This window comes from Musca vetustissima, unplaced genomic scaffold (genome assembly GCF_032173495.1).
Source record: "Musca vetustissima isolate MV318-11 ecotype Yass unplaced genomic scaffold, APGP_CSIRO_Mvet_v1 utg5044, whole genome shotgun sequence".
NCBI lineage: Eukaryota > Metazoa > Arthropoda > Insecta > Diptera > Muscidae > Musca > Musca vetustissima.
In genome coordinates, this window is record NW_026886435.1 from 1 (window position 1) to 72,089 (window position 72,089).

At 36.9% G+C, this 72,089-nt stretch overlaps 1 long non-coding RNA gene across 1 annotated transcript; it reads right to left on the minus strand.

Annotated features, from left to right (window-relative positions):
• Positions 1-1,973: 1,973 nt before the first annotated feature.
• Positions 1,974-28,207, minus strand: LOC133333944 (uncharacterized). Its single transcript, XR_009754471.1, has 2 exons — positions 28,051-28,207; positions 1,974-2,046 (listed from the first exon to the last, which is right to left on the minus strand). It is a non-coding gene; the product is annotated as an uncharacterized LOC133333944 (long non-coding RNA).
• Between the last annotated feature and the right edge of the window lie 43,882 nt (positions 28,208-72,089).

A 72,089-nucleotide genomic window follows, 5' to 3' on the forward strand; every position in this document is an offset into this window, starting at 1 on the left:
TTACAAAACCGAAAATGGTGCGGGACCCGTATGTAGGAGCTATACAAAACTTGGTCCTGAATAGAAATGTTTCCGCAAATGTGTTTTACCCTTTCAATATCACGGAATTATATATGATATGAATGATATACGATACTACAATGGGTATGGATATATACTAATACCACATGAGAAAATACCGAACAATAAGAGTATATCATTATATGGGGCTACCCGGACCAATTTGCACCAATATTGATAATTTTTTGTAAACAGGTTTTCTTCATCCAAAATAAAACATTACAGCACTTCGGCTGAAGCACTCCCTAAAATACCGAACTCCTCAAAGTACCGAATATTGTGGGTACCTCAAAGATTTAACCAATATTGACAATTTCAGTACGATTCATTCTACCAAATATACAACCAAACGTGCCCAAATCCCCCACAGTATCGAAAAAGGTGGATTACTATTACATGGGGGATATTTGAAAGCTTGGGCGAACATAACATTGCAGCCAAATACCGAATATTAAGGGATGCCGTTAGATGGGGATATCCGAATACTTGAGTCAATATGGAAAATTCTAATTAGGGAGAATTTCTTCCCAATAAGTATCCCTAATATTAGGTTTGGGAAAAAGAAATCCATTAGACCGGTGGAACGATCGAATTTTACAGGCATGTCGTAACATCGTCCAGGAGCTAAAAATTAAACCATTCACACAAAGCTGGATTCAAAAATAAGCTCAATGGTTGGATGCCTCACCAATTAACAGAAAACAAGAGAATGAAATTGTGATTAAGTGTTGAACATGCGAGAGAGAGATTTTGAGCTGAATAATAAAACAAGTAAAAAAGCGTTAAGTTCGGCCGGGCCGAACTTTGGATACCCTCCACCATAAAAATACTGACCATTTTTTGAAATGAAAACATAGGGAAAATACATATAACGATAATTCTTCCAATCGATTGCTGTAAACCAAATAGAAAATTCAGCAATTTCAATGAGGGTTTTCCTAAAATCTCAAAACCCTAAAATTTTGACATATATTATTAACGCATGGTATGGTGAAACATGTGTATAAAATCCTGAAAATATTCCAATTTCGAGGGCAATATTATATATGAGGCATACTTAAGCGGGACCAATATTGACAACATTGTGTAGGAATTAGCAACTACTTGGTGTTTTCATTATATAAGGGGTTAGGCCTAATTAAGGCCGATGCAGCTCAAGTTCCGAGCAAATATTTTAGTTTTGAATTCCAATACCGTCCATCACGCTAAATATTAAATAGGTAGGATGTTTTATATAGGACCTGGTCCTAAATGCGGGTCAATATAGTTAATTCTCAAACCTCACGTTTTAGTTTTTAGGTCAAGATAAAAATGATTACAACATATGGCTAAATCGACTAAATCGTTTTAGAATTCCATACTATGTGAACTGAAAATTTCGTCTGCCGAATAACCCCCCTACTATGGTGGAATACAGCTACATGGGATAACCCCAACACCCGCAAAACATCAGCTAACTATTTTAAAATAAAAAAAGGGGGTTATAAGGGGACTACCCCTAAAAGGGGGTGAATATTAATAATTTTTGGTAGGGAGATTTGTTACCATATACGACTACAAAATACCAAATTTCAGCGAAATCGGTTGAAAAACGCGCTCAAGAACCCCAAAATACCGCAAAATTGGGGGTACCCTTATATGGGGGCTACCAGAAAAAGTGGACCTATATTTATAATTTTTTGTGGAGATATTAAGTACCCAATAAGAACCCTATGTAGCAAATTTCAGCGAATTCGGTTGAAAACCGCGCTCAAGAACCCCAAAATACCGAAAATTTGGGGGTACCCTTATATGGGAGCTATGCCTAAACGTGGACCGATAAAGCCCATCTTCGAACTTGACCTGCCTGCAGACAAAAGACGACTCTATGCAAAATTTTGGCGATCTATCTCCATTCGTTTAGACGCTAGAGTGATTACAACAGACAGACGGACAGACAGACAGACAGACAGACGGACAGACGGACAGACGGACAGACGGACATGGCTATATCGTCATAGAATTTTACGCTGATCAAGAATATATATACTTTATAGGGTCGGAAATGATTATTTCGATGCGTTACAAACGGAAAAACAAAACTAATATACCCTCCATACTATGGTGGAGGGTATAAAAATGGAATGGATCGAATTTCCATCTGCGAAGCCTTGACCAAACGGAATGAGATACTCTTATTTTTATAAACGGATGGTGACTGGAAATGAGAAATGGATCACATACGATAACCCTATGCAAAAACGATCGTGGTCAAAGAGCGGTAAAGCACCTCAAACGGTGACCAAACCAGGCCTAACGACCAGGAAGGTTCTGCTATGCATTTGGTGGGACTGGAATGGGATTATTTATTATGAGTTGCTTTCATATGGCCAAACTCTAAATTCTGATCTCTACTGCCAACAACTGTACCGTTTAAAGATAGCAATTGGCCAGAATTGGCCAACAGGGGAGGTGTCGTGTTTCACCAGTAGGCCTATTCTGTAAATTTTAACAACATTCGATATTTTTTAAATTTCTTTTGTTATTGTAAAAACAATAAACCAAACAAATGAAATTGTTGTAAAATAGACAATATCGAATGTTGTTAAAAAGTTACAGAATACAGTGGCAGGACAACGCTAGGCCATCTTATGAGTAGTACAAATGTATGTGCAAATATAAAATGTATATCTTAAATCGTGGAGGGAGCAACAAAACTCACTCATAAACATCAAATTCAGTTTTGTAATGTTACCCTATGTGTGCTCTGATAAATACCAAGATGTTACAAAAATATATACAATTCACCTTATGATGGTGGGTATAAAAACAACCTAAAATGCCGAAAATTATACATCAAAAATATTGTTAGGCAAGACAACGTTTGCCGGGCCCGCTAGTAAGGGATAAAAATATTCTCCATCAATTTTTAGCATAAGTCACTGAACAAGAGAAATGTGTATATATAATGCATATACCGAATATATAATCATACAATGTGTCAATGTTCCCTCGAACGAACATACTCATGTCTTTCTGCAACCTATGATAAATGTAATTTCATTCGGGCAGATTTAGTGTCGACTACGTACCATGGGACAAATTTATTTAAAACGATTTATAGCAAAATTGATACACGATATTCCTTACGCCGCACTGTTAAAAAAATAATTTCAATCAGCCACCTCTTCGAAATCCATATGAAAGCTATGGCTGCATCTGCACCAATTTTAACAAAACCCAGTAACGTCATTCAAGTCTCAATTTGATACGTTGTGCAAAATTTCGTGTTAATCGGACAAACATTAGGAATTTGGTGCACCATTTATGTAAAATTGGACAAAAATATATATGGGAGCTATATCTAAATCTGAACCGATTTTCACGAAACTCAGCACACATCATTTTAGGCTTAATTCAGTATGCTGTGCCAAATTTCGTGCAAATCGAAATATATTTAGGGACTTTGGCGCACCATTTACCTTAAATCGGAAGAAAATATATATGGGAGCTATATCTAAATCTCGGCCGATTTTCACGATACTTGGCAGACATCATGCTAGACTTTATTCCGTACGCTATACACCATTTACTTTAAATCGGACGAAAATATATATGGAAACTATATCTAAATCTGAACCGATTTTTGGAAACTTAACACACATCATTCTAGACCTAATTTAATACGCTATGCCAAATTTCGTGCAAATCGAAAGATATATAGGTTCTTTGGTGGCCCATTTACATTAAATCGGACGAAAATATATATGGGAGCTATATCTAAATCTGAACCCATTTTCAGGAAACTTAACACACATCATTCTAGACCTAATTCATTACGCTGTGTCAAATTTCGTGCAAATCAAAAGATAAATAGGGACTTTGGTTCACCATTTGCCTTAAATCGGACGAAAATACATGTGGGAGCTATATCTAAATCTGAACCGATTTTCATGAAACTTAGCACACATCATTCTAGGCTCAATTCAGTACGCTGTGCCAAATTTCTTGCAAATCGAAATATATTTAGGGACTTTGGTGCACCATTTACCTTAAAACGGACGAAAATTTATATGGGAGCCATATCTAATCTCGACCGATTTTCACGAAACTTGGCAGACATCATTCTAGACTTTATTCCGTATGCTATACACCATTTAACTTAAATCAGCCGAAAATATAAGAGCTATATCTAAATCTGAACCGATTTCCTCGAAACTCAGCACACATCATTCTAGGCTTAAGTCAGTTCACTGTGTTAAATTTCGTGCAAATCGAAAGATATATAGGGACTTCCGTGAACCATTTACATTAAATCGGACGAAAATATATATGGGAGCTATATCTAAATCTGAACCAATTTCAATAGGGTTTGTCCTTGGGCCGAATAAAGGAGCTGTGCCACGTTTCATTTAATTCGAATGAAAAATGCGACCTGTACTTTGTTTACAATTTAACATGGATAGACGAACGGACATGCAATAATCGACTCAAAAAGTGATTCTATGCATATTCTCAAAAGGAACCATGTGTCTATCTCGTTTCCTTTTGCCTGTTACAAACATATGCACAAAGTGCGGTGAAGTGTATAATGACTTTCAGAACCAGTCTCAGGCAGTGCCAGAGGATATTTTGATGGTTATAGCACCAATGAAAGCCTTGATATGTTCTCTGTATAGCTTCACCGAAACCCCTATATGTGATATTTATTTTTGTTTTATAAACCTACAGCTCTTAATATGGCAAAAGAATGGGATCTCTTACCCATAGTAAGGTGGGGGCATCCTCATTTACATTTACCCCTAGAGTTTATTAGTTAAGTGTTGGAAAAGTTTAGATTTTTGACATATAGTATATCTTATCTTGTGACTGTCGCGTTGTTAAGAAATTGAACCCAAACATACATAAACCGCCATACAATTCTAATTACAAATGTCTGAGTATATAAAATGTGCCCTTGGAATTACTAAAACAATTGTCTTGATGTTAATGGGGTGTTACATTAACATCCAGAACCGCAACGAAAAAAATACTTAAACACATATCCAATTTTAATTTCATAAAAAAAAACGGAAATATGGTCTACCACGGTTTGAGTTCTGAAAATAAAAAAGTATGGCAAAGTAAATACCCATGTCTTGTATTGTTATTTAATGTTGACAGCTTCTTTCGAAAGAAAAACAGAAAAAAACAATCATCCACCCTTTGCTTTCATTGTTATTGTAGTTGTTTTTGTTTTTAACAATATAAAATAAATTAATTTTTAATTAACCTTTGCTAATTTGAAATTAATGAACAAAGAAAAGGTCAACCAACGGTGCGAAGCTACAATACAATTATGTAATTGCGTTGAGAGAGGGAGGAATGAAAAAAGTGAGAGGTTTAAGTGAACCTTAAATAAATTTTATTAGGCCTAATTATAAAACCATACTTTGCTTTATATCGGTGTGTCTGGCCGACCGACCACCCAAATCAAAATACAATTTGTTTCCCCAAACCAACAACCACCAGCTCTTTCGTCGAGGCAACAGCAGTTCATTAAAGCAAGCATGTGGTCAACCAGTCAGTCAGTCAGTCAGTCAGTGAAATTAAAGTTACTTTGGCCGGAGAACTTTGTTTTTCTCCAATAAGCTTGTCACTCTGTGCTCTGTTGGGTTGTTGTCCTTGTTATTTTTTGTTGTACTGTAAGTGTGTAACAAATGTGCAAACTACATTAAACACCTCGTCGCAGCCACACACACTCATACATACATACAACAACATATCGTAACTGAAAGGCATCCCATGTGGATACAAATAATCCTTCCCTTGTCATATCCCTATGGTCAACTAAAATAAATACAAGTCAGTAAAATTCACGATAAAGTCGATTAAGCCGACTCATATGTTACCTATAACAATAATCGGTTATTTTTGTCTGTTGAATTAAGTCATTCTTAGACCATTTACAGTTCAATTAACCTTATACCTATTTCGCCATACCTATCATCAAAACATAACCTCACCTAACCTATAAAATCGGAAAATGGTTACTCCAAAGAGTTACAAAGCGAACGTAGTATTTATCACATCACATTTTGTATCATGCTGGAAAATATATTGACTTTTTCCCAACAATAATAACAACAACAGCACACACAAAAAACATAATGTATATGTGTGACTTTGTTATACATGATTAACTGGGAGGCATAAAACTCGTGCCTTAACCAAAATCTACGTCTACGGGAATAAAACCAAACGGTCTCCAACAGAAATAAAAACAACAACAACAAAAACGAAACAACCAAACAAACAACAACAAAAATACATCAAAATAAATGCTATAAACTTTGCATGCCGCCATATAATTAATAACGGTAATATATTTTGCATATGCCAGGGCACGGTGTGTGGTTGGCTCCCTTACCATTATGGGCTGCCACTATTCTCCGAAAGAAACGGGTGAAAAAAAAACTAAACGAAAATACTCTCCACGTTATGCCAAACCAGCAGTTTGCTCACACACCATAGTAAAGTAGTGACTTTGGCCCCCATTGCCAGTCGTCGTGCTGTCCTTTGTCCCATTCAAAAAGCGGATTGAAGTTGCATGAGCTTAAAGCATTGCCAAAAACTGTTGAGCCCCCCTCACACGACCAGAGCATAACTCTTTTATCGTATTTTGTGCATCGTGCCGCTGATTTTTTGATGCATTCTACATTATTTGTGCACAGTGGTTGGGAAGGAAAAATGTGTTTATACATAACGATAACATATTAAAGGAATATATTTTTACTATATTTTTATCGAGAGAAAAGAAAAAAACATACTTTCAGAAAAAATAGAAAGAACAAAAAAAGTGAGCGTGAGCATATCGAGATGTACATGAGTCAGAATGAAGTCCGGAAATTTTACCAATGAGTAAAACATCAAACCGAAGGCTTTGGTGCAGGCACATCCTCCTGTAGAGATGAAGAAGGAAACCTGGTGACAGATACAGACAGCGTGTTGAGGATCTGAAAGGAGCATTTTGAAGAGCTTCAGGTATCAAATAGTAGCGGTGAAGAAGATACCTCAGAAGCAATAAGATATGACGGTATAGAGTGGCTAGATGGTAGCCAAGATGAGGTCGGAATAGCAATCAATCGGTTTGAAGAATAATAAAGCAACAGGTGCCAATGATTACCAGCCGAACTATTTAAGACTGGTGGTCAGATGCTGGCCAGGAGCATACACCAGCTGATTAGTACAATTTGGCTAGAGGAATGCATGTCCAATGATTGGAACATCAGCATCCTGTGTCCCGTGCACACAAAAAGGAGACAAGACGATATGTGCCAACTATAGAGGAATAAGTCTCCTTCCCATCGCATATAAAGTGCTATCCAGTGCGCTGTATGAACAATTGGACTATACCAAAGCAGGCCCATACCAATGCGGCTTCAGGCCTGGCAAATCCGCCATTGACCAGATATTCACTCTGCGCCAGATGCTGGAAACCCCCACGAAAACACATCGACACATTCCATCTATTCGTCGATTATAAAGCCGCATTCAACAGTCCTATCCGTTCAGAGGTGTTTAAAGCCATGTCTGCGTTTGGGATTCCTGCAAAATTAATACGGCTATACAGGATAACTTTAACTGGTACAATGTCTGTAGATAAAGTAGGAAAGGATCTCTCGGAGCCTTTCAATACCGAACGAGGATTCAGACAAGGTGACAGTTTGTCGTGTGACCTGTTCAACATCCTGCTTAAAAAGGTCATACGAGATGCAAATGTGAACAGAAATGGCACTCTGTACACCAAACAGCATATGTTACTCGCCTACGCCGACGACATCGGCATAATGGGTTGAACATTGCGAGCGGTAACAACCACCTTTGAACGAATTGAAAATGAGTCTGCCAAAGTGGGACTGGCAGTAAATGGCGAAAAGATCAAGCTGATGGTATCAACGCGCACAACGTCCAATAGACTCGGTCCAACTGTGGAACTACAGCTTCGAGGTACTGAACGATTGCATATACCTCGGTAAAGCCATAAACAAAACTAATAACATCAGCTTTGAAATCCGGAGGAGAATAGTGTTGGCCAATAGATGCTACTATGGTCTGAATAAGCAACTCAAAAGCAAGGCCACCTCTCGCCAGAGCAAACTCACACTCTACAAGACGCTGATATTACCCGTGCTGTTGTATGGATCTGAAGCATGGGTACTTGTGCAAGCAGATGAGGCAGCTCTTGGAGTGTTTGAGAGAATAATTCTCCGGAAGATCTCTGGGCCGATCTGGGTTGATGGTTAATATCACCGTCGAATGAATAATGAGCTATACCATCTATTCTCAGACACCGACATAGTCAGACGGATCGAGCTGCTGCGACTACGTTGGCTAGGCCATCTTGTGAGAATGGATGAAGATGCCCAAGCTCAAAAGGCATATAAAAGCGAGCCAAGTGATGGTTCATGTAGAAGGGGAAGGCCACGAATCCAATTGAAAGATCTAGTGGAAGACAACATATCGGAAAATGGTCTTTCAACTTGAATGAGATGCGCACAAGACCGACGCGCCTGGAAATCTTTTTATACCCTCCACCATAGTATGGAGGGTATATTAATTTCGTTTTTCCGTTTGTAACTCATCGAAATAATAATTTCCGACTTTATAAAGTATATATATTCTTGACCAGCGTAAAATTCTATGACGATATAGCCATGTCCGTCTGTCTGTCCGTCTGTCTGTTGTAATCACTCTGCCGTCTAAACGAATTGAGATAGATCGCCAAAATTTAGCATAGAGTAGTCTTTTGTATGCAGGCACGTCAAGTTCGAAGATGGGCTTTATCGATCCACGTTTAGGCATAGCTCCCATATAAGGGTACCCCAAAATTTTCGGTATTTTGGGTTTCTTGAGCGCGTTTTTCAACCGAATTCGCTGAAATTTGCTACATTAAGTTCTTATTGGGTACTAAATGTCTCCACATAAAACTATAAATGTAGGTCCACTTCTTCTGGTAGGCCCCATATAACGGTACCTCCTAATTTTCAGTATTTTGGGGGTATTGATCGTATTTTTCCGCCGATTTAGCTGTAATTTAGTATTTTGAGTTCTTAATAGGCACCAAATCTCTCCACAAAAAATTATGAATATTGGTCCATTTTTTCGGATAGCCTCCATATAAGGGTACCCCCATTTTTCGGTATTTTGGGGTTCTTGAGCTCATTTTTCAACCGAATTTGCTGCAATTTGGTATTATGTAGTTGTATAGGGTAACAAATCTCCCTACCAAAAATTATTAATATTCGCCCCCTTTGTGGAGTAGTCCACATATAACCCCCTTTTTACACCCTCCACCATAGTATGGAGGGTATATTAATTTTGTTTTTCCGTTTGTAACGCATCGAAATATTCATTTCCGACCCTATAAAGTATAAATATTCTTGATCAGCGTAAAATTCTATGACGATTTATGCATGTCCGTCTGTCCGTCTGTTTTAATCACTCTAGCGTCTAAACGAATTGATATAGATCGCCGAAATTTTGCATAGAGTCGTCTTTTGTCTGCAGGCAGGTATATATCGGTCCACGTTTCGACATAGCTCCCATACAAGGGTACCCCCCAATTTTCGGTATTTTGAGGTTATTGATCTCGTTTTTCAACCGAATTCGCTGAAATTTGGTACTTTGAGTTCTTATTGGGTAGCAAATGTCCCCACCAAAACTTACAAATATAGTTTAATTTTTTCGGATAGCCCCCATATAAGGGTACCACCAATATTCGGTATTTTTGGGGATCTTGAGCGCGTTTTTCAACCGAATTTGGTACATTGGGTTCTTATTTGGTGTCAAATATCTAAACTAAAAAATATAAACATCGGTCCACTTTTTCTGATAGCCCCCATATAAGGGTACCCCCCAATTTTCGGTATTTTGCGGCTTTGGAGCGCGTTTTTCAACCGAATTTGCTGTAATTTGGTATTTTGTTGTGGTATATGGTAACAAATCTCCCTACCAAAAATTATTAATATTCACCCAATTTGAGGGGTAGTCCCCATATAACCCCCTTTTTTATATTAAAATAGTTAGATAATTTGTTCCGTTTGTTGGTGTTATCCCCATATAGCTGTATTCCACCATAGACTGGGGAATAATCTGTAGACGAAATTTTCAGTTCATACCCTGCAGTATGGAATTCTAAAACGCTATAGTAGATTTAGCCATATGTTTTAATCACTTTTCTATTGTATGTTATCGACATAAAATCTAGAACGTGAGGTTTGAGAATGAACTATAACGACCCGTATGTAGGCCTAGGTCCTATGTAAAACATCCTACATATTTAATATTTAGCGTGATGCACGGTATTGGGATTCGAAACTATATTATTAGCTTGGAACTTGAGCTATATCGGCCCTTAATTAGGCATAGCCGAACTTAACGCTTTTTCACTTTTTTATATTAAAATAGTTATCTGATTTGTTACGTGTTTTGAGTTTTGTTCTAAGATTCTGTTGTAATCATTTCACCTGCGGAGGATAGCGAATTAAAAAATTAGAACGTAAGGTTCGATAATGAACTATAGCTGCATTTAGACCTAGCCCCTGTGTGGAGGTTCCGGAACTAAGCTTGAAAGAAATAATAAGATGGGCAAAGTTTCGGTGAAATTTTAATTTTCTGAAACGGATTTGGTCCAAAGAAACATGGGTCTAGAACCAATATTTCGATGAGGCACATTTTCACCGTGTTAAAGTGTATACACCCTCATTAGCCATAAGGCTGAAGGTGCAATAAGCCATTAAAAATTTCTGAAATTTGTATTATAGTTTACATAATCAGCTTTTAGAATTGTCGGTATAGGCCTACTTTTTGGTATGTTCCCTATATTTTCATTTCTAGTGCCAGTCAGTATCTATGGTGGAGGGTATCTAAAGTTCGGCCCGGCCGAACTTAACGCTTTTTCACTTGTTTAAGTTCGACTTATGGAACAACCGTTCTGTCATAAGCCAGCTAAGTAAGTAAGTAGGATGCACGGTAGGTACAAAATCTCTCGATCAAATAATGGTCGAGGTAGACCCATACATTACGGCCATTGGTATTTTTCTTACTGTTTAACGAAAAATTTAAACATTTATTATTATATTCACTGTGCATCTTGCTTTTATCCATAGCAAATATTCCGGAGTGCAATATCGGTATGCGTGAGTTTGTGTATATCGCATCAGTATGAGGCTTACAGAGTAAAGCAAAAAAAGGTTGCAAATGCAAAAAAGAAATAAAAAACTAACCAGAAATCCGGTTAAAAAATTTGTGGCAATAACATTTAATGGCAACGAACAAAAAACACATACACACTGACACAAAAACCAACTTGTGGCATATTTTTTACTCTGCTCTGTTGTCGTCGTCATCATATCGCTTACATGCGGTCAAGAGACAGAACCTATATAAGAAAATGAACCAAGAATGGTGTGGTGCATTTTTGGGAGGAGGAAGGTTTCAGATTTTTGTACATTCTTACATAAACCACAAATTAATGATAGAGTTACGCTTTTAAGCGTTTGTTTAGTGGACACATTTAAAAGGGGTTTCCCTAAGAAAATAATTGCAATTGAAATCGTTTAGAAGGAATTCTGTGGTTATAAAAAAGGGATTTTGGAAATGAAAATGAGAATTGAAATGATATTTCGTTTTTATACGAATTTAGACAATTTTTTTCGGTTTTAAAGATAACCGAAAAGAGAGAGAGGGAGAGAGAGGGAAAGAATTGGGATCTAGTGGTTTGGTTGAAAGAGGAAAAGGGAGCCCTCTGTAATTTAATTAACAATTTGTTGCAAAGTGCGTCATTAAAATACTCCTTTTCCAGACGTAATAAAGAAAATATGGCTCAATATCTTACCTTCTAACGACGGAAAAATTATATAGCAGATATGGATTTTTATAACAAATCTCAAACGGCTTGTAGGTTTATAATTGTGAACTAAGTGAAAAGGGGTCATCTGTTTCATTAATTGAAATCGGTAGTAATTTATAATCAGTTGGTAATTATAAACCCCAGTCGGACCTTTTGTGTACTATTAAATCTGCAATTACAAACATGTATGCGTGTACCGGTAATGAGGGGACATATTAAGAATACATGCAACTGTCGTTATGTGACCGCCCACACCCACATATTAGTTTTAAGTGGTTCTTCTTGTTTGTTTCTTTTATCCTATATTTTTTTAGATTTGGATTCTTGTACTTTGTTGCATACATGCATTGTGTTTTGTGGCAAAGATGTTGCTGTTACTGTTTGTAGGTGGGTATGGTGCTCATTTTTAAATCCTCTACAATCGGAGGGAATGCATGTTACATAGAACTTTTCATTTGCAACACCCCATGATAATAGCTGTGGTTGTCTTTTTATTTTCAGGTTTTTTTCTGGGGGATGAGAGCTCGCGTTGAGTATAAAATACCTTATTGAAAGAGTGTTTAATTGTTGATTTCGTAGTTTTATTAGGTTGTTAATTTGTTCGGGACGCACAAGTTTTAACGGGTGAATTACTTTCAATTACAGATTTGGCTGATATGAAAAATATGAACCTATTTTGGAAAATTTCTGAGAAGACGATTTGGTGGAAAAAGAGCCGAAAATGGCGCTGATTTATATGGAGGCTATGAAGGCAAATCATGAATATGTATCGATTATTTTCTAAAAAAAATCAACATACTGAAATTTTACCAAGTGTCTTTGAACGAGAATCGACATGAAATCGGAAAAAGTTAAATATGTCATCTATATAGGTATATGAACCTATTTTAATCAATACACACTCATCTCATCCCAAAAACTTTTTTTGTCAAATGAACAAACTTAGGGTCATTGGTGTACCATTTATATAAAATCGAACAAAAGTATATATGAGATCTGTAGGAAAATCTGGATCGATTTAAAGTACACTGCAGCACAGCGCCCTTTCCAAAGATCGAAAAAAATATTCATTGAACGCTGTCCAAATTTTCAACTCAATCGTTGGGTATTAGATGCATAATTTCATGAAATCGGATTAAAATTAATATAGTAGCTATATCTATATATGAACCAATATAGACCTAGTTTAATACCCTGCACTGTAGCCTCACAAAACCACCCTGTACAAACTTTCGTTGCTATCGGATAATTTTTGGTTATATGATGCACCATTTAGATGAAATTGGACGAAATATATATGTGCTCTATATCTAAACCTGAGCCGATTTCAAAAAAAAAAAACTTGACATTCGTCATTATAGACTTTATTCGATATGCTATGCAAAATTTCTTATATATGTAACAAACATTGGTGCACAATATATACATAAGCGGACGAAGCTATATATCCAAGCTATATATAAGTCGGAACTGATTTCAACAAAACTTAACACACCTCATTTTAGACTCAATTAAATACGCTATGCACAATTTCAGACACATCGGGCAAACAATGTTACTGTGGTGTAATATTGTAAAATTTGACGAAACTGTATATGGGAGATATATCTAGATCTGAATCGGTCTCACCAAATTATAAGGGCGACCTGTTTTACAATTCTATATCAACAGACGGACGGACATGCATAATAATAGGTCTATACCGTTTCATCAAGTATGGTGCAAACATATGCACATAATACATAATGTTGAAAGATATAAACATGAACCTATAAGGACAATTTTCTCGGAAGATGTTTTGTATTCGCCAGGAACCAGGAATTCCAAATTTCAAATACTTCGGATGGAAGAGGATGCTAAAGTCTTTAAAATGTCAAAAATGAAGCTAAACAAAGATTTCTTTCGCCATCTGAGAAACACGCAATGTCGAAATGACAAATTTTGTTAGGAAAGTCGGAAGAAATTGTTAACGTATTAAAAAAGAAGCTACTGACCTTACAAATCCAGAGAACATGTAGGGACTTTTGTAATCATATTTCTGAAGAATGGTATATTCCAGGGTATGAATAGATCACCCTATAAAGTATACTTTCTTGACGATGGGAAAATTTACTGACCATTTACCGAAATCCTTCTGATGCAATCACGATAAGTTCAAAATAAATTGAAACATTTTGCACGTATGACAAGTTTGAAAATAAGCTTTATCGGAGCAGTTATCTATAATACATGTTATTGCCAACATTGCGGGAATAGATCACTGTTAGTTACAGTCCATATATAACATAACATAATTTCTCAATTTGGGTATCTTTATACCCTTCACCACACTGTGGTACAGGGTTTTATGTCTTTGTGCATATGTTTGTAACTGACAAAAGGAATCGAGATAGATCCATAGTTCCTTTTGAGAATATGCATATAATCACTTTCAGAGTCGATTAATGCATGTCCGTCGGTCCGCCCTTCCACGTATTTTTGTGAACAAAGTACAAATCGTATTTTTGATCCGATTAGGATGAAATTTGGCACATGTCACATATTTGGCCTAAGGACGAACCCTGTTAAAATTGGAGAACATCCGATTTAATGTAAATAGTGCACCAAACTCTAATATTTGTCCAATTGAGACAAAATTTTACACAACATACTGAATTAGTTTCTGAATTAGTTTCGGTTCAGATTAATAGCTCCCATATATACGATTATATGTAAATGGTGCACCAAACTACCAAGGTTTGTCCAATTGGGACAACATTTTGCACAGCATTTGGAAACTGGGGGAAACTGGGGTCGGTTCAGATTTAGTTATAGCTCCCATATATAGTTTGGTTCGATTATATGTAAATGGTGCACCAAACTACCAAGGTTTGTCCAATTGGGACAACATTTTGCACAGCATTTGGAAACTGGGGCAGGTAGACACACGTGAAGTTTTGTTGAAATGTGTTCAGATTTTGATATAGTTTCCATATATATTTTCGTACTATTTAATGTAAATTATGCACCAAAATCCTAATATTTGGCCGATCCAGACAAAATTTTGCGCCTTGTAAAGAATTAGTCCCAAATTGATTTATGGAAAATTTTGTTGAAATCTGTTCAGATTTAGATATAGGTCCCATATATAGTTTAGTCCGATTTCACCAAACTGCCAATGGAATTACAGCAGATTGAAACACATTAAGTTTTGTTGAAATCAATTCGGATTTAGATGTAACTCTCATAGAAATCGGTTCAGGTCCAGTCATAGCTTCCATATATATTTTTATCCGATTTCATCTAAATGGTGTACAAAATTTGGTTTTTGGGATTGGGACGAATTTTAGCACAACGTACCAAATTAAACCTAGAATAACTTGGTTCATAACCGATAATATCTTCATATGAGTTTATGCAAATTGTGCACCAAATATTAAACATTTCTCCCGTCAAGATAACATTTTGGACAGCGCACTGTGCTGCAACATACCAAATGATGGATGCCTCGGTTGCTCAAATATGTCTAGATGCAAGACACACTTTCCAAGCAGAGTTGGTTCATAAGTATTTCATTTATTAGCAAAAGTCATCGCAGAGTGAGGTGCCACACACCCAATATTCTCTTTTATTGGTCCTGATTATAGAAATTTTGTACTTGAAGGAAAATATGCCACATTCAACCAAATTTGGTAGACTTTCGATGTAGCAAATTTCACTGTAATTGTTGAACTTTATTTTCACACCAATTCTGGCAGATTGGTAGTCTAAGATACCCCGATAAATGTATACGCAACACTATTTTGTGGTGGAATATGTAAGTTATTTTAAAGAGACTTGCTTTATAGTATATCAAAGTCGACTTCAACTGGTCTTAAAAAATATCTTCACTTCTTCCACCAAAAGAACATAACATATTGTACACATTTTTCCTTGGCCATTGAGTGCAGCATAACGAACAGCAAAGAAAGTATCAAACCACAAATATGAGGTTTTGCTTCTTGGTCAACTGAAGAAGTGCCACTTATTGTTTCACATTTAATTTAGTTTCCTACTGTCGTAGTTTCTATGATCGTGTTTGTGGGTGTGTGTGCGTAGTATAGTTTTCTCAAATGGAATTTATGTTAGCACTACCATTATGATTTTGAAATCCCCCTTCGGTTCCATGTGTTCATTTTTTCTCCCATTATTTTTATTATATTTTGCAGAGAGTGCTGTGTTACAAATGGAAATATTGTATAAACACGAAAAAGCAATTGTTTTCAGCTAGAATGCATTCTCAGCTACAAAACTCCGAGTATTGATACATATGATGATGTGTAATAGCTAGCCATTCATTGCATTCTTTTGGTCATTGGACCCACTTGACATTTTTGTATCTGCTTGAGTCGAGGGTGATTGACCGATCACAGATGCACTCTTGAGGTTATGATGTGAGATGAACACATTGGTAGGGTTTTTTTTTCAAGAAAAGAAAGTTATATTCATTACAATTACTGACGGAATTTATATTAATAAAATAGATGATTTTATATATTTTAGATAATTTTTAGGGGCACAATTAAGGAAACTTTTACCAGAATAAATTAAGCATATTTAAATATATATTTATATTAAAAAAAGCGGGACCCGTGGCGCTTCGCTGCCCCTGTTGAAGTTATCAAATTAAAATTTAGATATGATCAATTAGTTAGCATCCTATAAACGACTGCAATATTTACTAAACTTAATTTTAAAACCGGTACGGAAAGTAGTAAAGTCGGACTGGGCCGACTATATGATACCCTTCACCATTTTGGGTATATTATAAATAAGTATCCTAACAGACGTCGCCATTTCGAAGGAGCATTGTCATGAAATTGAACGATGATAAATATGCGATATTTATCTATAATTAAACCGACTAACATCAATCCCAACACATGTCATTATGCAACTTATTCTAAATATTGTAAATAGATTTAAAAGAAACTTACACACGCTATTTGATATGTTTAACTATTTAAAATGTAATATCAATCAGGCACCTATTGATTATTTGGTTATAATCAACATGAATAGGTCGAAATTATATATGTAAGCTAAGTTATATCTAAATCTGAACAGATTTCAAGGGAAATTGCAGAGATTTATTTATATTACATTCAGTACGTTGTGTCAATCGGCCTAGCTATGGGTATTTAGTGCACAATTTTCGAAACGTAGAACACGTCATTCTAGACGCAATTCAGTATCCTATGCCAAATTTTGTACAAATCGAAATATATATTAGGACTTTGGTGCCCCATTTACCTTAAATCGGACGAAACTATATATGGGAGCTATATCTAAATCTGAACGTATCGAAAATTGGCACACATCATTCTGGAGCTAATTCAGTACTCTGTGCCAAATTTCATGCAAATCGAAAGATATAGAGGGACTTTGGTGCCCCATTTACCTTAAATCGTACGAAAATATATATATGGGTGCTATATCTAAATCTGAACCGATTTTCTCGAAACTTGGCACACATCATTCTGGACCAATTCAGTACTCTGTGCCAAATTTCATGCAAATCGAAAGATATAGATGGACTTTGGTGCCCCATTTACCTTATATGGGAGCTATATCTAAATCGGAACCGATTTTCTCGAAACTTGGCACACATCATTCTGGACATAATTCAGTACGCTATGCCAAAATTCGTGCAAATCGAAAGATTTTCAGGGACATTGGTGCACCATTGACCAAAAATCGGACAAAAATATATATGGGAGATATATCTTAATCTGAACCGATTTTTCCCAATTTCAATAGGGTTCGTCCTTGGGCGAAATAAATGAGCTGTACCAGCCAAATCGGATTACAAATACGAACTGTACTTTGTTTACAATTTAACATCAACAGACAGACGGACGGACATGCATAAATCGACTTAGAAAGTGGTTCTATGCATATTCTCTCGTTTATTTTTGCCTGTTACAAACATATGCACAAAGACATAATACCCTGTACCACAGTATGGTGAAGGGTATAAAAATCGAAAATTCAAAAACATTTCGATTTAATTAAAATATTAATTTATTTTATTTTCAGATATTTTAAAGCTTTTATTTGTTTTTTCGCGGCTATTAAACCGTATTTCAATGTGATTTGACTAGTACTGCAATGAAAACAAATGTGTAAAAAATTCGCGAATTACAACAAAACAAATTTAAATTTTTTTATGGAATTTTAAAAGAATTTTGTAATTTCTCATATATATTAAAATTTAGTAGTGTTCTAAAATAAGGTAGAACTCTAAAATTTGGACTAAGGGCATCGGCAAATGCTTCAAATTTTTAGTACACTCTTGGAGTTTATTCTATCAGTTAGAGTTTCAAAATGTATACATCCATATTGATGGAAACAATTTCCTTGTAAAGTTGTTTGGATTTCCCTTATTATGGTAAACAATTTTCAGTCCCTTTGTCAATGTATGTAACTTTTTCGACCACACTCCATGCCAATTAATGACTCAAGAATAAATAATCCCCTGTTGTAGACCAACCCAAACCATTTTCAAGATTGCTCTCATTTTCGTTGTCGTCACGAAAAATCTTCTTTGCAAACAAAAAAGTAAAACTCGCCACAAAAGCTGAAGAATTAAACAAATGTTCACAAAGAATATGATTAAAGACTTGTACTTCGTTGACGTTGACAAGTACTGAACATGAAAGAATTGTACGCATTTTGTCGAGTGAAATACAAGAATCGCACGGCGAATCAGCCAATACATGGGGAGGCCTATTGCTCAATGGTCGCATGGCTGGTTGGGCGACTTGTGCTGTTTTTATGAATAAAGAAAATGACAAATTATTTTTGACATTTGTATTTGTCAAGTCCACAAATACAACACTGTTCCCGGCAAGTACATCTATTCCAAGATTATCCACAAAATGAGTTCATGTCGTTTCGGTTGGAACACGAACGAACAATATTACATTTTGAAAACAGCACAACATTTTGTCAATTGCAGCACTGAGAGAACACACAAAGTTAGCTGCTTAATTTTGTTGTTGTTGGCGTTTTTGTGAAAAGTCTCAATATTTGACTTTTTCGTTTCGTATTTGCTTTGCAGTTTGTCTGAACACTACTTTTAATGAGCAAAGAAATTAAGAAAATATTTTTACGCTCAAATGTGTGATTTTTATCATGAAATGTTTTAAAAAGAAGAAGAGGAAGAAATACTTCCTTCAAATTGTGGTTGGATGGCTGGCTGGCTGCCTGACTAGTTGTTTGGTTGCTGACGTTAAAGTTTTGGTCTTTGTGACAAATTTCTGTTGACATCTGATGTGAACATGTGCGTGTGCGGTGTCTAACATAAAAAGATGTGATGAGAGAAAAAGTTGTGATTTAGTGTTTGCTACAGATGGGCCTCATAGAATGGAAAGTGGGGAGGAACCGAAACAAGGAACTAGGGACGAGCTGAATGTAATATGTCTAGACGACCTAAAGGCGGTCTTTATAGATGTGCTGAAAGGAGTCTTCATAGATGAGCTGAAGGGAGTCTCTACTATAGACGAGCTGAAGGGAGTCTCTACGATAGACGAGATGAAGGGAGTCTCTACTATAGACGAGCTGAAGGGAATCGCTACAATAGACGAGCTGAAGGGAGTCTCTACTATAGACGAGCTGAAGAGAGTCTCTACTATAGACGAGCTGAAGGGAGTCTTTACTATAGACGAACTGAAGGGAGTCTCTACTATAGACGAGCTGAAGGGAATCGCTACAATAAACGAGCTGAAGGGGGTCTCTACTAAAGACGAGCTGAAGGGAGTCTCTACTAAAGACGAGCTGAAGGGAATCGCTACAATAGACGAGCTGAAGGGGGTCTCTATTATAGACGAGTTGAAGGGACGAGCTGAATAGAGTCTCTATTATAGACCAGCTGAAGGGAGTCTCTGCTATAGACGAGCTGAAGGGAGTCTCTACTATAGATGAGCTGAAGGGAGTCTCTATTATAGACGAGCTGAAGGGAGTCTCTATTATAGACGAACTGAAGGGAGTCTCTATTATAGACGAGCTGAAGGGAGTCTCTATTATAGACGAGCTGAAGGGAGTCTCTATTATCTACTACTATTATCTACTCTCTACTATAGATGAGCTGAAAGGAGTCTCTACTCTAGATGAGCTGAAGGGAGTCTCTATTATAGATGAGCTGAAGGGAGTCTCTATATAGACGAGCTGAAGGGAGTCTCTACTATAGACGAGCTGAAGGGAGTCTCTACTATAGACGAGCTGAAAGGAGTCTCTACTATAGATGAGCTGAAGGGAGTCTCTATTATAGACGAGCTGAAGGGAGTCCCTATTATAGATGAGCTGAAGGGAGTCTCTATTATAGACGAGCTGAAGGGAGTCTCTGGGTGGCGTAGGGGATGATGATACCAAGCAACGGCTCTGACTGGCTTTAACATGGCGAAGCCCAGGCTTATCTTGGTCCCTCTTTCATCTCAATTGTGGACACTGACCTCCCCGCGGTGCCACCTGGGGAGCTATTATCATCACCCGATGAAATAGTGAGCTAACATGTGCCGCGAGTTCACCCATAAGAACTATAAAAAATGGGTTGAGGCGTCGGGTTAGTTGCCCACCCTCGGAAAACCCAACCTACTATGAAAAAGCAAAGAAAAAGAAAACCAAACCCTAATGTTGACGACCCCCGCAAACGTATAAAGGACCACGATCTGCGAATCTGCACTTGGAATGTGCGCACGTTGTACAGAACAGGGGCAGTGTTCGCTTTGGCGGATATACTCAAGAAGTACAAAGCCGATATTATTGCCTTACAGGGAATGCGATGGAAAGGGACAGGCGTAAGTAAATCAGACGATTACGCCCTGTATTATAGCTGCCATGAAACGAGACATGAATTTGGCTGCGGATTTATGGTTAACAGGAGAATAAAAGACCTTGTCTCCAGATTCACTCCAGTAGATGAGCGAATTGCTATAATCCGTATAAAAGCGAAGTTCTTTTACATCAGTCTAATTTGCGCCCATGCTCCGACCGAAGAAAAAGATGAACAGACCAAAGACATATTTTACGAGCGCCTAGAAGCAGCCTATTACCGTTGCCCTGGCCATGACATTAAAATTCTGCTAGGAGATTTTAATGCAAAAATCGGAAGGGAAAATATCTTTGGCCCCACCGTCGGAAAATTCAGCCTTCATGAAGAAACATCCGACAACGGCATGAGGTTGATTGACTTCGCGGCAGCTAAAAACATGGTAGTTAGCAGCACCAGATTCAAGCATCTCGATATACACAAGGCCACCTGGATTTCTCCTGATCAAGTAACGAGAAATCAAATTGATCATGTTGTGATAGACGGAAGGCATTCATCCAGTGTTTTAGACGTCCGATCGATCCGAGGAGCGAATATCGATTCGGACCATTATCTTGTGGCAGCCAAGGTACGCACCCGTCTTAATGTTGCAGCAAAGGTGCGATCTAATATAACACGGAAACTCGACGTCGAAAAGCTGCAAACACAACAGGTAGCCGAGGCCTACTCCGCTCATCTTACCCATCTGCTTGAAGAAAGCACTTCTTGTCCCGATAATAGTATAGAAGCACAATGGCAAAGAATTGCCCACTCCCTACAAACTGCAGCAAAAAGAACAATTGGGTACCAAAAACCACCACCAAGAAACCCATGGTACGATCAGGAGTGTCGTAATGCTACTGATGTGAAAAACGCAGCGTATAGGGCAACCCTGCAGACAGTAGCAACACGTAACGTGATGGAGAATTATCGGGAGAAAAGGAGAGAGGAGAAACGTGTTTTCAGAAAAAAAAGAAAGAACAAGAAAAACGTGAGCGTGAGCAAATCGAGATGTACTGGAGTCAGAATGAAGTCCGGAAATTTTACCAACGAGTAAAACACCAAACCGAAGGCTTTGGTGCAGGCACATCCTCCTGTAGAGATGAAGAAGGAAACCTGGTGACAGATACAGACAGCGTGTTGAGGATCTGGAAGGAGCACTTCGAAAAGCTACTAGTATCAAATAGTGGCGATGAAGATGATACCCCAGAACCAATAAGAGATGATGGTATAGAGTGTATACCACCTAGCCAAGATGAGGTCATAAAAGCAATTAATCGGCTCAAGAACAACAAAGCAGCAGGAGCCGATGGGTTACCAGCCGAACTATTCAAGACTGGTGGCCAGATGCTGGTCAGGAGCATGCACCAGCTGATTAACACAATTTGGCTAGATGAATGCATGCCCAATGATTGGAACCTCAGCATCCTGTGTCCCGTGCACAAAAAAGGAGACAAGACGATATGTGCCAACTATAGAGGAATAAGTCTCCTTCCCATCGCATATAAAGTGCTATCCAGTGTGCTGTGTGAACGATTGAAGCCAATGGTCAATGACATCATCGGACCATACCAATGCGGCTTCAGACCTGGCAAATCCACCATTGACCAGATTTTCACTCTGCGCCAAATCCTGGAAAAGACCCACGAAAAACACATCGACACATACCACCTATTTGTCGACTATAAAGCCGCATTCGACAGCCCTATCCGTTCAGAGGTGTTTAAAGCCATGTCTGCGTTCGGCATTCCTGCAAAATTAATACGGCTATGCAGGATAACTTTAAGTGGCACAAGGTCAGCCGTTAAAGTAGGAAAGGACCTATCGGAGCCCTTCAATACCGAACGAGGATTCAGACAAGGTGACAGTTTGTCGTGTGATCTTTTTAACATCCTACTGGAAAAGGTCATACGAGACGCAAAGGTGAACAGAAATGGCACTCTGTACACCAAACAACATCAGTTACTCGCCTACGCCGATGACATCGATATAATGGGTCGAACATTGCGAGCGGTAACAGCCACCTTTGAACAAATTGAAAAGGAGTCTGCCAAAGTGGGTCTGGCAGTAAACGGCGAGAAGACCAAGCTGATGGTATCAACGCGCAAGATGTCCAGTAGACTCGGACCAACTGTGGAACTTGAGAACTACAGCTTCGAGGTAGTTAAAGACTTTATATACCTTGGTACCGCCATAAATAAAACGAATAATATCAGTTTTGAAATTCGGAGAAGGATTGTGATGGCCAACAGATGCTACTATGGTCTAAGTAAGCAGTTTAGAAACAAGGCCACCTCTCGCCAGACCAAACTCACACTTTACAGGACATTGATTCTACCCGTGCTATTATATGGATCAGAAGCATGGGTACTTGCGCAAGCAGATGAGGCAGCGCTTGGGGTGTTTGAGAGAAAAATTCTCCGAAAGATCTACGGGCCGATCTGCGTCGACGGTGAATATCGGCGTCGAATGACCCACGAGCTCTACAATTTATACGCGGACATCGACATAGTCAGTCGTATTGAGCTGCAGCGACTACGGTGGCTAGGCCATGTTGTGCGGATGAATGAAGATGCCCCAGCTCAAAAGGCATATAAAAATGAGCCTACTGATGGTTCCCGTAGAAGGGGAAGGCCACGAATTAGATGGAAAGACCAAGTAGAAAACAACATCTTGGAACGTGGTCTTCCAAATTGGTGGACTTGCGCACAAGACCGACGCGCTTGGAAATCTTTTTTAAGCTCGGCTTATGGAACAACCGTTCTGTAACAAGCCAGCTAAGTAAGTAAGTGAAGGGAGTCTCTATTATAGACGAGCTGAAGGGAGTCTCCATTATAGACGAACTGAAGGGAGTCTCTATTATAGACGAGCTGAAGGGAGTCTCTATTATAGACGAGCTGAAGGGAGTCTCTATTATAGACGAGCTGAAGAGAGTCTTAATAGACTGGCAGAAGGGAGTCTTTAGAGACGAACTGAGGGGAGTCTCTATAGACGGACTGAGTGAAGTCTTTATAGACGTACTGAGGGCAGTTTTTATAAATGAACTGAAGGGAGTATTTATAGACCAGCTAAAGGGATTTTATGTAGACCAACTGAAGGGAGTATCTATAGACGACCTGAAGGGAGTCTTTATAGTCGTCCTGAAGACGATCTGAGGGTGGCGTAGGGGATGATAGATACCAAGCAACGGCTCTGATTGCCTTTAACTTGGCGAAGTCCAGGCTTATCTTGGTCCCTCTTTCATCTCAATTGTGGACACTGGAAAATGTCATACGAGACGCAAAGGTGAACAGAAATGGCACTCTGTACACCAAACAACACATGTTACTCGCTTACGCTGGTGACATCGATATAATGGGTCGAACATTGCGAGCGGTAACACCCACCTTTGAACAAATTGAAAAGGAGTCTGCCAAAGTGGGTCTGGCAGTAAATGGCGGGAAGACCAAACTGATGGTATCAACGCGCAAGACGTCCAGTAGACTCGGACCAACTGTGGAACTTGAGAACTACAGCTTCGAGGTAGTTAAAGACTTTATATACCTTGGTACCGCCATAAATAAAACGAATGACATCACTTTTAAAATTCGGAGAAGGATTGTGATGGTCAACAGATGCTACTATGGTCTAAGTAAGCAGTTTAGAAACAAGGCCACCTCCCGCCAGACCAAACTCACACTTTACAAGACGCTGATACTACCCGTGATATTATATGGATCAGAAGCATGGGTACTTGCGCAAGCAGATGAGGCAGCTCTTGGGGTATTTGAGAGAAAAATTATCCGAAAAATCTACGGGCCGATCTGCGTCGACGGTGAATATCGGCTTTACGATCTGAAGGGACGATCTGAAGGGAGTCTCTGTAGGCGCGCTGAAGGGAGTCTCTATAGACGAACTTGGGGGAACCTTTATAGAGGAACTGAGGGGAGACTTTGTAGACAAGCTGATAGAAATCTTGAATTGACAGACAATCTGATATTTCTCTGTAAGGTGTGTTTCGCCAATTGTACGCTGGTCCCAAAGAATATTTAGGTCTCCTACATTTTTATGTTGTCAAAGTTTTCCACCACAAACAAATTAAAAGATTTCCCTTCTAAATTGTCTATGAACACTTTTGCTTTCCCAAAAACACTCTAAAGCCATAAACAACCCAAATTTTCCGGCACGGTATGTGTTTCTGTATGGAGGTGGTCTTCTAGCTTATTTTTTGTAATTTTCCAAATTTGTGATGTATGTTTGTCTGTTTGTTTCCGTACCGTGTCTCCCATAATGCATGACCATTATAATGACGATGATGTTGATGATGATATGCTTGATTTAAGGAAACATGTGTTACCGTCTACGACTGATTCGCAAATGCTGTGCCGTGTGACATCGTCTTGACGCGTCGTATGTCCTCCTATGTTCGGCGGCAGTGTTGTTGCTGTGAATGTCCAACGCGGTACGACAGTGAACTGCTAGCGCAAAAAATGACAAATTAATGTTGTCTGTCTTCATAAGTCATGGGTGAAAACATTTTAAGTGTAGGAAGTTGACTTTATTGGAATTGTTTTAGTCTGCCTGTGCTGCCATTCATGGAGGTACTACAACAAATGCCTATATGTAGGTATGACGGCGGTGTGGTGAACACAATGTCTTTAAGTGCCAACAACCAACAAAATCGCATGTGTTGGGGAATTATGAAATTGAGTCTCATTATGTGTCACATGACAGTCGCACAAGTGTTTCAAATATTGCAAAATACATACATACGAACATGTGTACGAATATGTATGAAAGTAGAAATGTGGTACCTACTTATCGTGTGATTATTTGATTAATGTACTTATGTTGGCACAAATAGTTATTTCAGCAAAACAGACAAACTTTGAAATGACAATAACAAGGAAAAGAAATATGATGCTGAGTTATAAGAGACATTCTTTTTTTAGAGTTCAGTGACCAGTGCAAATATTTGTATATTATAAAAATGATAATATATATATATATATATATATGCATATATGTATGTATGTTTCTTCAACATAATGGATTTGATAAAATATGTGCAGGTGGAAATTTAGTTTTTATTTAAAACAAATAAAAACGTAGTTTAGTTCGGCCTGGCCGAACTTTTATATCTTCCAACATGGGATGAACTTTCAAAATATCTACAAATAATTTTTATTTTTCATGGATTCTGCGACCAATATTTCAAGATTTTTCAAATAAAATGACAAATAAAAGAGGGTAAAAACCCACGTATCAGCACAGATCAGCAGTTAAAGTCGGAAAGAACCTGTCGGAGCCCTTTAATATCGAACGAGGATTCAGACAAGGTGACAGTTTGATGTGTTGTCTTCTTAACATCCAGAATGTTCACGGCCAGAAGACCAAGCTGACGGTATCAACCCGCAAGACGTCGGGATACTCGGACCAACTGTGGAACTTGAGAGGTAGTCAAAGATTTTATATACATTGGTACAGCCATAAATAAAACTAATGACATCAGTTTTGAAATTCGGATAAGGATAGTGTTGGCCAACAGATGCAACTATGGTCTGGTAAGACGCTGATACTACCCGTGCTGTTATTGGATCAGAGGCATACGCAAGCAGATGAGGCAGCTCTTGGAGTGTTTGTGAGAAAAATTCTCCGAATGATCTATGGGCCGATCAGCTTTGACGGTGAATATCGCCGTCCAATGAACCATGAGTTGTACCACATATTTTCGGACATCGGCATTGTCAGACGTATCGAGCAACATCGACTACGTTAGCTCGGTCATCTTGTGAGTATGAATGAATATGCACCAGCCCAAAAGGCATATAAAAGCGAACCAGTTAAAAAATGTAAGTTTTCGAACTAAAGAGACTGTAATTTGGAACAACTTGCTATCACATAACACAGACACCATATAAATAACTTAAGGAAATTTGAATACGTCCCGTGGAATATATAAAAATCTGGCCGAAATTAATCACATTTTTACACGACACATGAGGTTAGTTTTGACAATTCGTAATACGTGTACAAAATAGTACTAAGCTTGGTATAATTTAGATTAGATCGAGCTCAAATTATAAATTAAATTACTGTTGGGTTGTAGTATTGAAAAATAAAGTTGGTTTGGAAATGCATTCGTGTAAATACGAAAAGTACGAAATGGTACTAACATTGGTACTATTTCGATTTGGTTGAATGAATAGAGATGGAATATTGAAATTTAGAATTATAATTAATATTGGAATATAGCATTCATGTCGTTTTGGGAATATGAGCACGAATACGGTACAGTCTGGTGAATAGATAGAGCTGAAATATAACAAGTGAAAAAGCGTTAACTTCGGCCGGGCCGAACTTTGGATACCCTCCACCATAGATATACTGACAGGTACTAGAAATTAAAATATAGGGAACATACCAAAAAGTGGACCTATACCGACATTTCAAAAAGGGATTATGTAAACAAAAATAAAAAATTCAGAAATTTTTAATGGATAATTATGCCCTCAGATTTACCGCTATTGAGGGAATATACACTTTAACAAGGTGAAAATGTGGCTACTCGAAATATTGGTTCTAGACCCCATGTTTCTTTGGACCAAATCCGTTTCAAAAAATTTACATTTCATCCAAACTTTGTCCATCTTATTATTTTTTCCAAACTTAGTTCAAATTCGAAAATGGGGAATATCGGTCCACTTATTCTGGAACCTCCATAGAGGGGCTAGGTCTAAATGCGGGTTATAGTTCATTATCGAACCTTACGTTCTACTTGTTTACCTCGATATCCTCCGCAGGTGAAATAATTACATCAGAGACTTAGAACCAAACTCAAAACGCGGAACAAATCAGATAACCATTTTAATATAAAAAGGGGGTTATATGGGGACCAACCCAAAATTGGGGCGAATATTAATAATTTTTGGTAGGGAGATTTGGTACCATATACGACTACAAAATACCAATTTGCAGCAAATTCGGTTGAAAAACGCGCTCAAGAACCCCAAAATATCGAAAATTTAGGTGTACCGTTATATGGGGGGTACCAGAAAAAATTGACCTATATTTATAATTTTTAGTGGGGAGATTTGCTACCCAATGAGAACTCAAAGTACCAAATTTCAGCGAATTCGTTTGAAAAACACGCTCAAAAACCCCAAAATACCGAAATTTGGGGGGTACCCTTATATAGGAGCTATGTCTTAACGTGGATCGATATAGCCCATCTTTAAACTTGACCTGCCTGACTCTGTGCAAAATTTTGAGGCTCTATCTCAATTCGTTTAGACGCTAGAGTGATAACAACAGACAGACAGACGGACATGGCTAAATCGTCATAGAATTTTACGCTGATCAAGAATATATATACTTTATAGGGTCGGAAATGATTATTTCGATGCGTTACAAACGGAAAAACAAAACTAATATACCCTCCATACTATGGTGGAGGGTATAAAAATTTTGAATAAAAATTACTGTGGATGTTTCGATTAAAGTAGTCATGGAAATTCGTACTTATGGGTACAAACGTTTTAAATTTTACATAAGAAAGAGATTTCGGAAATTAATGAAGAGTACTCATGGTAATAAACTTGATATTAGATGTAGGAATAGAGGTGGAATTCGGAATTATAGTACAACAAATTATACAGTATTCACGATTTCCATATAAAATATTATTTATTTGTTTTGTATTCCATTTCCGCTTATGAAGTAGCGGGCATTTCGCTATTATATATATATATATATATATATACCAGAACAGCAGTTCATCGATCACTCGATATCTCCCATGTTACGACACGTTTATACGTTTTGATACAACCTGATTCGAATCAAATATCAATTATTTAGGATTTAAAAAACAAACATATCACATTTAAAGTAGGTTTCCTAAAATTTGTATACTGTACCCTCTATGAAATATTTTTATCCATTTCCAAATTATTGTGCTCCCTAAATAATTAAAATTTCCATTGATATATATTTTTCACAAATATTCAGCTATAATTCACAGCTACTAACCGTTAAAATGTCATTGTTTGTCGAAATGTGCTACCACCCAATTATTCCCTCTTATATTGGTTTCAAACACCTGTCATACCGTGCACACACTTGTCACTTGGTGTCTGTCTGTTAGACGAACGCTGTATTTGCATATACACTTTAAATATAATTTTTACACATGAGCACACGCACACACATCCCTTGGTAATCAGTCACTCGGTCATTCCTATGCGTACATCTGCTAGGTGGTAAACATTCTGCATAAACAAAAAATAAATTGGAACGGGAGCGGACCAACATCCTCGTCCTACTACTCCCCGCCTTCTACTTTGTCACTCAAACATATCATTGAATGATGTGTACGGTGTTGAAATGATTGTTTTAAATGACTTTAATTTTTTATAACCATTTCGTTTTTTTTTTGTCGCCCACCCCTTATCATGTCAGCAGAGACCACCTTTGTGTTCGTACACTCCCCTGCACCAACCACCACGCCAAGCTCTCTAAACAGAACAGAACTCCTGTTTGTCTGAAATTTGTCTAATTGTAAATGATGGTGTAATGAAAACACTCATGCGTGTATTTTGTTGATTTGCCAGAAAAATTACAACAAAAGCAATGATAAAACATAGTACAAAAACAAAATAAATGATAATAATAAAAAATAAAAAAAACACAGACAATTACTATTATTAAATAAAAATGACATTTAAACATGAAACTTGACATTACAGGGTTGTTGCTGTCGTCGTCATCAACGTTCTCGTCGTCGTCGTTTTGGCTGCTTTAGGTACCTTTGTTTGCTCTTTGTCTGTTTGTCGTTTTCTGTTCTATTTGAACGTAAAGCACCTGCAAAAAGATATGTCACTATAAATGTCATTTGGATGTAACATATGGGCTATTTATTGCCATATACGAGGTAAGATACAATATTTTATTACCAAGAAAAATGACTTAAACTAGCATTTTTTAAAATGTCATTTCTAACGCATATACGATGGACTGTACTTATTCCAATTAAAAAATTTAAAACAAATATTTAATGGAAGGGAAACGGAATCCGTTAAATAGTCGTTATCTATAAACGTTGACCGGTATATCCTATATTCTAACAAAACGTGTCTGCAAACTCCATACATGTCTGTGTATGATGATTTACACACATCCGCCTGTCTGTCGGTATTTAAGATAGAGCTGTGAAAATTTGCACAGACATTATAAATACTCCTAGAATGGTATTGTATTGTAAATGGGTAATATCGCTCCACGTTTTTATACCCTTCACCACACTGTGGTACAGGGTATTATGTCTTTGTGCATATGTTTGTAACAGGCAAAAGGAAACGAGATAGACACATGGTTCCTTTTGAGAATATGCATAGAATCACTTTCTGAGTTGATTTTTGCATGTCCGCGTCCGTCTGTAGATGTTAAATTGTAAACAAAGTACAGGTCGCATTTATGATCCGATTTGGATGAAATTTGGCACAAGTCACTTATTTGGCCCATGGACGAACCCTATTGAAATTGGGAAAAATCGGTTCAGATTTAGATATAGCTCCCATATATATTTTCGTCCGATTTAATGTAAACGGTCCCTATATATGTTTCGACTTGCACGAAATTTGGCAATTTGAATTAGGTCTGGAATGATGTGTGTAAAATTTCATAAAAATCGGTTCAGATTTAGATATAGCTCCCATATATATTTTCGTCCGATTTAAGGTAAATGGGACACCAAAGTCCCTCTATATCTTTCGATTTGCATGAAATTTGGCATAGAGTACTGAATTAGGTGCAGAACGATGTGTGCCAAGTTTCGAGAAAATCGGTTCAGATTTAGATATAGCTCCCATATATAGGTTCGTCCGATTTAAGGTAAATGGGGCACCAAAGTCCTTCTATATCCTTCAATTTGCATGAAATTTGGCATAGAGTACTGAATTAGGTGCAGAATGGTGGGTGCCAAGTTTTGAGAAAATCGGTTCAGATTTAGATATAGCTCCCATATATAGTTTTTTCCGATTCTATGTAAATGGTGCACCAAAGTTCCTATATACCTTTCGATTTGCATGAAATTTTGCACAGCGTACTGAATTAGGTCCAGAATGAGTTTCTAGAAAATCGGTCAGATTTAGATATAGCTCCCATATATAGGTTTTTCCGATTCTATGTAAATGATGCACCAAAGTTCCTATATACCTTTCGAAATTTGGCACAGCGTACTGAATTAAGTCTTGAATGATGTGTGTTAAGTTTCAGAGAAATTGGTTCTGGTTTCGATATAGCTGCCACATATTCATATTGTTACGAATATAACTTTAGATTTAAGTTAATTTAGATTAATTCCGTTAATTTAAGAATTTGAATTGTAACGTAAATTTCTACTACGCAGTTTATTTGAATAACTTCACAACAACAACCACTGTATAGATTTTTCTACATCCTTCCATTTCCTCTTTCATTTTCTATTTTGTTATTGTCGTACAATTCTTGTTAAACGTCATTCCCCTTTCTTTGTTATTCCCTCGCCTGTATATGTGTTGTTGTTATTCCTCTTTCTTTGTTATTCCCTCGCCTGTATATGTGTTGTTGTTATTGTAAGTTTGTTTACTCAAGTTTGTTGTTGTTATTGTTACTCAATGTGTTTGTTGCATTGGTAGATTGTTCGTGATCTAGGTGTTACCAGATCGTCTAGAAACTTCTGTAGCGACAGGCAGGGCTCATATAAATAGAGGGAATGGAAAGGCAGTGAGTCAGTTGTGAATCAGATCGCGAATTGAAACCGTCGTGTAAAGTAAAGTGCAAAGTAAAGTTGTGTGAATAAAATCATTGTAATAATCGTAATCCGAAAGAACCTGCGTTTTTATTTGGTACGAATTGTATCGGGAAATAAAACAACGTCTACACGGGATTTAGTAAAACCCAAGAACGTAACAATATATATTCGTCCGATTTTACATAAATGGTGCACCAACCTTCTAATGTTTGTCCGATTAACACGATTTTTTGCACAACGTATCAAGTTGGAACTTGAATAACGTTATTGCGTTATGTTGAAATTGATATAGATGCCGTCATAGCTTCCATATGTATTTTGTATGGATGTCTAAATGAAATTAAAATTTTAACAGTGCGGCAAGCAAATAGCATGTAGTAATTTTGCTTTAAGTCGTTTTTCATAAATTTGTCCCATGGTACGAAGTCGACTTTAAATCCGCCCGAATGAAATTAAATTTATCATAGGTTGCAGAAATACTTGCGTATGTTCCTTGGAGGGGATACATATGTACAATATACCCAAAGTGGTGAAGGGTATCATATAGTCGGCCCAGCCCGACTTTACTGCTTTCCTTACTGGTTTTGTTTTGTGTAGCTCCCATATAACCGTACCTTCAATTATTCGGTATTTTGGGGATTTGGGACACGTTTTCCAACCGAAATATCTGCAAATAAATATATTGGGTATATATTGAATAACACATATTCGTATAAAAATTATTAATATTGACCCAAGTTTCAGGGTAGCCCAATTTAACGGTACCCCCCAAAATTCGGTATTTGGGACATGTTTTCCGACCGAACTGACTGTATTTGAGTTGTCATTGATCATGGTAAAGTACATATCCGTACCAAAAACTATAAATATTGGTTCAAGATTCAGAGTAACCCATATAACGGTACTCCCCAATACTCGGTATCTTGGAGAATTTAAACAGATTTTCTAACTGAATCGGTTGTAATTTAATCTGTTGGGTTCTCATTGGTATTTGTATTCTCATTGACTGCCAAATATAATTACCAACCAGTAACGAAAGTTCAAAAGTCGGGCGGGACCGACTATATTGTACCCTTCACCAAGAGATGTCAATATCTAGAATATCCTGTAGATAGAACAGACATAGAATCTTTGGAGGACGATTGAGATGGAATCGAGCGCAATTAAATGTGCTATGTAGATAGATTTAAACCAATTTAAAAACCCCATACACTTACCATTCTGAAATCAATGAAAACTTGCATGACAAGCTGACGGACTTGTATTTTTTGGTGTACCATTTGTATGAAATCGTGTAAAATTATGAATGGGTAATTGAGCAAACATTTGTTTTTTGTTATCACTCTAAATTCAATTTAATACCCTCTGCCAAATTTCGTGTAAATCGAGTCAACATAGGCCCTTCGGTGCACCATTTACATAAAATCGAATTAAAACCAGTAAGGAAAGTAGTAAAGTCGGACTGGGCCGACTATATGATACCCTTCACCATTTTAGGGATATTCTACATATGTATCCTAACAGACGTCGCCTTCTCTAAGGAACATTGACATGACATTGAACGGACTTAAAAATGCGATCTTTATCTATAAGTAAACCGACTAACATCAATTCCAACACACGCCATTCTGCAACCTATTCTAAATTTTGTAAATAGATTTAAAGAAACCTTTCCACACGCTATTTGGTATGCTTCACTCTTTAAAATGTATCAATCAGGCACCCATTGATAATTTGGTGTACAGTCAACATGAATAGGTCGAAATTATATATAATAGATATTCTATATCTAAATCTGACCCGATTTGGTTCTTTAGTTCACAATTTAAATTAAATCGGTCGAAAATAAATATTGAAGCTATACCTAAATCTGAACCGATTTTCTCGAAACTTGGCACACATCATTCTGGACCTAATTCAGTACTCTTTGCCAAATTTCGGGCAAATCGAAAGATATATGGGGACTTTGGTGCACCATTTACCTTAAATCGGATGAATCTATATATGGGAGCTATATCTAAATCTGAACCGATTTTCTCGAAACTTGGCGCACATCATTCTGGACCTAATTCAGTACGCTGTGCCAAATTTCGTGCAAATCGAATGATATATAGGAACTTTGGTACACCTTTTACCATAAATCGGACAAAAATATATATGGCACCTATATTTAAATCTGAAACGATTTTCAGGAAACTTAACACACATCATTTTAGACCTAATTCATTACGCTGTGCCAAATTTCGTGCAAATCGAAAGATATATAGGAACTTTGGTACATAATTTGCTTTAAATCGGACGAAAATATATATGGGAGCTATATATAAATCTGAACCGATTTTTTCCAATTTTCAATAGGGTTCGTTCTTTGGCCAATTAAGTGATCTGTGCCAAATTTCATCCAAATCCGATCATAAATGCGACCTGTACTTTGTTAACAAAAATACATGGACGGACTGACAGACGGACCTGTATAAATCGACTCAGAAAGTGATTCTATGCCTATTCTCAAAAGCCATGGGTCTATCTCGATTATTTTTGGCTGTTACAAACATATGCACAACGACATAATACCCTGTACCACACTGTGGTGAAGGGTATAAATATATAAGACCTATATCAAAATCTGAACCGACTTCAACAAACTTTATCGCACATCATTTTTTCCCCAATTGCATTTGCTATGCAAAATTTTGCTCAATTGGTTTTTTTGTGCACCATTTACATAAAATCGGAAGAAACTATATATGGGAGCAATATCTAAATCTAGACCGATTTCAACAAAAGTACGCTGTGCAATATTTTGTCTCAATCCGACAAATATTGGGAGTTTAGGGCACCATTTCATAAAATCGGACGAAACTATATATGGGCCCTATATCTAAATCTGAACCGACTTCAACGAAACTTCACATATATCAAACTGGACATAAACCAGTACGATGTGCAAAATTTTGTCTCAATCCGACAAATATTGTGAGTTTAGTGCACCATTTACCTAAAATCGGCCGAAACTATATATGGGAGCTATATTTAAATCTGGACCGATTTCAAAAAATCTCCACAGCGGCCAAATTGGACCTAATTCAGTACGCTGTTTATCTTAATCGGACAAATATTGGGATTTTCATGCACCATTTACATAAAATCGAACGAAGATATGTATAGGAGCTATATCTAAATATCCCATTTCAATATGGTTCGTCCTGGGCCGAATAAGTGACTGTTGCCAACTTCCATCCAAATCGAATAATAAGTGCGACCTGTACTTTGTTTACAATTCACCATCAACAGATCAGAAAGTGATTTTATACATATTCTCAAAAGGAACCATTAGTCTATCTCGTTTCCATTTGCGTGTTAAAAACATATGCACAGAGGCATAATACCCAGACCACAGTGTGGTGAAGGGTATAAAAATATGTCATAAAAATTATCAATGAAGTGTACTTTTATCCTCTTAACCCGATCTATCCAACTTATCAGCGTATTTGTTTACATTGTAAACACAAGAACCTATATTGGAAACTTTGTTACAGTCTGATCAAAGATATGTATGCCCTCGATATGTGATAGCGTTTGGTCTTTCAGACATATATATGTCGAATATGACCCAATTCATGTTTCGACGCTTCAGCATGATCCGAGTAACCTTGATGCAAATTTATATAGTTTTTTTATATAGCAAATTTATATAGTATTTTTTATGGTCCGTTCTTGTCATTAATGTAATACCATCTGTTCTATGTATGGAATATATACCCCATACCCCACAAACTTACCACCACACTTCATAACCTATCATCGTAGAATTAAACAATTTCTTGTTTAAGAACTGAAAAAAATCTAATGCCTAGTTTGGCAATGCAAAAGAAAAAATGTTGACACAAACTGCATTTACTTCAAAGCTTAGTCTAGCCATGCCCCTTGCTCATTCACCAAGTGGAATCTGGGCAATACTACAATTGTAAATGAGGTTTCTCTTCTAATACATAGTGATCATGCACGTACACCCATGAGCGGACGGACAAATGGTCGGACAAAATAATATTTTTGGTATAAGTGCGAAGAGTTTTAATGGTTATAAATGCATGCACGAGTCGTTGTTTTTGTTATTGCCGTTTCCACATATGATTAATGTTTCATAATGGCCAGGTAGGTAGGTAGTAGGTACCTGCGGTAACATAGCGACTGCTGCCTGGCAGTTGTGTGTGTAGGCAGCAGCCAACAACTATTCATGGCTTGCAACATGCCATGTGGAAATGGTGTAAAAGTGTTTCGTTTTTTCTCTACGACAGCCAACTAGTCGTCAAAGCGTAGCCAACAACAGCAGCAACGACACAAAACGTAATAGTAGGACATTAACTAATGTTCTAGGCATTTTTATTCAATTTACCCTAAACGCCAGCCGAGAAAGGTGTAATTTATGAAAATGGCGAAAATTAGAAGAATCGTAAAAAAAGGAAACCAACCAGCAACAACAACAATGGTAATGACGACCACAACAACAAGAAATAAACAAAAAAGCAAACTGAATAAAACCAGCCAAAAAAGGTGTACTTTTGATAAATGATATTGAAAAATATAATGAATGTTTGGCGGGCCCCCCAAATTCCGAGACCATTCGAGGAAATTGTAGTTAATCAAGACTGGCCATAAGCCATTTTTTTCTGCTACACTGCTCCGGTCATATAATTTTCTTGATTATTTGGTGGCAAATAACTACTGCTAAGTGTCCTGCTGCCGCTGCAAAAGGTCATAAATTTTATGTGTTAGGTTACAAATATTTATTTTTAAGTGAAAAAAGTAGAATTAATAGAAACTTCAGGGTAATTGTTTATGTTCGTTAGTGAACTATAATCATTGGGTTGGTTAATGGTGATTGAATGGCGTCAAGAGGTAGGTGACATGTAATGCATATTTGACTGGGGTGTTGTGCTATGAAAGGGAAGAGAAGAGAGACGTCGTTGTAGGTCATATATCAAATGTCATATGAAATACCAGTGACATTCAACGTATATTTGGGTAATAGATCAGACTAAAGGGAAATTGGATATATGAATGATATGGTAGACTAGGGATAAGTAAATCAACTTTCGACTAATCGATTAATCGACTTTTTGTATTGGAAAGTCTAAAAGTCTAAGTCGACTTTTGATCTATGAGGAAATCGTAAAGTCGACTTTTCAAGATCGACTTTAAATTTTTTCATAAATACTTGTTTTTTTATCACAAAGCTAAAATTGCCCAAAAATTGCACTTTCCGAAACTTTACATTATCTGTTAACAATAATTCATATACAAAGTCAAATTTTTAGTCCATTTTGCAGAGGTCAGTAAAAGTCGAAGATCGATTTTGAATCGAAAGATCGAAAAGTCGACTTTTTAGTCAATGGCAAAAATCAAAAAGTCTAAAAATCGACTTTTGCGCTCGACTACGTATCCCTATGGTAGACATATCAATATCTAATTCGAAAATATATGCAACGTCTCAAATAGGAAGGCCTAGGGTCTTGAATACACAAGTTTTATGAAAATATACAAAATTATATACCTATTAATAAATGATTTAAAGCAAATTTGCTACACATAATTCTTGATTCTTCATACCCAAGCCCGACAAGGCAAACTACGAAACATCAAAATCCTATCGACCAATAAGCCAAACTTCTTTCTTACTCATAACTATGGAACGGACTGTTGACACCATTATAAAGAGCAAAATATCCAATGGTACGCTAAAGTACAAAGAACACGCGTACGTAAAGGAAAGATCAGTGGAAACCGCTCTGCATGAGGTGGTACACCACATTGAAAGCACCTTCGAGAAGAAAACGATTACTTTAACTGGATGCATTGATATCGAGAGAGCTTTCAGTAATGTCGGCACTTACACACTTATCAAATTTTTAGATACCTTTCGAGTTGACCAGGCAATCATGGCTCGGGTCTGCTCCTTGTTAAGGAATAGATTGATAATCTGTAGCCGACAAGACATAAATATCAGGGACAAAGTAGGATAAGGGCCACCGCAGGGAGGCATTTTATCAGCACTATAAATAGTCTCTTAAGGACCGTAACTGAGGAGGGATTTGAACCCGGCTGTTATGCAGATGACGTTATAATACTTCTGGGGGAAAGAATCCTTACTTCGGATATAATTGGGAGAGGCCGTAACGTAAATCCTGCTAAGACCCATCTTTCACAAAAAAGTAATAACAATATCAAATAAAGTTAAATATCTGAGGGGTCATTCGGAAGAAGAGCCTAGGGTCTAAATGAGGTTTTAATCCAAAGATGATACCCATAAAAGCGTTATTAGACAAATTCTAACATATGAATCGGTAGTCTGGTGGACAGAAATGGACAAAAAAAAAATTAATGAAAAATCGTTACAGAAAGTCTAGAGAACCTGCTGCCTAGGTATATGTGCGGCAATGAAGAGAACACCAACTAGAGCTTTGGATACTATATTGTATATACATCCAATTGACATCCAAACAAAATATGAAACGGCCGTCGCAGCTTTAAGACTTAAAGCTATGAACGAGGGATCGACACCGAACACGATGGACCACACTAAAATATAGTACATGCCAATCGGATCCTTAGCAAATATGCTCCTGGTAACTGTTGGTACACAGATGGCTAGCAGGAAAGTCGGGATTGTGATATTTCATTGAAGAACCTAAAACCGAAATTTCATTTCGCCCACCAGATCACAATAAGATCCTAAAGGCGGATATAATACATATAATGACAGACAGTAAAAAACCATACACCATAAACACAATAACCGCTAAAACAGTTAAATCGAAAACTGTATTAGAATGTAAAAAAACATAAATAATTTTTCGCAATACGAATCATATGCGTATCGAGTCACACAGGAAAAGTAGGCTAGCAGACTAGCCGGTATTCTCACATGACATTACTGTCTGGAGGCCCACTTATACAAGATTGGATGGAAGGCAAGCAACGGCTGCAGAGCATGTGGATAATACAGAGAAAGATTAGAAAACTCCCTATGCCACTGCCCCGCCTTTTTAAGTTTCCGTACCCAATTCTTAGGAAATTAGGGGGTGTGAAAATAAAACAATAAAACTGAATTCCTAAAAGTTTAGGACACTAAAAACAAAAAGATGACTGCTTCTAAATTTATTTATTCTTTAGAGCGCACAACAAGCAGCATGTAGGCTTAAATATAGGTCTTAATTGTGGACATGTGGTTCAAATTCATATATATGGAAGCTATATATGAATTTGAACCAATTTAGAAAAAAAAGACTTTATATACAAAAAATACCTTTCCCTCTGCCCATCTTGAATAGAGTGGCTTTGGAGCTCTCATTAGAAACAAAATACTTCGGAACAGTGCTTGGGTACAGCAAGAAAAACACCACTTGAAAAAGGAATGTAGAGCAACGCTCTAAACGGGGTATAATAGCACTTTACTCATTAAAGAACTCCATACAAAATTGCTGGGGATTAAAATCGGAGCGATGTAGGAGGATGCATAGCTCTCAGTTCTTCAAAACGGGAACAAATGCTAACCGCTTTGAACCAACGCGGAAGTATAACAAGGATGCCTCTGTCACTCCTAGAGAGACACTTAGAGAAGAGACGTGACACGACAACCCGAAGACTTATATGGCATTAACATTAACACTTTTTACCAGGTTAACCTACTTTATGAGGATTTATTTGGCATATATTCAAAAGAATTGACAATTTAAACCCACTGGGTTAACCAAATCCGGTACAATGTAAACGAGATCAATTTAGAAGTACATGTCGACGAAGGATAACCCAAGAATCTTAGACAAAACGGCAACTAACCGATTAAGATGTCAATGATCCCAAGAGGTGTACAGGAAAAAAAGTAAGGAAAGATAAAAAGTCGGACAGGGCCGACTATATGATAACCTTCACCACTTTGGGTACATACAACAGATGCTCGTGTGTACAATATCATGTAGATATTACAGAAATAGCATCTTGAATGAAATCGATTGAAAATATACATGCAACCTATATCTAAAACTGAACCGATTTCAACATAAATTAACACACATAAATGGGAGTTATAACTAAATCAGAATCGATTTAAACAAAACTTCACATACGTTAACCTGCAGTAATAATCAGTGCAAAATTTTGTCACAATCGAACAAATATTGGGTGTTTGGTGCACCATTTACATAAAACCGAGGCTATATCTAAATCTGAACTGATTTCAAGATTGAATTTGTACACATCAATCTGGACCCAATGCGGTACGCTGTGCAAAATGTTGTCTCAATCGGACTAATATTGGGAGTTTGATGCATCATTTACGTAAAATCGGACCACAATATTTATGGAAGCAATATATAAATCTGAAAGTTGAGGAAAAAGTTTTTGGCGAGTCACTGTAATTGCTATCTTCAAACGGTCCAGTTGTTGAGCTTTTGGCCATATGAAAGCAACTCATAATATGGAAGGGGATTATCCCCTTCCAGTGCCACGAAATGCATAGCAGAACCTTCCTGGCCGTTAGTCCTGGTTTGGCCACCGTTTGAGATGCTTCACGGCTCTTTGACCACGATCGTTTTCGCACAGGGCTATCGTTTGTGATCCCTTTATTATCTCCAATCACCATCCGTTTGAGAAATGGGTCTATCTCATTCCGTTTGGACAAAGCTTCGATCCATCCTATTTATACCCTTCACCACACTGTGGTACAGGGTATTATGTCTTTGTGCATATATTTGTAACAGGGAAAAGGATACGAAATAGACCCATGTTTCCTTTTGAGAATAAGCATAGAATCACTATCTAAGTCGATTTATGCATGTCCGTCCGTCTGCCCATGTTAAATTGTAAACAAAGTACAGGTCGCATTTATGATTCGAATTGGATGAAATTTGGCACAGCTCTTTGAAATTGGGAAAAATTGGTTCAGATTTAGATATAGCTCCCATATATATTTTCGTCCGATTTAATGTAAATGGTGCATCAAAGTCCCTATACATCTCGCGATTTGGACGAAATTTGGCACAGCGTACTGAATAGGTTTCGTGAAGATCGGTTCAGATTTAGATATAGCTCCCACATATATATTTATGTAAATGGTGCACCAAACTCCTAATGAATAGATCAAAGTGGGGAAGGTTATCATATAGTCGGCCCAGTCCGACTTTACTACTTTCCTTACTAATTTTTTCTGAAAAATTGGTGTGGCACCCAAACATCGTGCTTCTTTTTGAATCCAGCTTTGTGTAAATGGTTCAAAACTGGTTTTTGGTAGATTTTTAGCTCCTTGACGATGTTACGACTGCTAACATGCCGGTCAACTTCGATCATTTCTCCGATTTTATCGTCATTTTCATAATGGATTTATTTTTCCCCATGCATATATGCAAGCTTTATCTAAATCTGAACCGATTTTTATACCCTCCACCATAGTATGGGGGTTAGGCATAGCTCCCGAATAAGGGTACCCTCCAATTTTCGGTATTTTGGGGTTCTAGAGCGCTTTTTCCAACCGAATTTGCTGAAATTTGCTACATTGGGTTCTTATTGGGTAATAAATGTTCCCACAATAAAATATAAATTTAGGTCCACTTTTTCTGGTAGCCCCCATATAACGGTGCCTCCTAATTTTAAGTATTTTGGGGGTTTTTATCGTAATTTTCCGCCGAATTAGTTGTAATTTGGTATTATAAGGTCTTAAAAGGTTCCAAATATATCCACAAAAAATTATGAATATAGGTAATTTTTTTCGGATAGCCCCCATATAAGGGTACCCTCAGATTTTCGGTATTTTGGGGTTCTTGAGCGGGGTTTTCAACCTAATTCGCTGAAATTTGCTGCATTGAGTTCTTTTTGGGTACTAAATGTCTCCACAAAGAATTATAAATATAGGTCCACCTTTTCTGGTAGCCCCCATATAACGGTACCTCCTAATTTTCAGCATGTTGGGGGTTTTTATCCTATTTTTCCGTTGAATTAGTTGTAATTTAGTATTTTAAGTTTTTAATAGGTTCCAAATATCTCCACAAAAAATTATGAATATAGGTCCATTTTTTCGGATAGCCCCCATATAAGCGTATTTTGGGGTCCTTGAGGGCGTTTTTCAACCGAATTTGCTGATATTTGGTATTTTGTAGTCGTATATGGTAACAAATATCTCTACCAAAAATTTTTAATATTCGCCCCCTTTTTGGGATAGTCTTCATATAACCCCCTTTTTATACCCTTCACCACACTGTGGTACAGGGTATTATGTATTTGTGCATATGTTTGTAACAGGCAAAAATAATCGAGATAGGCCAATGGTTCCTTTTGAGAATATGCATAGAATCACTTTCTAAATCGATTTATGCATGTCCTTCCGTCTGTCTGTCCATGTTAAATTGTAAACAAAGTACAGGTCGCATTTATAATCCGAATTGGATGAAGTTTGGCACAGGTCACTTATTCGGCGCAAGGACGAACCCTATTGAAATTGGGAAAAATCGGTTCAGATTTAGATAAAGTCCCTATATATATTTCGAATTACACGAAATTTAGCAAAGTGTACTGAATTATAACTAGAATTATGTGTGCAAAGTTTCGTGAAATCGGTTCAGATTTAGATATAGTTCCCATATGTAGCTTCGCCCGATTTTAGGTAAATGGTGCACCAAAGTCCCTGGAAATATTTTCATTTGCACGAAGTTTGGTTGCTAAGCTTCCTGAAAAGGTCCATAGCTAGACCAATTGACACAACGTGAAACCGGTTCAGATATATATATATATATATATATATAAACCCGACGTCTGTTAGGATACATATGTAGAATATACCCAAAGTGGTGAAGGGTATCATATAGTCGGCCCAGTCCGATTTTACTACTTTCCTTACTGGTTTATATTAAAATAGTTATCTGATTTGTTCCACGTTTTGAGTTTGGTTCTAAGACTCTGTTGAAATCATTTCACCTGCGGAAGATAGCGAGATAAAAAAAATAGAACGTAATGTTCGATAATGAACTATAGACACAGTTAGATCTAGCCCCTGTGTGGAGGTTGACCGATATTCCCCATCTTCGAATTTGAATTATCAATTAAAAATTTCTGAAATTTGTATTATGGTTTACATAATCCGTTTTTAGACATATCGGTATAGATCCTCTTTTTGGTATGTTCCCTATATTTTCATTTCTAGTACCTGTCAGTATATCTATGGTGGAGGGTATCCAAAGTTCGGCCCGGCCGAACTTAACGCTTTTTCACTTGTTTCTTATTTCAATTGGGTTGGTCCTTGGAGTATATAAGGGGGCTGTGCCAAATTTCATTCAATTCGGATTATAAATCCGACCTGTATTTTGTTTGCAATTTAACATGGATAGACGGACAGACGGACATGCATAATTCGACGCGGAAAGTAATTGTAGCCTAATTCTCAAAAGGAATCATGTGCACAAAGACATAATACCCTGTACCATAGTGTGGGGAAGAGTTTAAACAATGTAAAGGGAACGAAGAATTTAATTTTCATTTCAAACCGAGATTATGCCCAACTCTTTTCCTTACCTTTAAATAAATGTGATATTAAAGAAAATTAGTAATATTGTTACCAAGCTTAAATCAGGTGTGAAGAACATTTTGAATATATTGCAAAATTCAAGCTAATATAATTAAATAGTATAATTGGTCCAAATGTTCACACCTTATAATTTATACAGAACATATAGAATTAACTAGTTTCCTGCTATAACCCAATTGACAATGATCTTCGCACCTAGCTTTGAATACATACATCTGTTCAAAGTCAAATTATATTGAATAATATCAAATTCCAGCAACCAAAATTTAATTCTTTAATATGTCCTCCGGCTTAAGTCGTTTTGGAAATTATAGCTCCATTTATGATGACAAATATCATAATATGAAATTTCTAATATGATTTAAACACTTATCGTTGTGAAAAAGTCAAGAAAATTACAGCGATGGCAAACATCCTTAGACCAAACCGAGAGACAGGGAGACAAAAACTGCTGATGTTGGCAAAAAATAATAAATCTATAAATGTCTCCCCATAAATAAAAATACAAACGACCTCACGCCGCAAAAACAGAATGACTGAGTCACACATACATAGCCACACGCACAGATTCCAAACATATGAATTGTCGCAATAGAGAAAGTAATAAAAACAACTTGAGGACAGAAGGACAACAACAAAAAACAAAAACGTAGAAAATCCCTGTATGTCGTTCTGGCGGCATCCGCCAGCAACAAACTTAGCAGAAAATCGTTCATGGACGACTAGTCGACATTCCTTCATAAAATTGTGGGGAAAATCTCATGACAACAGCAAAAAATATGAAAAAAAACTCGCGCTGCGAAAAATGAACGACCACAATCATCTTGGCCGAGGGCAAGGACTTGAGCTCTCTCCTTCTGTCCGCGATGCTTTAGAACTATACTTTAAGTTGCTTGTTGACTGAAAAGGACAATAATAAATAGCTTCAAATGCGTTTTGATATCAACAACCTCTTTGCTGGTGTTGAGGATATTCTCAGATGTCGCCAAACTTGGTTCTTCTTGTTGGGCTCCCCCTATAAAGAATCTATGCTTCATCACGATTTTCTTCTTTAGATTCGTTGTGTTTTTTTGCTTGCTATGCTGTCGCATGAGCTCTTTAAAATATCTCGGTCAATTGTGCAAGAAAAACATAGTAATATTTTCCCTACCCCAACATTTTGCACTCTGCCTCTCTGGTTAAGGAGTCAACACAATATCAAAAACAACAACAACACCAACAACGGCAAATGAGCAAGCAGTTAATAATTTATAATGTTCTTAAAATAAGCAGGTTTTTCTACTTCTTGCAACAAATAAATGTGCGCTATTCTTTTCAAGTGGAAAAAGTCCTTGAGTGACGAAGAAAAAAAAAGTCCCAGGATGTTGATTGGTTGCATAAAGAAAGAAAAAATAAAATAAAATTGCTTACTTATGCAACTTATCTTAAAGTAAAAATGTTCCATAACTAAGATCTAAGAATTAGAAAAAAGCGGGAAGAATATATTTAAGAAACGTGAAAGCTGGATAAAAATATTGCAGCAAAATAAGTAAATAATAGAACCATCTGAAAACAGATGGATTCAAAAACATGGAATTTGACCCTTCACCACACTGTGGTACAGAGTATTAGGTCTTTGTGCATATACAGCCAAAGGGAACGAGATAGACACATGGTCCATTTTTAGAATATACATAGAATCACATTCTGATACGATTTATGCATGTCCAAAGTACAGGTAGCATTTATGATTTGGATTGGACGAAATTTGGCACAAATATTTTATTTGGCTATTGAAATTGGAAAAAATCGGTTCAGATTTAGGTATAGCTTCCACATATATATTTTCGTCCGATTTAATGTAAATGGTACACCAAAGTCCCTATATATACTTTCGATTTGAACGAAATATGAAAAAGCTACGATATTTCTTCCGATTTGCACAAAATTTGGCATAGCGTACTGAAGTGTTCAGATTCAGATATAGCTTCCACATATATATTTTTGTCCGATTTTATGTAATGGTGCACTGAACTCCTAATGTTCAATAAAATTGAGTCTAGAATGACGTTATTGTGTGTGTGTGTTTTTTATACTCTTCACCACACTGTGTTACAGGGTATTATGTCTTTGTGCATATGTTTGTAACAGGCAAAAGGAAACGAGATAGACACATGGTTCCTTTTGAGAATATGCATATAATCACTTTCTGAGTCGATTTATGCATGTCCGTCCGTCCGTCTGTCTGTCCATGTTAAATTGTAAACAAAGTACAGGTCGCATTTATGATCCGAAAATTGAATGAAATTTGGCATAGGTCATTTATTCGGCCCAAGGACGAACCCTATTGAAATTGGGAAAAATCGGTTGAGATTTAGATATAGCTCCCATATATATATTTAACCGATTTAATGTAAACGGTCCCTATATATCGTTCGATTTGCACGAAATTTGGTACAGCCTAATCATTTAGGTATAGAATGATGTCTGCCAAGTTTCGTGAAAATCGGTCCAGATTTAGATATAGCTCCTATATATAGTCTCGTCCGATATATCTTTCGATTTGCACGAAATTTGGTATAACGTACTGAATTGAGCCTAGAGTGATGTCTGGCAAGTTTTGAGAAAATCGGTTCAGATTTAGATATACCTCCCATATATAGTTTCGTCCGATTTAAGGTAAATGGTGCACCAAAGTCCCTAAATATCATTGGATTTGCACGAAATTTGGCACAGCGTACTGAATTAAGCCTAGAACGATGTGTGCTATGTTTCCTGAAAATCGGGTCAGATTTAGATATAGCTCCCATATATAGTTTCGTCCGATTTCATGTAAATGGTGCACCAAAGTCCCTATATATTTTTCGATTTCCACGAAATTTAGCATAACGTACTTAATTGAGTCTAAAATGATGTGTGTTAATTTTCCTGAAAATCGGGTAATATTTAGATATAGCTCCCATATATTTTCGTCCGATATAACGTAAATGGTGGACCAAAGTTCCTATATATCCTTTGATTTGAACGAAATTTGGCACAGCATACTGAATTGAGTATCGAATGATGTGTGTTAAGTTTCGTGAAAATCGGTTCAGATTTAGATATAGCTGCCTATATTTTTTCGTCCGATTTAATGTAAATGGTGCACCAAAGACCCTATATATCTTTCGATTTGCACGAAATTTGGCATAGCGTACTGAATTGATGCCGGAATGATGTGTGCTGAGTTTCGTGAAAATCTATTCATATCTAGATATACATATTTTCGTCCGATTTAATGTAAATAATGTACCAATGTTCTTATGCTGCATAGCGTACTGAGTTTAATCAAGAATGATTTGTGCCAAGTTTCCTGAAAATCAGTTAAGATTTAGATATAGCTCCTTTATATTATAGGTTGGTTTTAAGTAATTGACGCACCAAGGAACCAATATATGGCTGATAGGAAGAAAACGTTCTGAATTAGTATATCCTAACCTGTGACAAGTTTCGTTGAAATCGGTTTATTTTTGGATATAGCTTCCATATATATTTTGGTCCGATTTTAAGTAAATTGTGCATCAAACTCCTCATGTTTGTCAGATTAACATCAAATTTTGCACAATGTACAAAATTGAGTATAGAATAACGTAGTTGCGTTTTGTAGAAGTACAGACATAGCCCAACGGATGACAACGGATATTTGTTTGAAGTCGATTTACATACTTTTGTCCCATTGTAAAAAACTATACATAAACATGTCATTTATGGATAGATCTAGGTCGATTCAAATTTAGGCAAATATCACATATTTTATTTCATTCAATGTCATGATAATAGTCCTGTTTAATATACCCATAGTGGTGAAGGGTATCATATAGTCGGCCCCGTCCGACTTTACTACTTTCCTTACTGGTTTTTACTTGATGCAGATGCAGAAATGACTTCCATATTTCAAACGAGTGTCTGATTGCGGCATACCGCAATGTTATAAATCGATTTATATAAATGTTTCCCATTGTACGCAAAGGACTCTAAATCTATCCGAATAAAATGAAATTTAGCATAGGATGTCGAAGGGCATGTGTATAGAGTGATGTTTGTCGGTTCACTTATAGATAAAGATCACATATTTAAATTCGTTCAATGTTCCCTCGAAGGAACACTGACATGAAATTGTTAGGATACATATGTATAATATATCCAAAGTGGTGAGGGTATCACATAGTCGGCAATTCCGTCTTTACTACTTTCCTTACTGGTTAATAGTTAGAGAGAATACAATATCCAAATTTACAACCAATTTGGTTGAGCCGCGGCTACCCTTAGGTGTACCGTTATATGAGGGCAACACCAAATGAGCCGATATATCCCAATTGAAATACAAAACAGTCTAGCAGTACTATAAATGTCTGTCCAACATTTCAGAGCTCTATCATAAATATTGCGATCTCTATCGTGATTTCAACAGAAGGAATTACAGACGGACATTAGTAACTCGACATAGAATTTTATTTTCATAAAAAATATATACAGTTCGTTATTTGTTATGTTATTTTATGATAGTACAAAAGAAAACAAGTAAAGAAAGTAGTAAAGTCGGACTGGGCCGACTATATGATACCCTCACCATTTTGGGTATATTCAACATGTGTATCCTAACAGACGACGCGTTTTTGGTTATATATGTATATCTGATCCGATTTCCGATTTCAAGGATATTTGACAGAGACTAATTTATATTATATCAGTACGTTGTGTCAATCGACCTAGCTATGGATCTTTTCACGAAGCTTAGCAACATCATTTTAGACTTAATTCAGTACTCTATACCAAAATTCGTGCAAATCGAAAGATATATAGGGACCTTGATGCATCAATTACATAAAATCGGATGAAAATGCATATGGGAGCTATATCAAAATCTGAACTGATTTTCACGAAACTTTGCACACATCATTCTAGACTTAATTCAGTACGCTATACCAAAATTCGTGCAAATTAAAAAAATTTCCAGGGACTTTGGTGCACCAATTACCTAAAATCGGGCGAAACTATATATGGGAGCTATATTTAAATCTGAACCGATTCAGTTCGCTATGCCAAATGTCGGGCAAATCGAAAGATATATAGGGTCTTTGGTGCACAAATTACCTCAATTGGATGAAAATATATATGGGAGCTATATCCAAATCTGAACAGATTGTCACGAAACTTTGCACACATCATTCTAGACTTAATTAAGTACGCTATGCCAAAAATCGTGCAAATCAAAAGATTTCCATGGACTTTAGTAGACTATTTACCTAAAATCGGACGAAGATATATATGGAAGCTATATCTAAATCTGAACAGATTTTCACGAAATTTGGCAGACATCATTCTAGACGTTATTCATTGCACTGTGCCAAATTTCGTGCAAATTAAAAGATTTCCAGGGACTTCAGTGGACTATTTACATAAAATCGGGCGAAGCTATATATGGGAGCTATATCTTAATCTGAACCGATTTTCACGAAACTTAACACACATCATTCAACATTTATTTTAGTACGCTGTGCCAAATTTCGTGCAAATCGAAAGATATATATGATTTTGTACACAATTTACCTTAAATCGGACCAAGATATATATGGGAGCTATACCTAACTCTGAGCCGATTTTCACGAAACTTTGCACACATCATTCTAGACCGTATTCATTACGCTGTGCCAAATTTCGTGAAAATCTAAAGATATATAGGGACTATATCTAAATCTGAACCGATTTTTCCCAATTTCAATACGGTTCGCCCTTGGGCCAAACAAATGAGCTGTGCCAAATTTCATCCAAATTGGATCATAAATGCGACCTGTACTTTGTTTACAATTTAACGCCAACAGACGGACGGACATGCATAAATCGACTCAGAAAGTGATTCTATGCATATTCTCAAAGGGAACCATAGGTCTACCTCGATTATTTTTGACTGTTACAAACATATGCACAAAGACATAATACCGTGTACCACAATGTGGTGAAGGGTATAAAAAAAATCGCCGTTGGAAACATAATTTTACTGTGGAAAAATTTCATTTCGCGGGGTGGGGGCCCAATCTACCCGGAGCCATGTGTCTGTACCACAGTGTGGTGCAGGGTATAAAAATCTTGTCTTGTGGTTCAAGAAAATAAGGACGACATCTTCAAAAACTTGACTTATTGCAAAATAGCCATTCTGGGATTTCATTTCAAAAATGGAAATTCCCAGGTAGTCCCATTTCGTTGCATAGTAACTACCGCTGTTGCTTTACCCCGATTTACGTTTCAAAATGTACGAATGTTTGTCATCTCTGCTGCTATTTGCCGCATATTATTTTCTTTACATTCCCCATTTAGTTTTCTGTCAAGGGTTCTTCAGTTCAGTTTTCAATTTCTTTGTAATTCGACTACAATTTTAATTTTTGTTTATATCTTTAAATATTTTAATGAATATTTATCTTTGTTGCCTTATTTCAGGATATTCTGAATTCATTGCTCTCAAATTAACTTTGAAGCTGTAAAAATGACTTTAAAATGATTTCTGTAGTAATTTAAAAATATTTTTCGAATTCTCTGTTATGTCATATCGTTGTTGTTGTTGTTGTTTTTTTTCTTTTCATTTTAAAAGTAATTTCATAGTAATTGCGTTTTTTGTCCGCACGAAATAAAATTCTTGCAAATCTCACCATTTTGGTGGTATTTTGAAATTGTCATGGCCACCTTTTGGAGGGCCATCTTCTGGCGAATTGTGTTTTTTTTTGTAGAGATACTTTAACTTTCGTTCAGCATAATGGTTGCTGAATCTTCTTAAAGTTCCACAAACGTGGCAATTAAATGTAAGCCAAATATCAGGAGGAAGAGGACGAACAGAAGAAAAAAATATGCCATATGAGGAGAACTACGACAATTCGGCCATGCGAAGCCAAGTCAAGGGAATGTTGTAGCTGTGTTTGTTGTTCTTCTTGAGGAACCTGAATACGTAGGTTGTAATGTTAAATTGTAACACGGAAAAATGCCTTCAACTAAATCATTGTAGTAACAAGTGCGTTTCATGTTTGTTTTATAGAATGAACACGATGCCAAACTTCATTTTTTTTTTGTTCCAGTCCAAACCAAAAAAAATAACTTTGGCCACATTGAATCACCTATGTTTTTATATTTGTATGTATGTATGTATGGCAGGCCACCATCACCAGCCCTTTCTTTGGTTTGCTCCTCATAAATGAAAAGTGACTTTTTTCTCTGTGGAGAAAGGAGAAAAACTAAGAAAAAAATACAACACGGGGACTTAAAAGAAAACCTTTACATTATACACATAGAGATATACATATTTTTACATTTTGTTACGACTTTTTCCTTGACTGAATCTGGAGCATTTTATTCATATTTACGAGTTGGGAGTGTGTGTGTGCGTTTGAAAGGAATACAGTGGTTCGATAATATAGGAATGGTTGTCTCTGAGTATATGTTTGTAACACACAAGTGGAAGCATGGTCGATATATACTATTAATAATACACATAAAATCACCTTCTGGGCCGATCTATAGATGGACGTCCGTCCGCCTGTATATCCAAAAGTTGGCCCAAGGACGGAGCCTATTGAAGGAGTTTTTTTACAGCTCATCTAAGAGATAATCAGCATATACCGATAGCGATGAAATTATGGATTTTGTACATTATCCATAATTTCGTTGTTATCGACGTGTTAAGTTTCTTTTGATGCTGATTATACCTTTCAACACACTGTGGTACAGGGTATTATGTCTTTGTGCATTTTTGTAATAGGCAAAAGGAAACGTGATGGTTCCTTTTGAGAATATGCGTAAAATTCGGTTCAGATAGCTCCCATATATTAGATATAGCTCGATTTGCCGAAATGTATATATTAAGCCTAGAATGATGTGTCCTAAGTTTCGTAAAAATTGGGTTAGATTTAGATATAGCTCCCATATATATTTTCATCCGTTTTAAGGTAAATGGTGCACCAAAGTCCTTATATATCTTTCGATTCGCACGAAATTTGGCACAGCTATAGTGATGTGTAAATTCGTGAAAATCGGTTCAGATTTTTATATAGCTCCCATGTATATTTTCGTCCGATTTAAGGTTATTGGTGCACCAAAATCCCTGAATATCTTTCGATTTGCACGAAATTTGGCACATCGTACTAAATTAGGTCTGGAATGATGTGTGCTAAGTTTCGTGAAAATCGGCTCAGATTTAGATATAGCTCCCATGCATATTTTTGTCCGATTTAATATAAATGGTGCACCAAAGTCCCTATGTATCCTTCGATTTGTACGAAATTTGGTATAGCGTACTGAATTAAGTCTAGAATGATGTGTGCAGAGTTTCGTAAAAATCGGTTCAGCTTTGGATATAGCTCCCATATATATTTTCGTTCGATTTAATGTAAATGGTGCATCAGTGTCCCTACGTATTCCTGAGTTTGCACGAAATTTGTCATAGCGTACTGAATTGAGATTTAGATTTAGATATAGCTCGACCGATTTAATGTAAATGGTTCTCCAAAGTCCCTATATATATTTCGATTTCCACGAAATTTGGCATAGCGTACTGAATTTAGTCTAGAATGATGTGTATGTTGCATCAAACTCTTCATGTTTAGATTAGCTCCCATATATATGTAACGAAATTGTTGTAGAAGCCCATTTATATTTACAGACCGGCTTTGCTTGTAGAAGCCCATTTATATTTCCGATCGGCTTCGTGATATTTGCTTTAAGTCGATTTACATAATGTTTTCCTATTGTTACCAACGAAAGGCATGTTTATGTATTGATCTAAGTCGATTCACATTTAGATAAAGGTCACATATTTGAGTTCATCCAATTTCATGTTAATGGCACTTTTGTTAGGATGCATCTTTGGGTAAATATACCCATAGTGGTATATACCGCCATCGTCCGACTTTACTACTTACCTTACTGTTTTCCTTATAGATTTCGTTTATAATTTTGACTTTTTCATGTTTCGCCCATTTGACATAGACTTTTGCATAGATTGACATATGTATAGATTGACCAATATTGAGTAATTGGTACAGCACAGAGTTCAACAGGATTCGTCTGGGGTCCTGTGCCAAATTTCATCCAAATCGGAATATATATGCGACCTGTACTTTGCTCACAAAAATACGTGGACGAACAGACGGGCATCGACTCTGAAAGTGTTTCTATACAAATTTTCAAAATAAACCATGGGTCTCTCTTTATTATTTACACACCTATGTGCCAATATTGACCCTCACACAAAATGTCAAGATTCTAGCTTCAGTCATTTTGTCTGGGTGTTAATTGTAAAGTTAAGTATATTTTTCGTATCTTTATAGTACGAATTTCCCCAAATTCAGCCTTCATATACGTACCAATACTGACCCAAATACAAAATTTCATGATTCCCGCTTCGGCCGTGTCTTCTGGGCGTTGATTATTGGAAAAAAGTAATTTTAGTACTTTTCGTACCCGTATAGTACGATTTTATATTCAAATCCAGCCATAACGTTCATCTGCTTAGCAATACTGACCCGACTGAGCATGATTATAAGACCTTTTGAAAATTTCGTCTTATATACAGTTGAAGTCTTTTATCGTTATAACGACTTTATCCGATGTCACTTTCATAATCCTTAAAAATATATTCATAAAAAAAATACGTTTATGTCCATAGAAGCCTTGACAAGATATCCTTAATAACCGCCCACTAATATGGGCTGGATAATAATTGAAGTTATATTCATATGTTACGCTTATTATTTATTCTAATCCTTGAATAACAAATATTATTTAAACCAGTAAGGAAAGTTCAAAAGTCGAACCGGGCCAACTATATGATACCCTTCACCACATGGGTACATACAAGAGATGTTAACATCAACAATATCCTGTAGATAGAACAGACATAGAATTTTAGAGGACCATTGAGATGGAATCGGGCGAAATTGAATGTGTTATCTAGATAGATATTTGAACCAGTTGAAAAACCCCCATATACATACCATTCAGAAATCACCACGGTCTACTATTTATCGAACGAAAATATATAAGACCTATATCAAAATCTGAACCGATTTCAACAAACCTTATCACACATTATTTTTTCCTCAATTGTATTTGGTATGCAAAATTTGATATATCGTTCAAATAAAAAAAAAAAAAAAAAAAAAAAAAAAGATCGGACGAAACTATATTTGAACGCTATATATAAACTTGAACCGATTTTAACAAAACATCGCAGACATCAGTCTGGACCAAATTCAGTATTCTGTGCAAAATTTTGTCCCAATCGGACAAGTATTGGGAGATTGGTGTATCATTCACAAAAAAATCGGACAAAACTATATGTGGGAGCTATTTCTATATCATTCACAAAAAATCGGAAAAATCTCAAAAGGAACCATGTGCCTATCTCGATTCCTTTTGCCTGTTACAAACATATGCACAAAGACGTAATACCCTGTAAAACAGTGTGGTGAAGGGCATAAAAATCCTTCAAAGGTTCTACTATTATGGCTTCTCTTAAAATCTACGGGTAGTTACTATATTGAATCGGTAATACGATATTTAACATAATAGACAAAAATTTTCTTAAAATCGGGAAGTACGGGGCTATATCAAAACATGAAACCAGAGACTCCATATTCCATACCAGTATTAGTTTTTACATTAAAAATTAGCATAGAGTACTCTGTGTCTATTAGACAAAAATACCAAAAATCTCGAGGCACTATTATAAGGGTTCTTTATCAAAACTTGGGCCCAGAAACCATGTCAAGTGGTTCGAAAGTCAATGAGTTTTTTTTTTTTTGGGTACTCGTGTTTAAAGTATTTTATCGTTATCATTTTAAATCGTTGTATTAGCGATTCAATATAGTAAATACCCAAATAAATACTCACAAATGGGTATTTACCCACTGCCCATCTCTAGCAATAACCTTTAAAACATATTTGTAGCCTCAGCCTTATTGCTAATGACGTATATACACTTTTTGACGTATATACACTAATGACGTATATACACTTACACACTTTGAATCAAAATTTACACACTTTATTATCATTACCAAGCCTAGACGACATCCGAAGATTGGCCCAATGGTTCACCCTGTTTGGTACCTTTCCGACAAAGGGTCAACATTTTATAAACTTGTAAATTTAATTTGAAGCTAAATGAATAACCAATTTAATCAACATTAAAACCGAAATCTCATTGATAAAACATATACCTTATATAAAGCGAATAATAAAACCTGTGCGTAATTCCGAAGACCTCCTCCTCTCGTTACTTATTCAAAAATGTTCTTAAAAATTCTTCATAAATATTTTTAAGGCATATGGAACCAGCCTTAAAAATATTCATAAAGAATTTAAGCTTATGACGTCATTTTCCAAATTTCTTTTGAGAATTATAAATTATTACCCTATTGCAAACCACTGTCACACTTTCCTTGCCAACGAGTACTACTACTACTATATGTTTTACTTGATTTTTCCACTTTTGTGGCCCAGAGTGTAGTCGAGCTTTGTTTCTGTTCTCTGTTCCTTGCAATGCACTTTGGCGTTGTGTGTTCGTTCTTTGTTCTTTTGAAGTCATGAAGTTATTCAATTTGTTAGCAACATGGAATTTTAAGTAGTAAATAGTTTTCGTTTTGTGCTCCTCCGTTCGGTTGTTTTTGCACTTTTTGTTTTGTTTCATCCTCCAACTCCCTTTGCAGGCATCCTCCTTACCTAGTTCTTGGGCTTGTTCTTTTTTCTTGTTTTTAATGTTATGTTATAAAATTTATGGATAATGTTTCTTACGTCGTCTTTGCAATTTTGGTGAATGTAGATGTGAGTCTCTCTGTGTGTTTGTGTGTGTGAGTAAGTTTTGGCCAAGTGGTACAGCTTTGCTACTACTCCTCGTGTATTCTACTGAAGAAATGATTTGTATTTGTGGTAATAATGGAGAAAGTTAGCGAACAATATAACTTTGATAATATTATGTCGCTGCTATAAAAGGATGTAATTAGAAACATAAAGATTGGCAGCATTGAGCAAAATTCATAAAATAGAAACGAAATAAAATATTTCGAAAAGCTACTTGTATCAAATAGTGGCGATGAAGAAGATACCCCAGAACCAATAAGAGATGATGGTATAGAGTGTATACCACCTAGCCACGATGAGGTCATAAGAGCAATTAATCGGCTCAAGAACAACAAAGCAGCAGGAGCCGATGGGTTACCAGCCGAACTATTCAAGACTGGTGGCCAGATGCTGGTCAGGAGCATGCACCAGCTGATTAACACAATTTGGCTAGATGAATGCATGCCCAATGATTGGATCCTCAGCATCCTGTGTCCCGTGCACAAAAAAGGAGACAAGACGATATGTGCCAACTATAGAGGAATAAGTCTCCTTCACATCGCATATAAAGTGCTATCCAGTGTGCTGTGTGAACGATTGAAGCCAATGGTCAATGACATCATCGGACCATACCAATGCGGCTTCAGACCTGGCAAATCCACCATTGACCAGATTTTCACTCTGCGCCAAATCCTGGAAAAGACCCACGAAAAACACATCGACACATACCACCTATTTGTCGACTATAAAGCCGCATTCGACATCCCTATCCGTTCAGAGATGTTTAAAGCCATGTCTGCGTTCGGCATTCCTGCAAAATTAATACGGCTATGCAGGATAACTTTAAGTGGCACAAGGTCAGCCGTTAAAGTAGGAAGGGACCTATCGGAGCCCTTCAATACCGAACGAGGATTCAGACAAGGTGACAGTTTGTCGTGTGATCTTTTTAACATCCTACTGGAAAAGGTCATACGAGACGCAAAGGTGAACAGAAATGGCACTCTCTACACCAAAAAACATCAGTTACTCGCCTACGCCGATGACATCGATATAATGGGTCGAACATTGCGAGCGGTAACAGCCACCTTTGAACAAATTGAAAAGGAGTCTGCCAAAGTGGGTCTGGCAGTAAACGGCGAGAAGACCAAGTCGTATTGAGTTGCAGCGACTACGGTGGCTAGGCCATGTTGTGCGGATGAATGAAGATGCCCCAGCTCAAAAGGCATATAAAAACGAGCCTACTGATGGTTCCCGTAGAAGGGGAAGGCCACGAATTAGATGAAAAGTCCAAGTAGAAAACAACATCTTGGAACGTGGTCTTGAAAATTGGTGGACTTGCGCACAAGACCGACGCGCTTGGAAATCTTTTTTAAGCTCGGCTTATGGAACAACCGTTCTGTAACAAGCCAGCTAAGTAAGTATGCATGTCCGTCCGTTCGTTGGCCCAAGGACGAACCCTATTGAAATTGGGAAAATTCGGTTCAGATTTAGATATAGCTCCGATATATATTTTCGTCCGATTTAAGGTAAATGATGCACCAAAGTCCGTATATATGTTTCGATTTGCACGAAATTTGGCATAGCGTACTGAATTAGTTTCAGAATAATGTGCGCCAATTTTCGAGAAAATCGGTTTAGATTTATATATAGCTTCCATAAATAGTTTCGTCCGATTTAAGGTAAATGGTGCACCAAAGTTCCTATATATCTTTAGATTTGCACGAAATTTGGCATAGAGTACTGAATTTTCGTGAAAATTGGTCCATATTTAGATATAGCACTCATATATAGTTTCGTCCGATTTTAAGTAAATGGTTTACCAAAGACCCAAAGGTAGACCGATTGACACAAAAATTTGCACAACGTACTGAAAGTTAATATAACCTAGCGTGTGGAAACTTTTGAAATCGGTTCAGATTTGGATAGAGCTCCTATATATGTTTTCTCCGTATTTTAAGTACATAATGCATATAACTTGTTTAGATTTCGATATAGCTTATATATATATATATATATATCCTGTACATTGCTTTATATAATTTTGTCCCATTGTAAGAAGCAACCCTATATCTGGCCAAATGAATTTAGTGTAGGTTGCAGAATGACATATTTATGGGTCCATTTTCATTTTAATGGTCCTTCAAAAATTCGACGTCAGTTAGGATTCATCTGTTGAATATACCCAAAGTGGTGAAGGGTATCACATAGTCGGCCCCGTCCGAATTTACTACTTTCCATACTGGTTTAGGTTGTCAAATATCTGCGCAGAAACGTTATTACAGGTTCATGCTTCGACATAGCTCTCATATATATATATCCGGCAAATGTTCGGTATTTCAAAAGGTTTAGTCAATATTCCAATCGAAATAACTGTAATTTTGTATTTCAATGAATGGAAATGAAAATCTTTCTCCATAGAAAAAACCCAATTCAGTTCACCACCACAGTGTGGTATAGGGTATTATTTCTTTGTGCATATGTTTGTAACAGGCAAAAATAATCGAGATAGACCCATGGTTCCTTTTGAGAATATGCATAGAATCACTTTCTGAGTCGATTTATGCATGTCCGTCCGTCCGTCTGTCTGCCATGTTAAATTGTAAACAAAGTACAGGTCGCATTTATGATTCGAATTGGATGAAATTTGGCACAGCACATTTGTTTGGCCCAAGGATGAACGCTATTGAAATTGGGAAAAATCGGTTTAGATATAACTCCCATATATATTTTCGTCCGTTTTAAGGTAAATGGTGCACCAAAGTCCATATATATCTTTCGAATTGCACTAAATTTGGTATAACCTACTGAATTAAGTCTATAATAAAGCGTGCTAAGTTTCATGAAAATCGGTTCAGGTTTAGATATAGTTCCCATATATAGCTTCGTCCGATTTTATGTAATTGGTGCACCAAAATCCCTATATATTTTTCGATTTGGACGAAATTTGGCACAGCGTAATATATAAGGTCTAGAATGATGTGTGTTAAGTTTCGTGAAGATCGGTTCAGATTTAGATATAGCTCCCATATATATTTTCGTCCGATTTAAGGTAAGTGGTGTACCAAAGTCCCTATATATCTTTCGATTTGCACGAAATTTGGCATAACGTACTGAATAAAGTCTTGAATGATGTGCTAACTTTCGTGAAAATCGGTTCAGATTTAGATATAGATCACATATATAGATTCGCCCGATTTTAGGTAAATAGTTCACTAAAGTCCCTGGAAATCTTTTTATTTGCACGAATTTTCGCATAGCGTACTGAATTAAGTCTAGAATGTTTCCCTGACATCGGCTCAGATATAGATATATAACGAAGACGCGACGTCTGTTAGGATATATATGTAGAATATACCCAAAGTTGTGAAGGGTATCATATAGGTGGCCCAGTCTGACTTTACTACTTTCCTTACTGTTTTTTTCTATGTTAAAGTTCTAACCTTAATGACTTTAATTTGTAATTAATAATTTAACATACATTCATGCATCTAAACAACAATCAATTTTCAATGATATTGTCTCCATATAAATGTCCCGACATTATAAAAAAAATTAATGTGTACCACATGGTGGAGAAAAATTCGATCGGACCGAACTTATCCACATTTACTTGTTCGAATTCCTACCAATAGGTTAGGTTAGGGATGTACGGTTGTTAGTAACAATCGTCCACTAGGAGGCTATGTCCACTGTGATCAGCCTTTTTTATCTGGAAATAAAAGAAACGAGAGAGTGGAAGAGCAAGGAGAAAAGATAGCGAGAGAAGAAGAGCGGAAGAAAGGTTATTTTAGCCATGTCAAATTTTTGACAAAGCCTAGGGTGTGGTTTGGGTCTATTTTAGAGAACAAGGCTAGATTATCAATTTCATATCTTCCAAACTGTTTATGTTTTCTGCTAATCAGCGATGGACATTTACAGAGGATACGACAGTAATCCTCTCCACTGGAGTCCCGCTTCGAAGTGAGAGATATAATCATGCAGTGACCCTGTATGATCCCTACAACGATTTTGATCTCCCTCTTATTGTGTGTCAGCAGCGAAAACGTTCTTTTGCGAGAGAATTCTGGCCAGATAGATTTTGAGATTCTGCAAGCAGGTTCTCTCAGCCATCTGTTGCCGTCTACCTCGCAGTAGAACCTACGGATTCTGCCAATGAAATAGCCGATGGGAGGTTTCACAGATCTCTCAATCGGAAGATTAGACGACTGTGAGCCCCCTTGAGCAAGCTCGTCGGCTATCTCATTCCCTTCAATGTCGCTATGTGCTGCAAACCAACATAAACTAACTATCTATCGTATATCATTCAGAGGGGACTCGCAATCATGAACTGCGTTTGAGTTTAGACTACGCGACCTCACCGCTTTAAGGGCCGCCTGACTATCGATATATATAGTCACCGGTCCCGTAATGTCGGCAGTAAGTGATTTTACTATCTCAGCCGCTTTTGTGATTGCAAGGATTTCTGCTTAAAAACGCTACAAAGAGTTATATGTTTCTAATTTCCTACAGTAAACGCCTGCACCAGTGCCTTCCTCCATCTTTGTCGGTAAAGAATGATAGACCTGGTAGAGGTAAGGATTCACTAGTCCAGGATTCCCTACTAGGAAACTCTACTTTGTTATCATTAGTCCAATATTTTCAACTAAAAATTGTGGTGTACCAATACTTCAATTAAAAAATTGTGGTGTACCAATACTTCAACTAAAAAATTGTGGTATGGCACTCAGAAAAGAGCATCAATTGGTTGATCCATGAAGAAGTTTTATTAGACCTAACTTGCATTTGAAGACAAATGTGTAGTCTCAAACAACTCTATAGAGCTGTAGAGCCGAATGTATTTGTTAGGGGTCACATTCGATAGAATTGGTATGTTCCCCACTGCAGGAATCTAACTACTAAATACCTATACACAGTACGAGAAATAATTATCGGGAGGAAAGGAAAGAGGAGAAACGTATTTTCAGAAAAAAAACAAGAAAGAACAAAAGAAATGACAACGTGAGCGGGAGCAAATCGAGATGCACAGGAGTCAGAATCAAGTCCGGAAATTTTACCAACGAGCAAAACACTAAACCAAAAGCTTTGGTGCAGTCACATTTTGCTGTAGAAGTTGCAGATGGAAACCTGGTGACAGATACAGATAGAGGATGGAAGCAGCATTTAGCAGAGCTTCTGGTATCAAATAGTGGCGGCGAAGAAGACAACCCCGAAACAATAAGATATGTTGGTATAGATTATATACAACCTAGCCAAGATGAGATCAGAATAATCAATTAATCGCCGGAGGAATAGTAAAGCAGGAGGTGCCGATGGGTTACCAGCCGAACTATTCAAGACAGTTGGTCAGATGCTGGCCAGGAGCATGCACCAGCCGATTAGCCAATGGTCAATGACATTATTGGCCAACCCACTGCGGCTTCCGACCTGGAAAATACACCAAAGACCAAATTTGTACTGTATGTATGTATGTATGTATGTCTCCTTTACCGACAAGGATATTTATTATATTCTCTAAACATATTATCAATTATCTTAAATTTTACAAAAAGTGCAAAAAAACACTCTATAAATACTTTTGCTGATTTTCTTATTATTACACAATTCATAATATATAATTCAAAGTTTCTGCATTATGACTAACAAAGAACTTATATAAAAATCCAAAATCAGTTATATTTTTGCAAAGTTCGCTATCTTTGCAGAAAATCTACCTAGAACCTTTTACAAGAAGTTTACAACTTGAAACTCAACCAACAAAGTGTGCCGCTTATTTTGCTGTTCGCCTTCAGTCAATACGTTCATAATGGCGATTTATGACTACTACGAGTACTCTCTACATTCGTTAGTGAGTTAGGTGCAACATTGTATAAAAACATAGTTTTATACAACTTGAACGGTGCAACAAATACCTTTCTGGCATAAGTGAAATGTCTGTTTTTGTATTTCGCAGTAACATTTTCTGCAATCACACCAGCGACAACAACGTCAACGACGACGAAGAAGAAGAAGAAGAAAACGGCATTCCCCAAGGAAAATAGAAATTTGTATTTGGCTTTAGTTATCATCTGATTGCTTCAAATTATTATCGGCATTCGTTTCTGCATCAGAAAACTGTTGTAATGAAAGTGTCTGTGTTTATATATTTGGAATGTATTGGTAATTATTCCATACATGGTTGGATTACACAGGGGATTAAGAAATCTCTATTACTACAAGTTTTTGATTGGTGTTGGCATATATGAGGATTTATGGTATACCCTACGTCTTTAGGCCTTGGCGTAGTGAAAATGGGAAATAAAATATATACATTAGTCCAATAATTAGGACACACATTTCAAGTTGGGGTAGGGTGTAACAAATCGGCCAAAATTCACTTCCGTGCGAAAATTGTGTATATTGAAATCACGAATAGTGGAAGACAATGATTGTGCACCGACACAAACCAACTCCAATTTTTCAAATCGTTCTTTCTTAATTTACTTAGCTGGCTCGAGACAGAACATTTGTTTCATAAGACGAGCTTAAAATAAAATTTCAGGCACCTCGATCTTGTGCGCAGCTTTTCCAATTTGAAAGACCATGTTTCGAAATGTTGTCTTCCACTTGATCTTTCCATCGAATTCATGGTCTTTCCATTCTGCGGAACTATTAGTTGGCTTGCTTTTATATACCTTTTGACACCGATTCTTACAGCTCGATACCTCTGACTATGTCGATGTTAGAGTATAGATGGTGCAACTCGTGGTTCATTCGACGGCGATATCCACCGTTGGCGCAGATCGGTCCGTAGATCATTCGTAGAGTTTCTCTCCATCACTGCAAGAGTTGTATCATCTGTTTGCGCAAGTACCTATGATTCAGATCTATACATCTGCGTCTTGTAGAGTGTGAGTTTGGTTTGGCGAGAGGTTGCCTTGTTCTTGTATTGGTTACTGAGACCAAAGTAGTATCTGTTCTTCTTCGAATTTCAAAACTGGTGGTGGTACCGATGCATCTAAAATCGTTTACTAGCACAAAGCCGTAGTTTTCAGGTTCCGCAGTTGGTCCGAGTCTATTGGACGTCTTGCTCGTTGATCCATCCGATTGGTCTTCTCGGCATTTTCCGCCAGTTCCACTTTGGTAGACTCCTTCTAAATTTGTTCGAAGGTGGCTGTTGCTGCTCGCAATGGCCGACCCATTATTATCGGCGTAGGCGAGTAACATGTGCTTATTTGAATCCTTGTTCGATATTGAGAGGCTCCGAGAGGTCCTTTTCGACTTTAACTTCAGACCTTGTGCCAGTTAAAGTTATCCTGCATAACCTACTAATTTCGCAGGAATGCCGAACGCAGACACGGTTTTAAGCACCTCTGAGCGGATTGGGCTGTCGAATCTGAGCTATAGCATATTTGCCAGGTCTAAAGCCGCATTGATAAGATTCAATAATATCGTTAACCACTGGCTTTTGTCTTCTAAAGAGCACGCTGTATAGCACTTTATATGCGATGGAAAGGAGACTAGTTCACTACAGTTGGCACATATCGTCTTGTCTCATTTCGTGTGCTCGAGACCCAGGATGCTGAGGTGCCAATGCTCCTGGTTAGCTTCTTGACACCGTCTTGAATAGTTCGGCTGTTACCAATTACGCTATCTGTATCTGTGACCAGGTTTCCTTCTTCATCTCTACAAGAGGATGTGCCAGGACCTAAGCTTTAGTTTTGGTGCTTTATTAGTTGGTAAAATTTCCGGACTTCATTCCGACTCCTGTACATCTCGAGTATTTCTATTCTATTTCTATTTTTTGTTCTTCAAAATACAGACGATGGGTCATTTTCTGTATGGTACTATGTATACCAAATTTCAGCCACATCGGTGGGAAGATGCGGTTAAAGCCTTTAAAATGCCGAAAATTGATAGGTACCGTTATATGGGAGATATATCAAAAAGTAAATCGATATTGATATTTATGCCCCACACAACTGTGTTGTCAGGGTATTATAGCTTTGTGCAGCCCCAAGAGTTTGTAACGCCGCGAAATATTGGTCCTAGACCCACCTTTAAGTATACCGATCGTCATATCTCGACTAACTGAGTCGATCGACTAACTGAGTCGACCTGTGTGTCCGTCCGTCCGTCTGTCCATTATAATTTGTAAACACGATACAGGCCACAGTTATGGACCAATCTTGACGAAATTTTGCATGTAGGATGGGTTCTGGCCAAAGTAGACCCCTACTGTGTTTGGTAAAGATCGGCTAATATTTAGGGGATGAAATGGACCAAAATGTTTAATTTTGTCGGATTTTCTGGTCGCTCCAGAGGCCGAAATTATCGCGAATTTATACATGGAGAAGGGGATCGGGCCAACGAATAAGCATGACTGCTTTGATAAAGCTCGGTCAATATTTAGCGGGTCAAATGGACCCTTACTTTTCTGTGAAATATTACAAAATTTTTATTCTACAGCGTATATATTTACTCCTGAAGGACATTGTATAAATTAGATAGTTTGCCCATTAACTGCTCGAGCTCTGTCAATCACGAATGCTGATGGACATTACTGGCATCTCCTCTATAACTCCCTCTGCGGAGAAAACAGAGTGCGGATTGCCTATGAGCGGTAGCTGTTGTTGTTTTGCTCACTTTGTTACATATATTCACTCTCCTATTGGAAAATTAGTTTAAATGTAGTAGTAGTTGACAAGAAGATCCACTGCGATCAAAAAGAACTTCTCGGTTCACTTGTCGTTTACTCTCCAACGTATAAGCACAAAGGCCTCTGTCGCCATCACCAATTACCAAGGTAATTTATTGTTTTGTATAGAAAAGAATTATCACCTAATAAACCAGCAAACTATTTTTAATTAAAACTAATGCAATTGTGTTTCATTTAATTTTCTCCCCCTCCATTGCATCACATAAACATTTGGTCGCATCGAGCCGGATCTGCGAAACAAGCGAAGTTTGCCTGGTTTTTTAATTTTGCTTTTTTCTTTCTCCAAGGAAATCATCCAACAACAACTCACCCACCAAATAGCATCAACTCGTCATCATCCCCATATATTTTCATATATTTTTTCATCAACATTAAAGGTACGTAAGTTCAGTGCTTTTATTTTGTTAGTGTGAGATTGCGGTTAAAGAAAAAAAAGTGAAAAAAGTGTTTTTTAAATTTTATTTGCGGTACTGGTCGCCTTTTATTCACCCTATTTCGCGGTTTATTTACAGTCCACTACGAATTTTATTAATATTATTGACTATTAACAATAATAGTGCGACTGCCAAATTTAATTAAAAACATTTCTTTCGTGAAATTATTAATTTTTTGCAATTAAAAAAATAATACTCGCGTATATTTATTTATTTGTTTCTATTTCAATTTGCCATCGTAGTGTGCATTTTCTTTTTCTTATTCCACTACTTTGATTTTGCTTTGTAGAGAGAGAGTGTTTGTTTTCTTCAAATTCCGCGGTGATCGCAACAACAATCTAATATTCTATTAGAACGACCGTAATTACTCTCCCCACATATCACTGTTGTGTGTATTCATACCAACAACTTGTTCTCCCCAACTCTCACGTTGGTTCGTTTTTTATTTTGTTTGGTTTATTTGACGTGCGACCTAACAACAATAATATTCCTCATTCCAACCGCCTTTTGTTAGCGTCGGTAAAAAATATACACACACATACCAACATTTATTATTCTCCACATCTCTCACTGTTGGTTCGTTTACGTTGGTTGCTTTGTTGTCTCTTACCTGCTCTGTTCGCTCACTCAACACAGCTTGTGTTTTATTCCCTTTTGTGCGGTATTCTTTATTCACCACACAGTGGGTCAGAGTGAAAAAGTTGTGATTTTCAAAATATTTTTTTTAATATTTTATTTGATTTTTTTCTCATTAAAAATTTGATCGTATTATTGTTAATGCAATTATTACGCATATTAATTGGATATTCTGCAACCAATAAAGCATTTTAATTATTATCTAGTAAGGTAATAAAAACTTATTTTTCTATTTATTTACCTAATTATTGTTGGTTGTTTTTAAACTACCGAGCACAAATAATTAATCATTTTCTATTAAAAAAAAAGAACAGTGTCGGGCAAAATTTTGTCAACGGTGAAAATTGATTTTTTTAATTTTTTATATATTTTTTACATTTATCTTTTGTTTTCATATTTTTATTTTTGAAAGCTTATTCTCCTCATCTCTATTAAATAAATTCTCGTTGAATTTAATTTGAAATTTAATTTTTTTCCCAAATATTGTTTTTGAATTTAATAACCTGTGAGGTTTAGTTAAATTTTGATATTGGGCTTCAGAATTTGATTTTCTTTTATTGTCATTTAGTTGCGGATCATTTCTTAGAACTTTCACAAAGTTTTTATTTGGTTTGTCTTCTTCTATAATATAATTTACAAAATGTCGGTCACTCCATTAACCAAATTTATCCGTGCTACTGACAATGTTGTCAAATTTATCGCTGCCTTCCATTTGATTAAGCATTTGAGAAATATCAGTCGAGTAGCCAAGTGTATGTTGATTGTTTATCTGAAATTAAGGAGAAATTACAGCAACTTCAAGCTGCAAAATCTCCTAATACTACTCCTGTTGCTCAGCCTGTAATTCATGTTAGCACCCCCAATAATCCCTTGTCTCAAAACATTCAAAATTTGGACACCTTTGATAACGCACCTAATTTGCAAAATAATCCTCCGATAGAAACTACTAACCCCGGTAATCTATCTAGCCGTAGCTTAAATCTGCCGCCTTTATCTAATGTTGTTCCATCTGGTAATCAAAACCCTGTAGACGTTTCCATTTCGAATTGGAGTCTACCGCCGTTCGCTAATAATTCTATGCACAACCTTAATCTTCCACCATGTAACATTGAGGAGTTCCATGGAGATTTCTTGTCGTGGCCTACTTTTCGTGACCTTTTTTCGGCTATGTACATTAACAACTCTAGGCTAAGTGACATTGAAAGATTATGCCACTTGGTTCAAAAAACCAAAGGTGAAGCTAGGGAAATAGTATCAAAGTTTCCGCTCACACACAAAAGTTTTTCGCTCGCATGGAAAGCCCTAGTAGATGCTTATGATAACACTAGAATACTTGTAAATAGTCACCTTAAACTTCTATTTGATCTTCCATCGTTATCAAATGAATCGAGTTCTGGTCTTAAACCTTTGCAGAGAGGTATGTTTGTCTGCTATGTCCATCTATGACATTATTACGGATCATTGGGATCCTATATTGGTTTTTATTTGTATACAGCGCTTGCAAAAACTTACAGTGACGCTCTGGGAACAGAGTCTCAAAGATAAGTCGTCCTTATCGTCATGGTCCGAGCTCGACTCTTTCCTTTCTGAGAGAATTCAGACGCTTGCCTGTTTGCGTGATATTAAGGGTATAGATTCTTCAAATTCACGTAACGTTAAGACACATTTGGCGAAAACTTCTGACACAGTAAAATCAAACTTCAAACAAGATTGTACTTTTTGCAACAATGAAAATCATTCGATTTATGCGTGCCCTCGTTTTAAGAAGTTAACTTTTGATCAACGATTGGCTGCTGTTAAAAAAACAAACTTTGTGTTTCAATTGTTTATCTAAAAGTCATTCCATTAATAATTGTACAAGTAAACACAATTGTAATTTATGCCGTGGAAGGCACCACACTCTCCTGCATAAGCCCACTAGAACGGTCCCTACCAGTAGTTCTGTGCCAATTTCTAGGTCCCCAACCCCTCAGAGTCAACCAATCCCAAATATGGACAATATTGCCTCTACGTCCACAGGCGCAAATACTTCCATTGGCAATCGGCAGGTCTATCACACGACCCACAATTCTAAAGTCCTTCTTGGAACCGCCATTGTAAATTTATTCACCAAGGTAATTCTTACCCTGTACGAGCCCTTATTGACCCAGCGTCAGAGGCTACTTTCATAACTGAACATCTCCATAATAGGTTGAAATTGTCCTCTCGTACTATACTTGTAAATATTTCAGGCGTAAATGGGTCATCTTCGGTTACTTCTAGGAAAAACTGTAATATCAGCATCAGCTCTCGCTTAGATTCCTCCGTAACATTGAATACTGAAGCCTTTGTCATCCCCAAAATTTCTGGTAAACTCCCCCCCTTTTCTATCGACCCTGCTGTGTCTAGAGCTTTACCCAATATTTACTTAGCTGACCCCCACCTCTTTGATTGTCGTCCTGTAGATATGCTTTTGGGTGCGGACATATATCCTCGTATTTTGTTACCTGGGGTACAACAAAATATTTTAGATTCATTGTTGGCGCAAAATACTGTCTTTGGATGGATACTTTCCGGTCCAATTCCCCTTTCTCCAGAACAAGTCTTCACGACCACTTTAGAATTCTGTGAAGAAGACAGTATAAATAAAAATCTTCTGCGGTTTTGGGAACTTGAGGAGGTCCCCAAACGCAAATTTCTCTCCCCCTCAGACAAGTTTTGCGAGGAGAACTTTCGGTCTACCACAACGAGGAATTCTGAAGGTAGGTTTGTTGTAACCAGTGTTGCCAAAACTTCGTTGAGGAAAAATGCTAAATTTTGTTGAAAAAAATGCTAGAAAGTGCTAAAAAATTTAAAAAAGTGCCAGAAAAAAGTGCTAAAAATTTCTAGAACAATATTGTTAAAATTTAATAATGAAATATTAATCAGAAACCCCATTTATTCTTAACGGTTATTCGTTGTCGATTTAATTATGTCCGTCCGATTGAGGTCGCAATATTTAAGACAGAACTTTGGAATTTTGCACATACGTTGGTACTACTCCTATGAGATTTGATATTGGAAATGGAATATATCGGTCGTTTTTGGGTACACCATACCATAATATTAGTTTTTTTTAAGCTTTTAGGCGCATTTTTCAACCTAAATTGCTGTATATTTGTATATTGTGTTCTACCTGGATATATAGTCTTCTTACTAGAACTTATCAATATTGATCCACTCTTAAGGGTAGCCCCCATCAATTGCATTGGTTTTAATTTGATTGTTTAAATTTTATTGAGTAAAAAATCTCCTTATCAAAAATTATAATATGGGTCCGGGGTAGCCCCAGAAAGCGGCACCTTCCCCATTATTCGACATTTTGGGGACGTGGGACACGCAACCGAATTTACAAAATTTTTTCTAGTTTTTGTTTTGATGGGGTTTGTAAGTCTTCCTACTAAAATATAAATACTAATAATCGTCAGTTTTTGAGATTAATATGGCAATTCAACTGTATGGCAACTCAACCACCATATGATCAAAACAAAAATAGAAAATATAGAACACGGAAGAATCAACAAATATGAGGAATATCTGAGCAAAATGTATAACTCCTGGAAATCCAAATGTTCAAAAAAATGCAATTTGAATAACCTCATTTCATCTTCACTGAAATTAATGTTTATCCACGCTGCACACACTTTGTCTTCCAGGACTTTCATTACTCTCCACAATATGTTACACATTGCTGTGCGACCAACACTTATATTTAAATTATTTGCCACTACCCCTTGAAACCCACCAACAGCTAGAAATCTTAAGGTAGCTGCTAACTGTAGTCTTTCGGGAATGTTGCCCTTGCGTATGAAAGGACCAACTTTTCTCAAAATATCCATTAATGCTTCTTTATTTATCCTAAAAAAGACATACGAAACTATAAACATTATTTGTAGCTTTAGAGCCATGGAGTAATGATCACAAATACTTACACAGATTGATTTTGCGATGGTCCCTAATGCGACGTCATCAAAACGTTCCAGTCATTAGTCTTGTTTGGTAAAAACCAGAACAATTAATAAGCCAGCAGGCATTTTTTCTCAATTTTGTTGATAAACAAATGCAAATTCCAAAGAAACATATGTTTTTTATTGAACACAGTTTGTAACATATTGAACAAAATGGAGCCGCACTTTTGCTCGAAATTGAGCACTCCATTTTGCAAACATGGGAAAGTATTGGAATTCAAAAACTCTCGGAACATGTCACATGGGCGTTTATTTGGTTTTTCATTTTCCCAAATAAACAATCTACCAAGTACCCGACCATTTTTTAAGAAATTTGGAATGCACGGCGCATGCTGGATAGCATTGGAAAATTAAATTCATCGCGTAAAACATAGCGAAAATTCAATGCGTCAATATTAAATCGAAAGACGGGATTTTTTGGATTGAAACCAAAATTTTGTAAAAAAATTCTTAAGAAATTAAAAAATGCTAAAAAAAGTGCTAGGTGCTAGATCAATTTTTTTTGCTAAACGAGTTCAAAAAGTGCTAAATCTAGCACTAAAAGTTGGCAACACTGGTTGTAACAGTTCCCATCCGTTTGCAACTTCGTGCAAACGTTTTGCGTGTTTATTCGCGGTGAATGTTCACTTCTACGTAAAGCTCCCATAAAAGAGTTATATGATTCTGTTGTTCGCGAATATTTGGACTTAGGTCACATGCGGTCTGTTTCCCCCTCACAACCGCCATTTGTATGCTACTTACCCCATCACCCCGTAATAAATCTTCAAAAACAGACATCTAAATTGCGCGTGGTAGTGCTTCAAATAAAACATCAAACGTATAAGTCTAAACGACATTCTTCATGTGGGACCTACTCTCCAAGCAGACTTGTCTTATTGATTTTGCGATAATATGTTTGTCTTCAATTGTGATATTACTCAAATGTATCGTCAAATACGCGTTCACCCAAAGCATACACCCTTGCAAAGAATTTTATTTAGAGAATCCCCTAATGACCCAATTCAAGATTATGAATTGCAGACAGTTACTTTTGGTGTAAATTATCTTGCGATCAGAACTTTGCTCCAACTTGCTGATGATTGCCAATCCAAGTTTGTTTTAGCATCGCATATTTTACGTAAAAGTATGTATGTGGATGATGTTCTTGCTGGTTCCCATGATATAGACACCAAAAGCTAAATTTGAACTGAGGAAATGGACAAGTTAGTTTGCCCCCAGTCATTTAGTTCATGCTCAAGTCTTGTCATTTGTAGAAGCAAGTAGTTCAAAACCCCTAGGCATTAGATGGAATGCTAGTTTAGATTCGTTTTATTTTGATGTTAATCCAATCCCAATTAAATCCACCTATTCTAAACGGGAAGTTCTCTCTCATATTGCTAAATTATTTGATCCCGTAGGTTGGTTAGCCCCTGTCATTGTCGTAGCTAAAATTGTAATGCAAAAAGTCTGGTTAGAGAACATTGCTTGGGATGAATATCTTCTTCCTACAACTCACAATTCGTGGCAAACCTTTGTAAAAAATTATCCACACGTGAATTCTATTAGACTTCCACGATGGGTTCATTATGAACCAAAGAGTTTGGCAGAATTGCATATATTTTTGATGCCTCAGAGAAGGCATATGCGGGGGTAATATACATTCGGACAAAAAATTCACAAGGTAAAATACAAGTCCATCTTCTAGCATCAAAAACAAGAGTAGCGCCCATCAAATCGGTTTCTTTGCCTCGTTTAGAATTGTGTGGGGCTGTATTAGCGTCAGAACTCCTTAAACCTATTTTGAAAGAACTTGAAATTCCAATTCATAAGGTGTACTGCTGGACCGATTCGAATATTGTATTAGCCTGGTTACGTAAAACTCCCACTACATGGACTACATTTGTTGCAAATAGAGTCTGTCGTATTCAAGAAAACGTAGGAAATGGTCATTGGTTTCACGTTCGGTCTGAGGACAACCCGGCTGATTTGGGAAGTCGTGGCGTTTCACCAGCAGAGCTTGCTAGTTGTTCACTCTGGTGGAAGGGTCCCAAATGGTTAAGCCAAGATAGTTCAGTTTGGAACACTACGGATCTTACTCCGCAAGAAACTAATTTGGAAGCTCGAAGTGTTAAAACACACTTCTCATTTTTCTCGAAATATGAAGATATTTTAGACAAATTTTCCTCCCTTGATAGAGCGTTGCGAGTGTTGTCGTTTATATTCCGCTTCCTCCATAAAAATCATTCTTGTTATCGGTCTCAATATTCGTACGCTTCTAAGGTTGTAACATCGGCAGAAATTTTAAAAGTTAGAACTCGTTTAGCAATCTTAGCGCAAAAAGTTTACTTCCCGGAAGAATATAAATGTCTTTGCGATAAACGTCCCTTGTCTTCTACTAGTTCTCTCCTATCGTTGAATCCAATATTAGACGATGTTGGTGTCATGCGTTTAAATGGACGTTTGGTTAAATCTAATACGCTGTCCTATGCAGAAAAATTTCCCATTCTTTTGCCATACTCGTGTCGTTTCACCCGACTTTTTGTTGATTTCATACATTTAAAATCTGTTCACGGTGGAAATCAACTAATGCTTCGTATCATACGCATGGAATATTGGATTCCTCGTGTGAAAATTCTGATCCGCACAGCCATTAGTCGTTGTAAAGTATGTCTACTTGAGAAAAATCGACCAAATCCTCAAATCATGGCAGCACTTCCACCTGAAAGAACTACGGTTACTAGAGCCTTTACTACCACCGGGGTCGATTTTGCCGGTCCCTTTGATATCAAATCGTTTACTGGACGTGCTTGTCGTATCACCAAGGGGTACGTCTGTGTTTTTGTTTGTTTTGCAACAAAAGCAATTCATTTAGAAGCAGCTTCTGATCTATCGTCGGCCACTTTTCTTGCTACATTTCATCGATTTATCGGTCGCCGTGGCTGTCCGAAATCCATATTTTCCGATAACGGGACCAATTTTGTCGGCGCTCTCACTCGAGATGGAAAAGGATTTTAGGTGCAACTTTTTCCCCACCAAACCTCTGATACAGTCTGCTCTTCTTTAGGATATCAACAACTTTCTTGGCAATTCATAAACGCTATAAATGGAAATTCCCCCAAAGGAATATTGACGTCGACGACTTAGTTGTAATACGTCATGAGAAACTGCCACCTACTTCTTGGAAATTAGGGCGTGTAACTAAAACTTACACTGGCGAGGATGGTAATGTTCGCGTTGTAGACATTCGAACAGAATTGGGTGTTATTAGGCGGCCAGTTGTTAAACTTGTCGTGTTGGCCAATTGAGTTGATACTAATTGACTTCTTTTTATTTTGTGTTGTCGTGTTCTCCTTTGTAATAGTTGAAGGTGTTGTTTTGAAAGATGTATGCTATGATGTCCATAAAGGGTATAAATG